Genomic DNA, 64,509 nt, shown 5'->3' on the forward strand with positions numbered 1-64,509 from the left:
AAACTTAGCAAACAATAGGTTTCATTTTGAGGTTAACACTGATAAGTTTGTTGCTGTGACTGAAATTTTATGAATCAAGATACAAATATGGAGTAAGGGGAAGCTAATTAACATGTCATTCAGTGGTAAAAACTCTTATTACTCTTATCAGCTAAGTGCAACTTAAGTTCTCAAGGACCACAAACCAGTCTTAGTTTAAGTGTCCTAGCTATACAATTTTTTTTTTTGTGGACCAAATGTATGAAATTTGTTCATAGTGCATTATCATGCGTTAGATTTTGTAATAAAGACCCCATAATACTAGAAATCAGCACAGTATACATAGGGATATACAACCCTGATCCTAATCTTAATATTTTATAAGTGAGTAGACTCATAACTATGGGAGAGAGTCCCCCCAAATTCTAAGTTAGATCCAGGATTTTCTTGTGGGTTTGTATCCATGTACCAGCAGGTGGAGATGGAGTACAGATTTATGGTGTATCTTAACAGAACCCCGTGCAACTCAGGCAGGTAGTAGAAGATCTGTCTACAGCTTTTAGTTTGGATTTTACTTATAACTTTTGAACTAGTGGGTGACTAGTTTATCAGAAGTTAGGTGGTAGGACTGGCAAATTTCTGTGGGGAAGGGCTGCTGATATTGAAGTATGATTGGCCTTGTGGCCTGGTTATGCCAGTTCCTTCTTTCTGTCACCTCTCCCCAGGCTCTCCATTTCTTCTACCTTCTCTAGAAGAGCAGTGTCTGAGAGTTGAGTCTGTCTCTGAGGCCATCAGTTGATTAGTGCTGTGTTCGCCTTGGGGAGGGGGGGATGTCTGTGTGCTCTGAGTATTTTTCAGCTACTGAACTGTTTGTCTAAGTCAGCTCGATGCAGCTGGAGAACTGGGCATTAGTTCAGCAGAGGGATACTTCACTTGAGGTTTTAAGCTCCATTAACAAAAATAAAAGCATAAAGCAATTGAATCGGAGCAGAGATGATACTTGGAGTTTAGTTCTTCTCCCCCCATTCGCCCTCCCACCATTCCCCATCTCTTGTTCACAAATATTTTTCTTCTTTCCCCTGAAAGGGGTTTATTTAACTAATTGGATGGGAAGTTGCTTCCTCACCTTAAAACGTGAGAAGAGCTTCAAACCTTGCAGTTTTTGTTCCAAAGTAGAGGAGTGTGGTAGCCGTGTTAGTTCACTCTTAAGGTTATCAATAGAAATCAAACAAAATAAAACATGGAAAAGAAAATAAGATGATACCTTTTTTATTGGACATAACTTAATACATTTCTTGATTAGCTTTCGAAGGTTGCCCTTCTTCGTCAGATCTGAAATAAGCAAATGTGCTAGCTGACAACGTATATAAGTGAAAACATTCAAGCATTACTATGACAGTCTGACAGGGTGGGAGGATGGGGGTGGGTAGGAGGTATGCATGGGGACATCAAAGCATATCATTGATATTCTAACAGGATGGGTGTGGATAGGTGAGGGGTGGGGTGATCAACAGAGAAATACAGCTTCCATATCATCAAGCTGATCAATCCATAGACTGGTGGGTTGTGTCCATCTACCAGCAGGTGGAGATAGAGAGCAAACTTTTGCCTCCCTATATGTGGTCATGTGCTGCCGGAAACTCCTCAGTATGTTCTCTATCTCAGCAGGTGGTGGTCACACACAGCAGCAGCTCTGGCTAGGCCTCCAAGCCTAATCCTTAGGTTTTGTTGAGGCCTGGGGTTGAGGGCTCTTTTGAGCAAGTGCAAACCTGGTGGTGCCAGGTCCCTCCTTTTCTCCCCCCTCCCGCTGGCTCCGTTTAAAAAAAAAAAAAAAAAAAAAAAAATTTTAAACGTCTTTAAAGGCGTTTAATTCGACGTTTCTTTAAACGTTCATTGCAGCTACTCACTGGGACACCAGTTCGTTACAGCTCGGAGCGGCAAGCAGGTAATTTTACCTTTTTATAGCGGGCAGGGGGTTCCCCGATTCTTCTCCTCGTGGCATATGGCGTCGGAGGGCGAGGGCGCAAAGGGTCGCTCCCCGGATCGCTGGAGCGCTTCTAGAGGGGATGCGGGGGTTTTACAACCTGATTCGCCCTTGATGGGTGACAGTTTAGTGACCGATGAATGTCCCGGTCGTTCCTCCGGCGTGGCGGTTTTTTCCCGCCATAAACGCCCATCCCCCGCTCCTCGCCTCCGCCATCTTGGCCGGCCACGCGGCTCGGACGGCTTCTTCGTGGGCCGCCCTTGAGGTTGGAGACATTAATGCCATGAACGCCCTTAATTTGGGCGACGGCACAAGCGGCTAAAGTTAAGCGCCGTTCTTCCCGCGCGGCTCCTTCGCGGAGTTTCGCGCCGGACGCCATTTTGGATGCGCAGCATGTCTCTCCCCCGCTATTGCGAGCGCCGGTTGAGAGTGCGTCTAGGGCTGTTGCCCAGGCTGCGGAAGTGCACAGTCTGGGGGGTTTCTCCCCCGAGTTTGTTTTGCTGCTGCATCAGGCTTTCCTCATGCAAAACGCTGCCCCTGCTCCCTCTTCTGATAAAGAGGTTGAGGTTCCCAGAGGTAAACGCCCTCGGGTTGATTTCCAGGCCTTGGAGGACTTTGTCTCCTCCGATGTAGATGAGGGCAGCGTGTCTGAGGTCTCCCAACGGTCCTTTGCGGATTCCTTGGAGGAGATAGATCCCCGCTCGGATGGAGCGGATGACCCCTCTGCAGCGCGGCTTTTTAGCCCAGAGGATTTGCCCAACCTGTTTTTACAGGCCATGGACACTTTGAAGATTTCCTCTCCGGAGGACGTCTCTCCCTCAGCCCCTGTTGGCTCTGCCATTATGCTGGGGACGAAGCGCCCGCCTAGATCCTTCCACGTGCATGATGCCATGCACACCTTAATTGCGGCTCAATGGGATGTCCCGGAAACGAGCCTTAAAGTGGCTAGGGCTATGTCCCGCCTCTATCCTTTGGCTGTGAGTGAACGTGAGGCCTATCTGTGGCCTACCGTGGATTCTTTAATCACTGCGGTGACTAAGAAAACGGCGTTGCCGGTGGAAGGTGGCACGGCCCTAAAGGACGCCCAAGACAGAAGATTGGAGGCGGCCTTAAGGTCGTCCTTTGAGGCAGCTGCTTTAAGTTTGCAGGCCTCAGTTTGCGGCTCCTATGTGGCCAGGGCGTGCCTGACTATGGTGCAGCGGGCTTCCCCCTCGGATCTTTCCTTGAGGGCTGATTGGCCGGCCCTGGAATCGGGCTTAGCCTATTTGGCAGACTTGCTGTATGATGTCTTGAGAGCCTCAGCTAGAGGCATGGCTCAGACAGTCTCTGCGCGGCGGTGGCTTTGGCTGAAACATTGGTCTGCTGACCACGCCTCTAAATCCCGCCTGGCTAGATTGCCTTTTAAAGGCAAGCTGCTCTTTGGGGTCGAGCTGGACAAAATCGTGACCGATCTCGGCACGTCTAAGGGCAAGAAATTACCAGAGGTCAGGGCTCGGGCTAGTACTCGTCCCGGTACCTCCAGAGGACGGTTGCTGGAAGCCCGTCGGTACCGCCCGGGCAAGTCGGGTTCCTCTGCCCCCTCTTCCTTCAAGAGGAATTTCTCCCCCAAGCAGCATTCCTTTCGCAGAGACCGCCGTCCCGGAGGTGCTCCCTCCGGTCCTCCCCCAGGGTCTCGTACCCAATGACGGGGCCTTGGTCCACGCCCCAGTGCAGATTGGAGGACGGCTGTCCTCGTTTCTGGGCGAGTGGACCACTATAACTTCAGACGCGTGGGTGCTGGAAGTCATCAGAGACGGCTACAAGCTAGAGTTCTGCCAACCCTTAAGAGACGGGTTTGTACTCTCTCCCTGCAAGTCTCCGGTCAAGCTGTGGCAGTGCAGCAGACCTTGGACAACCTGATCCGCCTGGGTGCGGTCGTTCCGGTGCCAAAAAAATCAGATTGGCAAGGGACGTTACTCCATTTACTTTGTGGTTCCAAAGAAAGGAGGTTCTGTCCGGCCTATCCTCGACCTCAAAGGGGTCAATCGGGCCTGGAAAGTGAGGCACTTTCGCATGGAGACTCTCCGCTCTGTTATAGCGGCAGTGAAGGCAGGAGAGTTCTTGGCTTCCTTGGACATCAAGGAAGCGTACCTGCATATTCCCATCTGGCCTCCTCTCCAACGCTTTCTGCGTTTTACAGTCCTGAGACGACACTTCCAGTTCAGAGCCCTCCCTTTCGGGTTGGCTACTGCTCCGCGGACCTTTTCCAAAGTAATGGGGGTCATAGCGGCCTTCCTGCTAAAGGAAGGAGTACAAGTCCATCCTTATCTGGACGACTGGTTGATCCGAGCCCCCTCTTATGCAGAGTGCGGCAAAGCTATGGACCGGGTAGTTGCTCTTGTGAGCTCCCTGGGATGGATCATCAACTGGAAGAAGAGCCAGCTGCGCCCGACTCAGTCCCTGGAGTATCTGGGAGTTCGATTCGACACCCAAGTGGGCAGAGTGTTCCTGCCAGACAATCGGATTGTCAAGCTTCAGGCTCAGGTGGACTAGTTCCTAGTAGCCTCTCCTATTCGGGCTTGGGACTACGTGCAGCTGTTGGGCTCTATGACGGCCACGATGGAAGTAGTGCCCTGGGCCAGGGCTCATATGAGACCACTACAGCTATCTCTGCTGCTGCGCTGGACTCCGATGTCGGAGGATTATGCTGTGCGCCTTCCCGTGGACCCAGCAGTGCGCAAGGCGCTGAGCTGGTGGACGCAGACAGACAAGTTGTCTGCAGGATTGCCTCTGGTGACCCCGGAGTGGATTGTCGTCACGACAGACGCCTCTTTGATGGGCTGGGGAGCCCACTGCTTGGGAAGGACAGCGCAGGGGCTCTAGTCTCCTGCAGAGGCAAGTGGTCTATCAACCTCCTGGAACTCAGAGCCATTCGGTTGGTGTTATTGGAGTTCATCCCGGTACTGGTGTTGTAGCCTGTACGGGTCCTGTCGGACAATGCCACGGCTGTGGCCTATATCAACCGCCAGGGAGGTACCAAGAGCGCCCCTCTAGCCAAGGAGGCTATGAGTCTTTGCCAGTGGGCGGAAGCGAACCTGGAGCAGCTTTCAGCGGCCCACATTGCCGGAGTCATGAATGTCAAGGCGGACTTTCTCAGTCGCCATACCTTGGAGCCCGGAGAGTGGCAACTATCTGCTCAGGCGTTCTTGGACATCACGAAGCGCTGGGGCCAGCCGAGCCTAGATCTGATGGCGTCATCGGCCAATTGCCAAGTGCCGCGCTTTTTCAGCAGAGGACGGGACCCTCAATCCCTGGGAGTAGATGCTCTTCTCCAACAGTGGCCGACACAAGAGCTCCTCTATGTGTTCCCGCCCTGGCCCATGTTGGGCAGGGTGCTAGACCGGGTGGCAAAGCATCCCGGCAGGGTAATCCTGGTGGGTCCGGATTGGCCCAGACGTCCCTGGTATGCGGACTTGATCAGGCTCTCAGTCGACGATCCTCTGCGGCTGTCAGTGGAGCAGGGCCTGTTACATCAGGGTCCCGTGGTGATGGAGGATCCCTCTCCCTTTGGTCTTACGGCCTGGCTATTGAGCGGCAGCGTCTGAGGAAGAAGGGCTTCTCAGACAAGGTCATCGCCACTATGCTGAGAGCGAGGAAGCGCTCTACTTCTACTGCTTACGCCAGGGTTTGGCGTATCTTTGCAGCATGGTGTGAAGCAGGCTCACTTTCTCCCTTCACTGCTCCAATTTCTTCAGTGTTGGCGTTCCTGCAAGAAGGTCTGGAGAAAGGCCTGTCGCTCAGTTCCCTTAAAGTCCAGGTAGCGGCTCTGGCTTGCTTCAGGGGCCGCCTGAAGGGTGCTTCCCTGGCTTCGCAGCCAGATGTGGTGCGCTTTCTCAAGGGAGTTAATCACCTGCGCCCTCCTCTGCACTCAGTGGTGCCTGCGTGGAATCTCAACCTGGTGCTAAGAGCATTGCAGAAGCCGCCTTTTGAACCCTTGTCGAGGGCATCTCTGAAAGACCTGACGTTGAAAGCAGTCTTTTTGGTGGCTATCACTTCAGCCAGAAGAGTTTCCGAGCTCCAGGCGCTCTCATGTCGAGAGCCTTTTCTGCAGTTCACTGAGGCAGGAGTGACTATTCGCACAGTGCCTTCCTTCCTGCCCAAGATTGTTTCTCGCTTCCATGTGAATCAGCAGCTCTGTCTCCCTTCCTTTCGTAGGGAGGACTACCCAGAGGAGTACTCTGCTCTTAAATATCTGGATGTGAGACGAGTCATCTTCAGATACTTGGAAGTGACCAATGATTTCCGGAGATCGGATCATCTGTTTGTCCTGTTTGCAGGTCCTCGTAAGGGTCTGCAGGCTGCTAAGCCTACAGTGGCAAGATGGGTCAAGGAAGCCATTGCAGCGGCTTATGTGGCCGCGGGGAAGGTGCCGCCTATCCAGCTGAAGGCTCACTCCACGAGAGCTCAGGCGGCCTCGATGGCAGAGGCCGGATCCGTCTCCTTGGAAGAGATATGCAAGGCGGCAACTTGGGCTTCGGCTCATACATTCTCCAAGCATTACCGTTTGACTGTGGCTGCACGGGCGGAGGCCCGGTTTGGAGCTTCAGTGTTGAGGTCAGGGATTTCAATGTCCCGCCCTGGGTGAGTACTGCTTCGGTACATCCCACCAGTCTATGGATTGATCAGCTTGATGATATGGAAGGTAAAATTATGTATAATCATACCTGATAATTTTCTTTCCATTAATCATAGCTGATCAATCCATAGCCCCTCCCAGATATCTGTACTGTTTATATTCTGGTTGAATTTTAGGTTCAAGTTTAGTCTTCAGTTATTTCAGAAAGACTTCGTGTTCAAGTTCTTTCACTTGGATTCTTCAAGAGTTGAGACGAGTTTGTGTTACAGTGAGCTGCTGCATTCCTCTCCCCTCCGTTTTACGGGGCTGGATTGAGACATAAATTCTGCCGGCACTCCCTCCCGCTTCGTGCGGCTGTAGGGCAGATTTGTACCCCTCCCGCTTCGGCGGTGTTAGGGTCAGTCAGCTCCTCCCGCGGTTGCGGTTGCAGGATAAGCCAGATCCCCCCGCATCGGCGGGTGTGGTGTCCCTCCCCCGCTCCGCGGGGTTGAGCTGGACGGATTCCCCTCCCCCACTTGTGTGGGGATGAGCTGGGTTAATTCCCCTCCCCCGTTTCGGCGGTGGTGAGCTGGGCAGAGTGTCCCTTCGTGGGTGTAATTCTCTAAGTGCTGAGTCCTGCGGATGGAGCTTTGATATCGACATACTGAGGAGTTTCCGGCAGCACATGACCACATATAGGGAGGCAAAAGTTTGCTCTCTATCTCCACCTGCTGGTAGATGGACACAACCCACCAGTCTATGGATTGATCAGCTATGATTAATGGAAAGAAAATTATCAGGTATGATTATACATAATTTTACCTTTATGGTTTATAATGGGCTAGGAACCCCAGATCCTTGTTAAGTCCTTTCTGTTGGGTGTTAAAATATTCAATCATTCTGACTTCAAAGGTCTTACGTTCTTGTATGGTTTTAAAGTTACCTTTCAGGATTCTCACTGTGAAGTCACTGGTACAGTGTCCTGGTCCTGTAAAATGCTGACCAACAGGGGTGGGAGCCCTACTGGCACCAGTATTGTTCATGTGATGTCTATGTAAATTGAATGTTGTCTTAAGCATCTGGCCTGTTTCTCCAATATAGCATCCCCGCTTGGCCTTCAGTCTGCGGTGTGGCCTTTGATGCCAACTGCCACCTAGGCCGGTACCCACCTTGATGTTGGAGGAGGAATCTTCACCGGAGTCGAGTTGAGAGCCGGTCTCGACACCGCTGTCAAGGACATGGCTCCTCAGCATTGAAGCAGGCCCGGTCTCGGACATCCCATAGGGCAATCTTATCCGACACTGAGGAGGATCCCAGATACTTTTCCTTAGATGAGTCTTATGGGATTCCTACTGAGCCCTCCCCACCACCTGAAAGGAGACAGTCACCCCCAGAGAGCCTGTCTTTCCCATCTTTTGTGGAGGTTGAGTCCAGAGCCAAGATGCTCGAGCTCCTGGCCTATACATCTCCTCCTAAAGAGGCTGTGAGGGCCCCTTTCCACAAGGTACTTACGGCAGTCCTCATCAGGAACTGGGTGTCCCTGTTGTCCCCAAGAAGATTGCCACCCAGTATCGGATCCACTGTGTGCCTGGGCTTGTAAGGCCTCAGTTGCCACACGACACCATGGTGATGGAATCCGCTCTCAAAAGAGCCATGCGTACTAGGGACTACGCCTTGGCTCCCCCAGGCAAAGAAGCTAGGACCCTGGATTCTTTTGGGAAGATGATGTACCAGCCTTCAATGCTGATCTCTCGTATTCAGTCATACTAGCTCTTCACGAGTGTTTACTTGTGAAACTTGAAGAGACAGCTGTCAGATTGGTCGACACACTCCCTCGGGAGCAGGCTGAGCCTTTTCACCAGTTGGTCAAGCAGCAGTAGGCGTGTCGCAAGTTCTTGGCCAGGGGAACTTAGAACACTTTTAATGTGGCATCCAGGATCTCTGTTCAAAATATAGCAATGCGCAGACTTTCATGGCTCCATATTTCTGACTTGAAACATTCTGTTCAGCAAAGGTTGATGGATGACCCTTGCCAGGGGGATAATCTTTTCAGAGAGAAAGTTGAGGAGATTGCAGACCAATCAAGAAGTACGTGGATACTATCTCTTTCTCTCCCGCCAGATGCCTTCTGTATCCACCTCCTCTTCTAGGAGGTTTTTGTTGCAAGTCAAGTACTGCTCCCTACTACTACTTTAGGCGTAGGTATACTCCGGCTTGCCAGCCTGCTCAGCGCCTAAGGCCCCCGCTGCTCCCCAGTCAAAGCACGGGACGAGTTTTTGACTGACTCCAGCAGAGCATAGCTGCAGTAAAAGTGTCTGTTCCAGACGACTTGCCATTCGGAGGGAGGCTAAAATTTTTTCACCAAAGGTGGCTAACAGGATGGAGTCGGTCCAGAGGGTGGCAAGAAATTAGTAAGCGGTCTTGAATGCAAAAATTATAGGGACAGGCTTATGAACCTCAACATGTATATCCTGGAAGAGAGGAGGGAGAGGGGAGACATGATAGAAACGTTTAAAATATCTCAAGGGCATTTATGTACAGGAAGAGAGCCTTTTTTCAAATGAAGGAGAGCTCTGGAATGAGGGGGCATACGACAAAGTTAAGAGGGAATAGGCTTAGGAGTAGCCTAAGGAAGTACTATTTCACAGAAAGGATGGTGGAGGCGTGGAGTCTAGGACTGTTCCAGAATTTAAAAAGGCATGGGATAAGCATGTGGGATCGCTTAGGAACAGGAAGAATTAGGGGTTACAGAGGATGGGCAGACTGGATGGGTCATATGGCCTTTATCTGCCGTTATGTTTCTGTGTTTCTATATCCTCCAACCCGTGGGTTCTTCAGATAGTCAATCTCTGGATTAGGAACTGGTTGACGGACAGACGCCAGAGGGTGGTGGTCAATGGAATTCGCTCGGAGGAGGGAAAGGTGAGTAGTGGAGTGCCTCAGGGATTGGTGCTGGGGCCTATTCTGTTCAATATATTTGTGAGTAACATTGCTGAAGAGTTAGAAGGTAAAGTTTGCCTATTTGCGGATGATACTAAGATCTGTAACAGAGTGGACACCCGGGGGGGAGTGGAAAACATGAAAAAGGATCTGAGGAAGCTAGAAGAATGGTCTAAGGTTTGGCAATTAAAATTCAATGCAAAGAAATGCAAAGTGATGCACTTAGGGAATAGAAATCCACGGGAGACGTATATGTTAGGCGGGGAGAGTCTGATAGGTACGGACGGAGAGAGGGATCTTGGGGTGATAGTATCTGAGGATTTGAAGATGACGAAACAGTGTGACAAGGCGGTGGCCGTAGCTAGAAGGTTGTTAGGCTGTATAGAGAGAGGTGTGACCAGCAGAAGAAAGGAGGTGTTGATGCCCCTGTATAAGTCATTGGTGAGGCCCCACCTGGAGTATTGTGTTCAGTTTTGGAGGCCGTATGTTGCTAAGGATGTAAAAAGGATGTAAAAAGAATGGTATGGGATTTGCGTTACAAGACATATGAGGAGAGACTTGCTGAACTAAACAAATATACTCTGGAGGAAAGGAGAAACAGGGGTGATATGATACAGACATTCAAATATTTGAAAGGTATTAATCCGCAAACGAACCTTTTCCGGAGATGCGAAGGTGGTAGAACGAGAGGACATGAAATGAGATTGAAGGGGGGCAGACTCAGGAAGTATTTTTTCACGGAGAGAGTAGTGGATGCTTGGAATGCCCTCCCGCGGGAGGTGGTGGAGATGGAGGCGGTGACGGAGTTCAAACATGCGTGGGATAAGCATAAAGGAATCCTGCTCAGAAGGAATGGATCCTCAGGAACTTAGTCGAGATCGGGAGGCGGGGATAGTGCTGGGTAGACTTATACGGTCTGTGCCAGAGCTGGTGCTGGGCAGACTTATATGGTCTGTGCCAGAGTCGGTGGTGGGAGGCAAGGATAGTGCTAGGCAGACTTATACGGTCTGTGCCAGAGCCGGTGGTGGGAGGCGGGGCTGGTGGTTGGGAGGCGGGGATAATGCTGGGCAGACTTATACGGTCTTTGCCAGAGCCGGTGGCTGGGAGGCGGGGATAGTGCTGGGCAGACTTATATAGTCTGTGCCCTGAAGAGCACAGGTACAAATCAAAGTAGGGTATACACAAAAAATAGCACATATGAGTTGTCTTGTTGGGCAGACTGGATGGACCGTGCAGGTCTTTTTCTGCCGTCATCTACTATGTTACTATATTACTGATACACTCTCAATTGGCATTCCAAACCCACAGATTGCCCACCGAGAGCTCATTCATTCCGCTGTCAGTACAGGCAGGTATGTACAGAGGAACTCTCCGCCCTTCTGGAGGCCCATACTGTCAAACAACGTTCCACCAGGGGAAGAAGGGCAGGGATTTTATTCCAGGTACTTCCTTGTGCAGAAAAAGACAGGGAGGTTGTGTCCCATCCTAGACCTAAGAGCTCTGAACAAATTTCTACTCTGAGAAAAGTTCAGGATGGTTTCATGGGCACCCTTCTTCCTATGATTCAGAAAAACGATTGTGTATGCTCTCTGGACTTAAAGGGGTGCATATACTCATACTCCAATACTTCTTGCCCACCAGAAGTATCTTCGATTTTGACTGGTAACACATTTTATTTTATTTATTTATTTGTTTGTTGTATTTGTATCCCACATTTTCTCCACCTATTTGCAGGCTCAATGTGGCTTACAGTGTACCGTAATGGTGATCGCCAATTGCGGATCAAGAAATACAGAGTGATATTGTAGTAAAATTCGTACATGATAAAGTAAATTAAGCAGTCAAGTGTTGCAGATTCTTTTCTGGAATTAAGAAGTTAAGTGGTATTGCGTTAAAGTTCAGTAATTGACAAAGTAGGTGATGTAGTCAAGTATTGAAAGTTCATTTTGTCTTGTTCTAGTATCAGTTTCATTGTCTGGTATTTAGGATGGATCAATTGTGGTATTCCGTTTTGAACAGGTTTGTTTTTAGTAGTTTCCAGAAGTTTAAGTCATGCATTGATTTTATGGCGTTTGGTAGTGCATTCCATAATTGCGTGCTTATGTATGAGAAGCTGGATGAATATGTTGATTTATATTTTAGTTCTCTGCATCTAGGGTAGTGAAGGTTCAGGAATGTTCGTACTGACCTCTGTGTTCCTGGTTGGTAAGTCTATGAGGTCTGTCATGTAGATTGGAGCTTCGCCATGAATAATTTTGTGTACCAGGGTGCAGATTTTGAATGCAATGCGTTCTTTAATTGGAAGCCAGTGTAATTTTTCTCTTAAGGGTTTGGCGCTTCGTATTTTGTTTTTTTCAAAAAATGAGTCTGGCTGCTGTGTTTTGCGCAGTTTGGAGTTTCTTAATGATTTGTTCTTTGCATTCGGCGTAGATTGCATTGCAGTAATCTAGGTGGCTTAGTACCATTGATTGTACCAGGCTGCGGAATGTTTCCCTCGTGAAGAAAGGTTTTACTCTTTTGAGTTTCTACATTGAATGGAACATTTTCTTTGTTGTGCTTTTTGTTTAGATTTCTAGAGTGAGATTTTGGTCAATTGTGACTCCGAGGATTTTCAGGGTTTCTGAAACAGGAAGGGTGTATTCTGGGGTGTTTATGGTGGTGGGTTTGTACGTGTTGTATTGTGTTGAGAGGATGAGGCATTGTGTTTTTTCTGCGTTGTTTTAATTGAAATGCATCCACCCATGAATTCATGATTTGGAGACTGTGTTTAATTTCATCTGTGATTTCTGTGAGATCGTGTTTGAATGGGATGTAGATCGTGACATCGTCTGCGTGGATGTAGGGATTAAGGCCTTGATTGGATAGCAATTTGGCTAGGGGTGTCATCATTAAGTTGAAAAGGGTCGGTGACAGCGGTGATCCTTGTGGTACTCCACATTCTGGTTTCCATGGTGATGACGTTTTCAAGTTTGAGGTCACTTGGTATGTTCTTGTGGTTAGGAAGCCGTTGATCCAGCTTAGTATGCTTCCACCGATCCAGAAGTATTCTAGTATGTTCAGTAAGTATTTTGTGGTTTACCATGTCGAACGCGCTGGACATGTCGAATTGTAGGAGGAGTATATTATTACCAGTAGCAATTGCTTGTTTGAATTTTGTTAAGAGAGTGATTAGTACTGTTTCAGTGCTGTGGTTGGCTCGGAATCCAGATTGTGATTCATGAAGTATTGCGAATTTGCTTAAGTAATCGGTAAGTTGTTTGGTGACCATGCTTTCCATTAGTTTAACTATCAGAGGTATGGATGCCACCGGGCGGTAGTTGGTGATGTCGTTTGCATTTTTTCTTTGAGTCCTTAGGTATTGGGGTCAGTAGTATGTTTCCTTTATTCTCAGGGAATATTTCATGTTGTAGCATGTAGTTTAAGTGTCACGTGAGGTCTGTTATGAAGCGTTGGGGGGCGGATTTTGTTAGGTTGTTGGGACATATGTCTAGTTTACAGTGGGGTTTGGCAAACCTGTTGATAGCTTGGGCAACGATTTTATTGGTAAGTGGAGCGAAGTTTGTCCAAATACGGTCTGCTGGATATTCATCGGGGATTGGGTCTAGGCATTCAAAGAATTTTTTGTGGTCGGTGGTGTTGGGTGGAAGCGTGGTTCGAAGCTTTATGATTTTCTCGTTGAAGTATTTGGCGAGGTTGTCTGCTGATGGGGTGTCTGTGTTGGTTGTGGTAACTGGTGTATTGCCTTATGGCCTCGTGTCAGCTCCCAGGGTTTTCACCAAGTGTTTAGCGGTAGTTGCAGCATCGTTACTGAGACTGGGAGTCCATGTGTTCCCATATCTCAACGATCTTGTTGGGCAGACTGGATGGACTGTACAGGTCTTTATCTGCCATCATTTACTATGTTACTATGATCGGCTGGTGAAGAGCAGCTCAGAGGACAGTGCTCGGGAGTGCATGTAGATGACTATTTGTGTGCTGTAACTACTAGGGTTCATTTTAAACTACCCCAAGTCCCATCTGTTCCCTGTCCAGCGATTGGAGTTCATAGGAGCCCTGTTCAACACACAGAAGTTCAAGCCTACCTCCCGGAAGCCAGAGCAGACAATCTTGTCTTGCTGGCGTCCAAGGTTCGAGCCTCTTGGCAGGTCACAGCTAGACAGATGTTGAGATTGCTGGGCCACATGGCTTCCGCAGTGTATGTTACACTCATGAAGCATCTTCACATAATACCAGCTCAGTGAACCTTGGCTTCTCAGTGGTATCAAGCCATGGGGAATCTGGAGGATGTTATCCAAGTGTCCCCAGAGCTTGCTCGTTGGCTTCAGTGGTAGACCATTTGATCTAATTTGATTGTGTTGCTTCTATTCCAAATTCCTCTGCCACAAAAGATGCTGACGACAGATGCCTGTCTCCTGGGATGGGGAGCTCACGTAGATGAGCTTCACACTCAAGGAAATTGGTCCCTCCAGGAAACTAATCTTCAGATCAACCTCCTGGAGCTTCGATCAGTCTGGAATGCTTTAAAGGCTTTCAGAGATCAGCTGTCACATCAAATTATTCTTGTTCCAGCAGACAGGTTGCAATGTATTACATCAAAAGCAGGGGGGCACTGGATTACATTCTCTGTCAGTAGGCTATCCAGATGTGGCATTGGGCTCGCCTGCATGGCATGTTTCTTCGAGCCACTTATCTGGCGGGCACAAACAACACCCAGGCCGACAGACTGAGCAGGATAATGCAACCACACGAGTGGTCTCTTCACATGGGCATGGCCCGCAAGATCTTCCGAGCGTTGGGGCACCTCCTCGGTGGATCTTTTTGCCATTCAGATCAACCACAAAGTTCCTCAGTTGTGTTCCAGGCGTCAGGTCCACAGCATGTTAGTGTCAGATGCCTTCCTTCTCAGTTGAGGGACGGGTCTTCTGTATGCTTATCCTTCCATACTTCTAGAGGGAAAACTTTGTTGAAACTCAAGCAAGACCGTGGAACCATGATTCTCTGAGGACAAGCAGGTTGCTTGTTCTCACTGATGGGTGACACCCACGGCAGCCCTGAGGTCCGAAAATCTTCCTATCAACAAAAGTTTGCTAGAGCCTTCGGTTGCGTGCGGGCGCGCGCACACCACGCAAGCGCGGCCATCTTCCCGCCCATCGCGCGGGGACATCAGTTTCTTTTTGTCCGCGGTTGAGAGAGACTGTGTTTTTTCCCCTCTCAGCCCATCCTGAGAAAGCTTTCGTTTTTTTGTGCGCTTTCACGTGTTTTTTCTTTCTTTTCTGTAGGCTCCTTTGAGCTGTTATTAAAAAAAAAAAAAAGTTTTTCCTTAGACTTTTAGTGTTGGCTGGATTAAGTTTCGTTTCCCTGCCGTTGCGGCCTTCTTTGGCCGCCCATTCGGGTTTTCTCCCTTTTTGTGCTTTATTTTTGGCACCATCGCCGACTTTGACTTCGCCGCCGCTATTTTTCCGTCCATGACATCGAGGATTCCCGGCGCCAATGCGGTTGAGCCTGTTCCACCTGGGCAAGAGAGGTTGGGATTCTATTCCAGGTACTTCCTTGTGCAAAAGAAAACGGGGGATGCGTCCCATCCTAGACCTAAGGACCCTGAACAAATTCCTGGTCCGAGAAAAGTTGAAGATGCTTTCCTTGGGCACTCTTCTTCCCATGATTCAGAAAGACGATTGGCTATGCTCACTGGATTTAAAGGATGCTTACACTCACATCCCGATACTTCCAGCCCACAGGAAGTATCTTTGGTTCCGTCTCGGAACGCAGAACTTCCAGTATTGTGTGCTGCCTTTTGGTCTGGGCTCGGCACCTTGGGTCTTTACAAAGTGCCTGGCGGTGGTCGCAGCGTTGTTACGCCGCTACTCAGACTGGGGGTGCATGTGTTCCCTTATCTCAACGATTGGCTGGTGAAGAGCACCTCAGAGGCAGGAGCTCTACAGTCCATGCAGATGACTATTCAGCTTCTGGAGCTACTAGGGTTTGTTTTAAATTACCCAAACTCCCATCTCCTTCCAGTTCAAAAACTAGAATTCATAGGGGCTCTGCTGGATTCAACGACGGCTCATGCCTTTCTTCCGGACACGAGAGCGGACAACCTTCTGTCTGTTGTTTCCATGGTCAGAGCGTCTCAGCAGATCACAGCTTGGCAGATGTTGAGACTGTTAGGTCACATGGCCTCCACAGTTCACGTGACTCCCATGGCCCGCCGTCATATGAGATCAGCTCAGTGGACCACAGCTTCCCAGTGATACCAAGCTACCGGGAATCTAGAAGATGTGATCCAATTGTCCACCGGGTTTCACAACTCTCTTCGATGGTGGACCATTCGATCCAATTTGGCCTTGGGACGTCCCTTCCAAATTCCTCAGCCACAAAAAGTGCTGACTACGGACGCATATCTCCTGGGGTGGGGATTGCATGTGGATGGGCTTCACACTCAGGGAGTTTGGTCCCTCCAGGAAGCAGGTCTTCAATCTCCTGGAGTTGCGAGCGATCTGGAACACTCTAAAGGCTTTCAGAGATCAGTTGTCCAACCAAATGATTCAAATTCAGACAGACAACCAGGTTGCCATGTACTACGTCAACAAGCAGGGGGGCATCGGATCTCGCCCCCTGTGTCAGGAAGCCGTCCAGATGTGGCTTTGGGCTCGCCGTCACGGCATGTTTCTCCAGGCCATGTATCTGGCAGGCGTAAACAGTCTGGCCGACAGATTGAGCAGGATTATGCAACCTCACGAGTGGTCGCTCAGCTCGCGTGAGGTGCGCAAGATCTTCCAAGCGTGGGGCACCCCCTTGGTGGATCTTTTTGCCACTCAGCTCAATCACAAGGTCCCTCAGTTCTGTTCCAGACTTCAGGCCCACGACAGGCTAGCGTCAGATGCTTTTCTCCCGCATTGGGGGAAGGGCCTTCTGTATGCGTATCCTCCCATACCTCTGGTGGGGAAGACTGCTGAAACTCAAGCAAGACCGAGAAACCATGATTCTGATTGCGCCCTTCTGGCCCCGTCAGGTTTGGTTCCCTCTTCTTCTGGAATTATCTTCCGAAGAACCGTGGAGATTGGAGTGTTTTCTGACCCTCGGAACTAGGGGTCGCTTCTGCATCCCAACCTCCAGTCTCTGGCTCTCGTGGCCTGGATGTTGAGAGTGTAGAATTCACTTCCTTGGGTCTCTCTGAGGGTGTCTCCCGGGTTTTGCTTGCTTCCAGGAAAGATTCCACGAAGCGGTGTTATTCTTTTAAATGGAGGAGGTTTGCTGTATGGTGTGACAGCAAGGCCCTAGATCCTCGCTCTTGTCCTACACAGACCCTGCTTGAATACCTTCTACACTTATCAGAGTCTGGTCTCAAAACCAACTCCGTAAGGGTTCATCTTAGTGCAATCAGCGCTTACCATCAACGTGTAGAAGGTCAGCCTATCTCTGCACAGCCTTTAGTTGTTCGCTTCATGAGAGGTTTGCTTTTGTGAAAGTCCTCTGTCAAACCTCCAACAGTGTCATGGGATCTCAACGTCGTTCTCACCCAGCTGATGAGGCCTCCTTTTGAGCCACTGAATTCCTGCCATCTGAAGTACTTAACCTGGAAGGTCATTTTCTTGGTGGCAGTTACTTCAGCTCGTAGAGTCAGTGAGCTTCAAGCCTTGGTAGCCCATGCTCCTTATACTAAATTTCATCATAACAGAGTAGTCCTCCGCACTCACCCTAAGTTCTTGCCGAAGGTGGTGTAGGAGTTCCATCTGAACCAGTCAATTGTCTTGCCAACATTTTTTCCCCGACCTCATACCCACCCTGCTGAACGGCAGTTGCACACATTGGACTGCAAGAGAGCATTGGCCTTCTATCTGGAGCGGACAAGCCCATTCAGAGAGTCCGCCCAAATGTTTATATCATTTGATCCCAACAGGAGGGGAGTCTCTGTCGGGAAACGCACCATTTCCAATTGACTAGCAGATTGCATTTCCTTCACTTATGCCCATGCTGGGCTGAATCTTGAGGGTCATGTCACGGTTCATAGTGTTAGAGCCATGGCGCAGCGTCAGTGGCCCACTTGAAGTCGGCCACTATTGAAGAGATTTGCAAGGCTGCGACGTGATCTTCTGTCCACACATTTACATCTCACTACTGCCTTCAGCAGGATAGCCGACGCAACAGTCGGTTTGGGCAGTCGGTGCTGCAGAATCTGTTTGGGGTTTAGGATCCAACTCCACCCCCTTAGGCCCAATTTTGTTCTGTTCCAGGCTGCACTCTCTTAGTTGTTTTCTTTGTAGGTCAATCCTTGTTCTGTCCTCGCCGTTGCGAGGCCCAATTGACCTTTCTTTGTTGTTTTGAGTGAGCCTGAGAGCTAGGGATACCCCATCAGTGAGAACAAGCAGCCTGCTTGTCCTCGAAGAAAGCGAAGATACATACCTGTAGCAGGTATTCTCCGAGGACAGCAGGCTGATTGTTCTCACAAACCCTCCCTCCTCCCCTTTGGAGTTGTTCCTTCTCTTCATCTTTGCTTTTTGATCTGATGTCCCCGCGTGATGGGCGGGAAGATGGCCGCGCATGCGCGGTGCGTGCATCCACGCGTGACCGAAGGCTCTAGCAAACTTTTGTTGCTAGGAAGATTTCCGGACCTCAGGGCTGCCGTGGGCGTCACCCATCAGTGAGAACAATCAGCCTGCTGTCCTCGGAGAATACCTGCTACAAGTATGTATCTTCTCTTTCTGATCATGCCATATTGGATGCGGCAGATTTGGTACCCTCCTCTTCTGGAATTATCCTCCGAAGAACTGTGAAGATTGGAATGTTTTCCGACCCTCATCACTCAGAACGAGGGGTCACTTCTACATCCTAACCTCGAGTCTCTGGCTATCACAGCTTTGATGTTGAGAGCCTAGATTCGCTTCCTTGGGTCTTTCAGAGGGTGTCCCCAGGTCTTGCTGGCTTCCAGGAAAGACTCCACTAAGAGGTGTTACTCTTTTAAATGGAGGAGGTTTGCCATCTGATGTGAGAGCAGGGAACTAGATCCTCTTACTTGTCCTACACAGACCCTGCTTGAATACCTTCTACACTTGAGTTTTTATTTTTGCTAACTTCCTGTTTTTCTTGTTGAACAAATGTTTTTGCTTTACTTCAGCATTATATTCCACATTAGTTAAGCAATTGTTTACCACTGCTTTATCTAATATTGAATTGTCTGAGCTGCACAGGGTTCTGTTAAAGCACAGCACATTTCTGTACTGTCTTCACCTTCTGGTAGATGGACACAAACCACAAGTCTCGGACTTGTCTGCTGTGCAAGTAAAAGAAAGAAAATTAACAGGTAAGATCTACTTTCTCCATTCACTGCAGCAGAAGTCAGTAGAAACTGTTTTAGATCATATTTCTGTTCTGTTATCCTGGAAATCAAATGTGTCGGTGAAAGGGAAAATACAGCATATTCTTGAAGATTGCTGGGGTGTTTGGTGATTTGGTACTATCTTTTTCACAAAATCTCACATCACATTTGCTGTGTTTATTGGGTGTATGTTTTATAGCTATTGTTTTAAAGATAAACTGTGAAGTTTATCAAACTAACTTACAGTATTTACACAACTATTACTCATATTAATATTTCAGGATTCTAGTAAAGGAAAAGTTGTGCAAGAAAATAAAGAATCGGAGAATAAAAAGTTGCACCTAGTACCGGTTCGAAAAATAACAAACATGACTGTATCACCTTGTCGATCATCAGAGGAAAAAAATGAAAAGTTACCAAAAGATTCTCCCAGTGCTTCATCCCAGGAAGAAAAGACATTAAAATCAGGTGATACTGTCACATTGTGAGACAATAATATCGCTTTAGTTTTTGATTTGTCAACACCTGTCACCAGCAGCTTCAGTGATTTAATACATTCTTTCTTAGGAAAATGACTTTCCCAGTTTACATTGCCAAATTTGGTAAAAGACATATGGTAGGCATTATAAAGGACATTCTTCAATATTTTCCTTAGAATCATTGTGTGTTCAGTCTATTGTTTTTTTTTTTTGGCATTCATTTACCTAAAGAAAAAACAAACAAACCCCACACTTAAGGTGTGTGTATGTGGAATATATATATACTAGTAAAAAAGGCCCATTTCTGACAACTGAAACGGGTGCTAGCAAGGTTTTCCTCGGAGTGTGTATGTTTGAGAGACTGTGTGTGACATTGACTGTGTGTGAGAGAGAGGGAATGAGAATCAGAGTGTGTGCCAGGGGCCCATCACTCCCTCCTCCCTCCCAGTTGCAGGGTCCCCCTCCCTCCCTCCGAGTTCCAGGGTCATCCCCCCTCCCAGTCCCAGGGTCCGTCCAAGTTCCAGGGTCATCCCTCCTCCCAGTCCCAGGGTCCGTCCGAGTTTCAGGGTCCCCCCACCCTCCCAGTTCCAGGGCCACCTTCCCTCCCATTTGAAACAGCTGTAGACTTGTTTCTGATGGAGCAACAATTTAAAAATGACAATGTGGAGCAGCAGCTGCTAGGTTTGTTTGGTTTAGAGTGTATGGCAATGACTGCAGCCTGGCTGAGTAAAGGCAAGCTCCTAAGAGTCTGGGAGGAGTTAATTGTTTTAGTTGCAAGGAGCTGTGACCCCAGCTGACCTTGTTAATCACCCAGGGCAGAGTTCAGGGCAGAGTTAATTGCTTTACTTGCAAGAAGGTCTTGACCCCAGCTGACCTTGTTAAATCACCCAGGGCAACCACTCCAGGTGCCTGAGAAAACAATTATCTCCCTCAGCTTGTTTCCTTTGTGTACTTGCTAAACCGGATATCTATGCCACCTTACGTTTCCGGCTGGAGGCTTCAATTAGAGCGTTGGAGGTGCCTTTTATATATATATATATATATATATGACACACACATACATACATCCCCACTAAAAGATTACCAAAGATATGTTGGAGTTGTTGGACAGTGATTTAGAAATTGAAATGTCATATAACAAAAAGGGTACACATGAGTAGAATACATTGTCAGTATGCCAACGTTCTTCTTATTGTTGATGTAATCTTGTCATGAGGAGTATACTAACATTTATGGCAACCTACTTAACAGAAAAGACTGCACTGGTTGCTAGTTCTTGCTTCCTTTACTGGAGAAAGCACTACTTGGCTGTTTAGCTACTCCAGTCAGGAAACTTAGTTGCTTTTTTAGATTTTTCCCTTTTCATCCCTTTCCTTTATAACATGAAAATTGTATTATAGGTTTCCCTGTGCTTTATAACACCTTTTTTTCCTGTTCCCTTATTACTTTTACGATCGTAAACCTCTTAGATGTGTTTATTTGTAGTATAGCAAGTAAATTGAACTATAAACTGCGATAGCGTAAGTGCCTTATAGCTGATGATTTACATATCAACATATATTTTCATACCTATTTCTTATAGAGAAAGGCACACATTATTTTTGGCATTGTTTATAAAAAGTTATATTATCACCGTTTAGCAGAAAGTTGATATTAATGGAAATCTGCCTATTAGTAATTCATAGTAAAATTAGAGCTGCATTTTGATAAAAAATGTAATCACGATTAATCACACGAATAAGGGTATGTTTTTTTTTTTTGTTTTGTTTTCCCTACTGCAATGCCTTGTGACTCAGAGCAAGGCACTTAACCCTCCATTGCCCAGAGTCACAAGGAACTGCAGTGGGGAAAAAAAATAAATAACATACCTTTAATCACATGATTAATTGCAATTACAAATTTTAATCAAAGTGCAGCCCAAAATTAACAGGAAAACCAAATAGGGTAACCCTAATACTGAAAGTAATGTCTCATTTAAATGTATACCCATTCAAATTTTTATTTCCCATGACCTTTAAGAAATTGTTCTAACTGAAGTGGATCCCAAAAAATATAATCTTTATTCTGAAAAGAAAGTAAATACTTAAATGGAAATTTATGAAAAAAAATGGCTTCCTGAGCCGCAACTCTAGGATTCAAAGCCAAAATGGCTTTTCGTCTGAGCTGTGTAGCTCTGGCCACATCAGGAAAGATCATGATTTTAGCAACACTCCTCCTATGGCCTCTGGCTTTTGAACGGGCAACAAAGTCCATTGTGTGCACCACCTCTAAAGATAAGTGCGATTGTTTATAACAAGTGCTTTTGAGTAGTGGTCAACCTATACCAAGGCTAGTAAAGAAAAACGTACAGGTCACTGTATTATTTACACCACAGCTTATCACTATAAGAAGTGAAGGTTCATGGTACCACGAAAGGTTTTTTGGCCGATGATGAAGAGAAGATCATAAAGATCTGTTTCAGCTCCATTGGATTATTAAATACCTAGGAGCTCTTTGAGGCCTTTTTCCTTTCTGCACTGCAGTGCATGTTTTTGTGCACTTTTTGTTAGTCAGTGCAGCATTTATATATATCATTTTGTCATTTTTTGTGTGTATGGAATTTTTGATTTATTATTTATTATACATTTTTTATTTACATATTTATATTATTTATTATAGACCCCTGAAGCAGGCACTTTGCTGAAACACGGTGCCATGTCGGGTTTTACACACTAAAGTATTCTCATCTAATTTATTATCTCCTTGTTGTTCTTGGAAGAGCCCTGCCGGTCTCACTACTCTTTTTGGCGAGGACCTTACTGACCGAGACACATATAGTTCCCTCTACTTCTGGAGTTAGCCTCTATGGAGACTGGACTGTTCTGCCTATCGTCACTTAGAATCAGGGATCTGTCTTGTATCCCAACCTTCACTTCCTCGCCTTCATGGCATGGATGTTGAGAGTATAGAGTTAGCAACCCTTCAGCTGCATGAAGGTGTCTCCCAAGTTTTCCTTGCTTCCAGGAAATGTTCCATTAAGAGGCCATATAACTTTAAATGGAGGAGGTTTGCTGTCTGGTGAAAGGGCCAGGCCTTAGATCCTTTTTTCTGCCCTATACAAAAACTACTTGAATAAGGGTTCACTCAGTTCAGTTGATGCTTACCATCACCATTTGGAAGGGAAGCCCATCTCTGTACAGCTTCTAGTTCGATTTATGAGAGGTTTGCTTTTCACAAAACCTCCTCTCAAATCTCCTACTATGTTTTGGGACCCTCAGTCATCCTCAACCAGCTGGTGAAATCTCCTGTTGAGCCGCCTGAAGTACTTGACTTAGGTTTTGTTCTTGGTGGTGATCATATCCACATGCAGGGTCAGCAAGGTTCAGACCCAAGTGGTGGATCCATCTTGCGTAAAGTTTAATCACAAGAGAGTGATTTTCCACATGCATCCTAAGTTCCTCCTGAAGGTGATGTCGGATTTTCAACTTAATCAGTTGTTCCTCCAGCATATTTCTTAAAACGTCATGTCCATTCTGGCAAAAGTGCACTGCACACCTTGGACTGCAAACGAGCCGTAGCCTTCTATTTGTTGCAGGTTAGACAGTCCACCCAGTTTTTTTGTTTCTTTCAACCCAAACAGGATGAGGGCAGCCATTGGTAAATGCACTTTGTCCAGTTGGCTATCCCGTTGCATCTCCTTTCTTTATGCCCTGGCTGGGCAGACTCTGGAGGATCATGTCACGGTTCATAATGTCAGAGACATGGCTGCATTGGTAGCCCACTTGAGATCAGTGAAGTCTGGCTGTGTTCAATCAGCTGAATCTATTTATCAGTTGGTTGATTAAGGGGTCAGTTACTTTTTCACATGGGTGAAATGGGTGTTGGATAACATTGTTCCTTAAATAAATGAAATACTATTTCAAATACTGTGTTATGTATATACTCCAGTTTCCTTTGTCTAATATTGCATTTTGTTTAAAGATCAGAAACCATTCAGTGTGACATACATGCAATAATAGGGGAGACTGGGGGGGGGGGGCATAGAAAAATCTTTTTTTCAAATCACTGCTGTATGCAACAAAAACTTGAAAATTATGCAAAAGCAATTGTCCTTTTTTACACAAAATATTAAATAGAACAGTATTTCATCACCCATAGAAACACACAGATGTAGATATTACAACAATGAACAGTGTCATTACAACTGAACAAAGAATACCTTTGAGCAAACTCTTTAGGTAACTAATATCCTGTTCATCTCTTATGTGCAAAATCACAGACACAGCCTGGAACAGCCAATGCCCCTTCCTCCTAACAACACACAAACACATATACACCCATACAGTCTTTTGGAATAACACATCCCTCTTCCCCTGTGACAATTCATTTAACACCCAAAATTGTCACCTCCTTTTGAGCCATCCCCTCTTCAACCAATATTCATTCCTTTTTACGCCATTATCCACAAACATTCACCCTTCTGATATGACAAAACCCACACATTTTCTCCCTCCCATTTCATCCCTTCCTTTTCAGCATCTACTTCTCCATACCATAAGTCACTCTCAGGTCTCTTTCTAGTTCTTCATTTTCTTTCCCCACTCTGTCCTCAGCTGAATCTCAGTCCTCGGTTCCAGAGAACTGCTCCATCCCCCTTCCATCCCTACAGCCTGCCTAGAAGAAAGGGGCTAATGAATCAGTAAATAGAACTACTACTTTCTGTAATAGATTTCTGATGGACTGGAGTTTACCCTTCTCCAGAGAGAGCCTGGAGATGACCCACCACTGTGGTAGTACCCAACCTGTTTGCAGGAGCCGTAGTAGATCTGATCACTTCATCAAGTTTTGCATTTATTTCTTCCAAATTGTTTTGGGAAATTTCAGTATCTTGTTACCATTGGCAAACAGCATCTTTTCTCAATCATCTGCATTTTGTAATAAATAAATGCAGTTGTTTCTCAGTGTTTTCACCAGACAGTGCTCTTTCACTGTTCATTCTGAGAAATATTCAGTCTTTCTTACTTTTGGAATGCTATCCTTTTTCTCCATCTCAAACACATCAACACATCTATTAATGATATAGTAGTCTTAAATTTACAGCCCTTTAGCCAATATTCTACTCATTTCTAAAACTTTGGAACATCTTGCAGCTGAGGAACTTCACAATTTCTTAGATCAGACTAATGTACTTCATCCACATCAGATGGGCTTATAGAACTCCTGTAACACTGAAACTGCTCTTCTAAGTCTTTTCACTTATATCCTGACTCATCTTGATCAAGGTCAATTGGTTCTTTTGCTTTCACTAGATCTGTCTGTGGCTTTCAGCCTAGTGGATCACCTTTTTCTCTTGGACAGGCTTCATGAACTTTGTATTACTTGTACAGTTGTACGTAGAAAGTAAACCAATCTTATTGATGGGTATTTCGCAAGACTATGTAATTCCTATTGGTCAGAAACTTATTCCTTTATCTGTGGAGTCTTTCAAAATTTTCTTCTGGCACCAGTCCTGTCTAATATTTTCATGGCCCCATTGTTAGCACTCATTCAGAATCTGGAACTTTCACCATTCGCTTATGCTGACGATATTCAGGTCAAGCGTTGTCAAGATCCTCAAGATCCATGAAATATGTAAACTGTTTTGGTTGTGCCACAGAAAGGTGATATATCTAATAAACATTAACACACAAAATTGCAACATTAAACTCTAAGCTCACTTTGATTGCAGATTGGTATGCCTCATAAAATAAAGCTTAATCCAGAGAAAACAAAGAGGTATGTTGTTCTATAGGAAACAGCCACAAAGTCTGATTACTCTGTTATACATCTCCAGCTCTTCAGTCATAATGGTATCTACTATGAAGATCTTAGGCATCATATTGGACAATGAGCTATCTTTCAAGAGCTATATATCTTATTTCCCCCAAAAAATATTTTTGTAACTGTGGCTGCTACAAACTGCTAAATCATTATTCTCCCAAATTGTCATCTGCTTGTTGGTTCTCTTGCTGTTTATTAGCTGTATTGGGCTTGATATTCAAAACAATTTAGGTAGAAAAGGATTCAACCTAGCATTTACTGCCTTGTCACAATAGTTCACTACCTTGAGATCCTCAGACACCTTCACCTCAAAGTATCAGTCTCTCATTCCATAGCACATACAACTCCTGTGAATTTCTACTCCCCAAGTACATAACAATAAGACATTAAATGGACAGCAACACCCTGGTCTGATCATTATAAACTAAACCTATCAGTACACTGGCGTAAGAAGACACCTAACACAGGGACACACGACATATACATCCAGAGGCCATGTAGACACAAAAACATTCTGGCAACTGTTATATAACAATGGATGGACAGCATAAACTGAATCCACTGACTACCTCCAAGAATGGGATAAAAGATGCAAATGCATACTGGATGAAATATCACCTTTATGAACAAGAATGTCACGAAAGCACAGCTCGATACCATGGTTCAATGATAAACTGAAAAAGCTAAAAACGCAAACCAGGCAACAAGAACGAACATGGAAAAAAACAAAAGATGAACACACGCTCAACATATGGAAACAATCACAACGAAAATACAAATACGCAATAAAACAGTCCAAAAGATCATACTATAAAACTAAAATTGGAACAGACTACAAAGACACAAAGAAACTTTATCAACTAGTGAATAAACTCCTAGATACTAACCGGGTCACTCCATCAAACATAGACACCCCAACTGCAAACAATCTTGCCAAGTACTTCAACAAAAGAATTGTAAACTTACACAACACGCTTCCCCAAGGCACCACAAACATCGAAAACTTCCTAGACATGCTGGACCCAACAAATAGAGAATACCTGGCAGACTGCACCTGGCTAAACTTCGCCCCCCTTACTGTCGATACTATAACACAGGCGCTCAGGAGGTTCGCCAACACTCACTGGAAACTTAGATACATGTCCCAACTACCTATTGAAATCAGCCCCTGACCGATTCATAATAGATCTCACGTCTCACCTAAACTATATGCTTCAGCAAGGTCTCGTCCCGAAAGAAAAGAGCAATAATCTACTCACCCTGATGCCGAAGGATACCATGAAAAAGCAAATGATATCACCAACTACCAACCAGTAGCATCCATCCCGCTGCCAGTCAAACTGATGGAAAGCATGGTAGCCAAACAACTAACAGACTACATAAACAAATTCTCAATATTACACAAATGACAGCCTGGCTTTCGACTGTTACACAGCACAGAAACAGTCCTACTCACCCTACTAGCCAAATTCAAACAGGAAATAGCAAAAGGAAACAACATCCTCCTCCTACAGTTCGACAGGTCTAGTGTATTCGACATGGTAAACCATAACATTTTAATAAGATTATTTGACAAATTCGGGATTGCTGGCAACATACTTAACTGGATCAAGGGCTTCCTAACTACAAGAACATATCAGGTAACGTCAAAATCAAACATATCATCACCGTGGAAAGCAGATTGTGGTGTACCACAAGGCTCTCCATTATCCCCGATCCTCTTCAACCTACTGATGACCCCACTAGCCAAGGGCTTATCTAACCAAGGTCTAAACCCTTTCATCTATGCAGACGATGTCACCATATACATCCCTTACAGATCCACACTGACAGAAATTGCTAACGAAATAAAGACTGGCTTGAACACCATGGACTCTTGAGCAAATGCATTCCAACTAAAACTTAACAAAGAAAAAAACTCACTGTCTTATCCTATCATCTTAGTACATCACGGACATACCCGCAACCATCAGCACCCCAGACCACACCCTCCCTATCTCAGACAGCCTGAAAATCCTTGGCGTTATACTCGACTGCAACATCACACTTGAAAGCCAAGCAAAATCCGCAACTAATAAAATGTTCTACTCAATGTGGGAACTCAAAAGCGTGAAACAATACTTCCCGAGGGAAACATTCCACAACCTAATACAATCGATGGTAATGAGCCATGCAGATTACTGCAATGCAATATACGCAGGATGCAAAGAACAAATCCTAAAGAAACTTCAGACCGCACAAAACACGGCTACAAGACTCATCTTCGGAATAACATGATTTGAAAGTGCTAAACCCCTTCGCGAAAAACTACATTGGCTTCCAATCAAAGAGTGCATTGCCTTTCAAAATCTGTACTATGGTCCACAAAATCATATACGGTGAAGCACCGGACTACATGACAGACCTGTTCGACCTACCAGCCAGAAACTCACTCGTATCTGCACAAACGTACCGAAATCTACACTACCCAAGCTGCAAAGGACTCAAACACAAATCAACTTACGCATCCAGTTTTTCCTACATCAGCACACAACTATGGAACGCACTACCAAAAAACTTGAAAACCATATACGACCATCTACACTTCAGAAAGACACTTAAGACCCACTTGTTTAAAAAGGCATACCCCACAGATCCAACGTAACTGTCTGATCTCATTGACACAACAACTGCTCTCCGGCACTATGTAAGCCACATTGAACCTGCAAAGAGGTGGGAAAATGTGGGGTACAAATGTAACGAATCACTCTGAACTTCATCTCATTAAACTGTAACTGCCAAACAATAGATCATTCTAATTTTTGTAGATCATTACTCCCTCCGGGATGTCCACTCTGTTGCAGATCTTCTTATCTGTTAAAAGGCAAACTTTTTCTTCTAACTCTTCAGCAATGTCATTCACAAATATATTGAATAGAGTCTGTTCCAGTACCACTCCTTGAGGCAGTCCACTACTTGCCTTTCTTTTCTCCGAGTGAATCCCATTTACCAACACCCTCTGTTGGTCAACAGTTTCTAATCCAGTTCACCACTTTGGGTCCTAGGTTCAGCCCACTCACTTTATGTTTGAGTCTTCTATGAGAACCCATGTTTGATATCTTTTAAGTTATCAACCTCATGTACAGATATCTTTTAAGGAATGGAGAAGTAGCTTAATGGTTAGTGCAGTGGCCTAAGAACCAAGGTAACTGGATTCAGTTCCCATTGCAGCTCCTTGTGACTCCGGACAAGTCATTTAAATCTCCATTACCCTAAGTACAAAATAAGTACAGTACAGTCTCAATTAGCCAACCTTGGCTAATCCAACCATCTGGCATATCCAACAGACCCCCTGGTGACGACATCACGATGCCAGTAAGAAGTTTGCAGGTTGCCTTCCTGTTTTTCGGCTTCACACACGGCAAGGAAGCCATGTTTGATTTGTTGCTTGATTTGTTGCTGCTTAATGTTAATAAACAATATTTTAAATACAGATACCCTATAAAGTATGTTTTCCATGCCTTTTTTAAGGGGTTCCATTGTTTTCGTATTATTAGACTTTTCACTCATCTGACAATGGCTTGGTTCTGTTTATGTTTGATAATCGATACTGTACCTGTATATAATATATAAACCGTTTTGATTGTAACCACAGTGGGAATTGAATTCAGTTCCCCAGGTTCTCAGCTCATTAACCATAAGGCTACTCCTCCACTATACTAACTAACAAAAGGAAGTGAAAGAAATTTAGAGAAGTAAAAGAGAACAATTTACTTTAAAGCTGGAATATATGCTAACCTGCAATCAGTGGCTGCAGCACTGTTAAAAGAAAAATGAAATCCTCAAAGAAACAAGCTTGTCAAAAGTTTGGGCTCTAATTTTCTCTCCTTGGTCAACCCTCCTTTTTAGTTGGGTGGGTTGTTGGGGCATTTCTTGGGATTGATGGTTGTCACTGAAACTGGGAGTTGTCACACTAGAGGTACAGACTTTCTCCACTCTGGTGATGCTGATGGACCTTAAGGTGATCATGTGATGATGGTGTCCTTTCCACCTCGCCTTTAACAATGCCCATGGCTGTGATAAATGCTTTAATTTCAAGGGGTGTAAAACAAGAATACCAGCCACCATTACTATTGATCAAAAGACCAAAGTGTATGTTCCTCTCCTGCCTAATATTTTGTTCTCTGTATAGGTCACCTGACATCTTGATGTTTCCAAACTGTAATCCAGATACAGTGAGACCCAATGATGATTTCAATGTAAAATGTCCTGACTTTTGAGCCCTTTATAAAGCTTATTTCTTAGCACAGAAATAATTTTACCAGGATTATTCTTGGTCTGCCATTATTGGGGCATCTGGTATTACCTGTGGGCAGTCCAAGATAGATGTCAAAGTGGCTGGATCAGGTTTCAGTACTTCTTGCAAAAGCTGCTTCATAAACCCAGTAACAATGTTACCTTCAAATTTTTCTAGACTGCCAACAATTCTCTCAAATCTGTGGGAACATTCTTCCAGATCTATTGTTCAGATTGCTATTCATCTGCTTTCTTTTGGAGGGAGGTGAAGAAAGAAGCAGCTCCACCATCTCAATCATTGATATCAAGTTTCAAGTTTATTAATATTTCTAACCCGCCTTACGAGGGACCTTCAAAGCAGTTTACAATGTTAAAAAAAGTAATATCCAGGAACCTTTGCTTGAACTCATCAAACCGTTTGTAAGCAACCCCTTCAACTGTGCTTTTAAGTTTTTATAAGTCCTTTCTAAAATCAAATCTGTTCACCTTTTTCATCTAAAGTTCATGCACTAGAGTCACTAATTTCATAATGCTCTGGAGCTTGGCCAAGTGTCTTATTCTCCCCTGTCAGAGCAGACTATTCTCCTAGGTCACTATTTTTTTAATCATTTGGGCTGTGTCTTTCTTTTGTTTTTGTCTTGCAGCCATTCTTTCCATATGTAGAGGTTAATGAGGTGCTGATCTAGGACTGCAGATGGTGTGCTTGCTGGGAATGTTAGCCACAATTTACACTCGACAGCATCCCTGTGTTGGGCTTTTTAATGGAAAATAGCATTTCACCAAAACTAAACTATACAATTTTAGAAAGTAATATAAACAAACTTTACTGGAGTTGACTATGAAATATTTTATTATGACTTGTATAATTGAATATTGTACCTTTACAAACTGGAGATGTCATATACCCTTTGAAATGAAAGTTTGACAAACACCACAGTTTATTTTGTATTCATCATTGTAAAAACCATCATTCAGTGATTGTATGATAGAAAGCAGTGCACTGAATGGAAATCATAGGTAAAAGCTTATTTAAAAGGTTTTAATTTATCTTTTGCTGGTATTATACTAATTTTTAGGAATTGGTGACAAGCAAGAAGTCAAGAAAAAGAGACCTGAAAAAAAGGGTCCAGCTGTTAATGTATGTGCGTCAGTTCCCTCTACTCCGAAACCTTCTGTTGATCAGATCAGACAAAGTGTCAGGCAGTCTCTAAAAGAAATCCTACTAAAAAGGTAGAGTTATCCCTTATTTAGGAATCTTTTAAATTTTTTTCCTTAATTGTTTTTTTGTTTTGTTTTGTGTTTTTGTTTTAAAGCAATGCTCAATTCTTTGTTTAGGCTCTCGGCATCTGCTTCAAAAATTCCAGAAGAAAGAGCGACAAAAGTTGCAGCAAAGATTGAGAGAGAACTATTTTCTTTTTATCGGGATACAGATTCTAAATATAAGAACAAATACCGAAGTTTGATGTTCAATCTGAAAGACCCAAAAAACAATGTAGGTATTTTTTTATTTGTTTAGCAGGGTTTTAATTAAAACTGTTTTTTCTTTGAAGCTACTGAAATTCCAAAATGTTTTTAATGTTTATTACTGCAATACCAAGAACTAGCATTTTATTTACTACAAAACTTTGTATTTCCAGGTCTTATATAAAAGAGTCCTAAAAGGTGAGATCACCCCTGACCATCTAATAAGAATGAGCCCAGAAGAACTGGCTTCTAGAGAACTAGCAGCTTGGAGACAGAGAGAGAACAGACATGTAAGATGTTAACTCTTGTGAAACATAAAACAATGCATCTCTGTGCCTTGACTTTTAAGTATTTCCATTATGTATATTAACAAAATAGTAGATGTACAGCAAAAGAGAAAATCACAAAGCTGAGAAATAAATTTTCTGGACTGTTGGTTATATAGAAGTCTGAAGAATTTTTGTATTGATGCAGGAAAGACAATATGCAGTTGTAGAAATCCTTATGGCATGAAAGAAAATAGCACGTGATGGCTTATTGACCACATGAAAAATAGAAATTCAAAAGTAGGATTTTGAATTCACATTTTCTTATCAAATTAATATTTGATAACAGACTCTATCAATGATTAATGCATGTGGGGCATGTGTTCTGGGTTATTTATGCCACCTTAAATGTTTTCAAGTAAAAGGATTCTGTAATTTGAAGGCCTTTGAATTACGGTGCAAAGCTTACTTCAGGATACCATGCATCCAGTTGCTCTCAGACTGTTCGTTGAAGACTGTTAGGAAGCTGTGATAGAGGGATAGACATATTCATAGAATTGGAATGAATTTGAAGAAACAAATATTTCTTGGCTTTTCTTAAACACAGATCGGTGTCATCTGATGATGATCTGCATGAGAGAGCTTCTGTTGTTGAAGTTTTAGTTCAGCTGTAGTTCCCTTGCTGTGTTGAGTAGGCCATCCCAGTTCTGTGTGTTTTTTTTCTGCAGAGTGACAGGATGTCTTCAACTTTTGTGTGAAATATTGTTAAAAATTAGCGTCCTTTAATTAAACATTTTTGACATTTTTAAAAGTTTTTTTTCCCCTTTTTCTTTTTTTTTAATATGCCTGTTCTCTCCATTGCAGTATCTTGTGACAACGTATCCTAGATTTGTCCTTCAGTATAGTCTTTTGTTTCTACCTCCACTTTATTCTTCAGTATCATATCCCAGAAAAATAGCCTCTAGTGCCTTTAGGAGTGTGAGTAGTGCATTAAGAACATAACAGGAGTAGAAACTCATAACTGGTTCTTATCATCCTGTTAGACCAATCCAGCTAAAAGGATCGGCTGTAAAGGTTAGGACCTTGTTCAAAAATACCATCTTGGAAGTATTTACCAGGGTGGAAAGAAGAGAAAATGACAGCCAGCATGTTTAAAAGGTGAAGTGAAAAAGGATATTTCAGCCAAACGAATGTCCTTGAAAGAATGAAAAAATAACCCAAATGAAGAAAATAAGAAGCAGCATAAGCACTGGCAAGATAGATGCAAAGCATTGATAAAGAAGGCTAAAAGGAGTGGAGGAGTGGCATAGTGGTTAGAGCACCAGTCTTGCAATCCAGAGGTGGCCGGTTCAAATCCCACTGCTGCTCCTTGTGATCTTGGGCAAGTCAACCCTCCATTGCCTCAGGTACAAACTTAGATTGTGAGCCCTCCTGGGACAGAGAAATATCCAGTGAACCTGAATGTAACTCACCTTGAGCTACTACTGAAAAAGGTGTGAGCAAAATCTAAATAAAAAAAAAAAAAAAAAAGAGAATATAAAGAGAAACTTGCCGCAGAGGCTAAAACTCATAGTAACAGTTTTTTTGGGTGCAGCAGAAGGAGAAAGACTGCGAGGGAATCTGTGGGACTGTTAGATCACAATGTAGCTAAAGGGGTGCTCAGGGACGACAAAGCCATAGTGGAGAAACTGAATGAATTCTTTGCTTCAGTCTTTATGGAAGAAGATAAGAGATCTACCTGTATTGGAAATGTTTTCAAGGGTGCTGATGCAGAGGAACTGAAAGAAATCTCTGTGAACCTGGAAGACATACTGAGCCAAATCGACAAATTAAAAATGATAGATCACTTGGACCAGATGACATATATCCAAGGGTACTCGAAGAACTCAAGCATGAAACTGCTGATCTGCTGTTAGTAATATGTAACCTGTCATTAAAATCTTCCATAGTCCCTAAAAATTGAAGGGTTGCCAATGTAACACCAATTTATTTTTAGAGAGGGCTCCAGGAGTGATCCGGGTAAGCCTGACATCAGTGCCGGGTAAAATAGTGGAAACTATTATAAAGAATAAAATTATGGAACATATAAATAAACATAGTATAATGGGACAGAGTCAGCATGGGCTCAACCAGGGGAAGTCTTGTCTCACCAATTTGCTTTATTTCTTTGAAAGTATGAATAAACATGTGAATAAAGGTGTGCCGGTTGATGTAGTGTATCTAGATTTTCAGAACATTTTTGACAAAGTTCCTCATGAGAGACTCCTGTAGAAAATTAAAGAGAGTGATGGGATAGGAGATTATTGGACAGAAAACAGAGGATAGGATTAAATGGTCATTTCAGTGGAGGAGGGTGAATAGTGGAGTGCCGCAGGGCTCTGTACTGGGACAGATGTTATTTAATGTATTTATAAATGATATTTATAAATGATATGGAAATGTGAACAACAAGTGAGGTGATTATTTACAGATGACACAAAGCTATTCAAGGTTGTTAAAATACATGCAGACTTTGAAAAATGGCAGGAAGATCTTAGGAAATTGGAAGACTGGGCATCCAAATGGCATATGAAATTTAATGTGGACAAATGAAAAGTGATGCAAATTAGAAAGAATAATCCAGATCCTAGTTGACTCAGTGTGGCGGCAACCAGAAAATCAAACAGGATGCTAGGAATTATTAGGAAAGGGATGGTGGATAAGACCAAAAATACTATAACGCTTCTGTATGCTCCATGGTGTGACCTCACCTTGAATATTGCGTTCAGTTCTGGGTGCCGTATCTCAAAAAAGATATAGCGGAATTAGAAAAGGTTCAAAGAAGAGCGACCAAATGATGAACAGGATGGAATTCCTCTCATATGAGGAAAGGCTAAAGAGGTTAGGGCTGTTCAGCTTACAAAAGAGACGGATGAGGGGAGATATGATTTAGGTCTACAAAATCCTGAGTGATGTAGAATGAGTGGAAGTGAAACTATTAAAAAATAAATAAATAGGAAGAAAAAGTTTCTTACTTAACGAATAGTTAAACTCTGGAACTCTTTGCCGTAAGATGTAGTAACAATGGTTAGCTTATCTGGGTTTAAAAAAAAGTTTGGACAAGTTCCTGGAGAAAAAGTCCACAGTCTGCTATTGAGACAGACATGGGAAAGCTACTGCTTACCCTGGGATTGGTAGCATGGCATGTTACTAGTATTTGGGTTTATGCCAGGTACTTGTGACCTGGCTTGGCCACTGTTGGAAACAAGATACTGGGCAAGATGGACCATTGGTCTGACCCAGTATGGCTGGTCTTATGTTCAAACAAATGGGTTAAGTTCCCCTACTAGCTGATGCAGGTAAACATACTGAACTATTCTAATGACATCACCAGGCCTAGTGAAGCCTGGAGAAATATCTTCATCTGCTTTGTAGTCCCCAAGAAGGGTGGCACCTTTAGTCCCATTCTGGATCTCAAGGGGGTAAATGCTTTTACCTGAATGAGTCATCCTGCCATCCTTTCCTCAGGTCATATGATGATAATGGACTTGCCCCGCATATGTTGGTTTGCAGAAGAGCACTTAGCCTAATTGGAGCAAACTAAGGTACTTAGAAGGTCCATCCAACTTTGTTGCTTTTCAACTCAATAGGTCTGGTATTGTTTTTGCCAAATACATTTTATTTGACTAGCAGACTGCTTGTTCACTTATGCCTGTGTAGGCGTAGACCCAGTGCATATTGTCAAGGGTATGGCAGTGACAATAGCCCACTTGTGTTAGTCCTTCATGGAGGAGGTAAGAAAGCTGCTATATAGTGTTCAGTCAATACTCTCATCTCATTATTTGCAAAAGGATTCCAGATGGTAAAATAGGTTTGTTCATTCTGTCCTGCGGAATATCTTTATGATTTAAGATCCAACTCCTTCCATTCTAGTGTTCATTCTTTTGATTTCCAGGATCTTTGCTTTAAAAAAATTGAGGACTTAATATCCTGTTTGCTTTGAATAGCAGAAAAGAATTCCCAGTTCCTCAAAGGATTCTATCCTACTGCTACACAAAAAACCAAGGCATCTATGTATGACGATGCAGCATGGAACAAACTGCACATGCACAGCTAAAAACTAAGTTCTTCAACAGCGCAAAGCCAGGGGAAGTTTCTAATGCAGGGTTCTGTCTAATGATGTCATCCACTGGTGAGAAGTCCTGTCCACAGAGCATGTGCTACAGTTAAATAACTTGGTTAGCTCTGCCTGAGAATAGCATAGTGGAAGGGGGAGAAAGAATTCAATCAGTGTGTTCTGATGGCAGTAATTGTACTCCAAGGTGTCATGTAAGCTCTGTTGCACATTTTGTGCAGCAAATTGCCACCAAAGGAAAGGAAAAGAAACACTCATCTTGATGGCAGCTACCAACTGGAAAGGTGTACCTACGGTGTGTACCAAGAAATGGAGAGAACATGTTCTATCCCTATCCCCTACCTCTTTCGCTGTTTAATGTGAGCAAAACACAGTTTTCAGTAAGGCTGTTTTTTGTGCTTTGCTCTGATCAGCCCTTCATGCCTTGTTTTTTAATTTATAGTGTTGCAGGAATGGAGGCATGAATTTGTGATGCTTCAGGAGTCAGACAGCACACACCAGTATGAGAGAAAAATCTTCTTTATTTGCCAGCAAACAAAGCAAGACATCAGTTCTAGCTCTCTTCTTATGCTGTCTTCTCCTTCTTCTGTCTGTTCCTTCTGTCCTTCTCTTTCTTCTGAGCTCCTCCTGACGTAAACTGCTTCTGCTCCTACTTAAATAGGGTCCTAAGCCCTCCTCCTAGCCTAGCCCCCTTTACTCCCAATTGGTTAAGAAATTGATTGGCTACCTTGCCTCAACCAATCATTACTTTTGAAATATCAGTTACATAGGTTCCAGACATCCTAAACTGACCTCTGACCTGGGGCCCCTTAAGCCAGACATTTGGTCTCCAGTCTCTTACATGTTATTATGATTGATTTCTCATATTCCTAGTACTAACTGCTAACTAAACTCTGGCATTCATTAAAGGGGTCAAAAGCCAATCTTACTTAATAGCATACATATCAGGTTATTACTTCCAGGAGGCCAGTCCTACACTTAGCTATAATTAATCAAGGAGAAGAGAGCTGACTAGTTCTGACCTCTTCACCTATCAGCTTATACATTGAACCAGCCAGAACTATGGCTAAGTCAAACCACATGTTGATCTCCTCAATGCAGTCCTTGCTTGACCTCTTAAACAGCAGACAAAGAGTAATACAGAATTTAACAGATATTCTACACAGACACAAACCTTATTAATTTACACAGAATCAGTATTTCTTATAAGACATATTCTAAATATCAAAAACTTGTAAATACTAATCTATTGCCTCTCTCTCTCTAAATAGTATTTTCTATCTAAGCATTTTAAACTACAATTAATCATATGTCTGGCTCATTCCTTTATTCATTCATAATAGTTTACAGCTGTGCCAGCTAGCATTGGCAATTCACAAGGGACAGAGTTTCATTTCTCACTGACCTTTCCTAACCTTAGCTCGGCCAAGCTAGACATTGAAATAATATGAACCATCTGGCATACCTTCACTTTAGTTGCAAAGTAAAAAGTTAGAATTCTAACTTCAAGCTTTTAAACCCCAGATTTTAACAGAATTAACCCTTCATATGATTTCTTATATATAATTTCTCAGAGTAAACACTTTCTTTGCCCATGGCCGCCTCATTCCCCCCTTTGAGACTAAAATCAGCTTATGCAGAGATAAGTCTCACAACTCAAACTCTGGAGATTATAGTGATCCTAATTAGGAATAGACTTATGAACCACCATTACCCTACTTGTTAAGGTTCGACGGCATACTGCCGAAGCACATGAGGCCAGGAAACAAAACAACAACCCTGCTAAAACTAAGACTATTAGGGAAATGAACAAGGGACGTATCCAGGAGGTCAATGACCACCACCAGGAGGTAAGGTCTAATCCTCCTCGGTAATCTTCCACATTAAGGCTAGCCAACTGTAGGACTTTATCCATGGCATGCCTAACCACATGCGTCCTATTTATGACAATAGTACAGCACTCTGAAGAATTTAGCACTGTGCAGAGACCACCCTGGGCTGCAAAGAGGTAGTCAAGGCCCATACGATTATACCGAGAAACTATACTTAATTCATTAATTTGATCCTGCAATGCATTGACTACCACGTTCAGCTCATGAACTAAAACATGGAGTAGGGATTGAAGTCTCCGGGTAGCCATACCTAGTTCAGTAATACCCGCTACCGGGCCTCCAATTGGAATCCAGGCCGTGGCAGAAAGGGCTACAAGTCTCTTTTTAGTCAGAGGATAAGTAGAATTAATATACTGGAGGGCTAATTCAATCGCCTCATCCTCTGTGGCAACGGAGGAGGGTAAGGACAAAGCCTCTCGCTTAGAGCGGTGCGGGGATAGTGGCTTAAGAGGAATAACTTTAGGAAAATAATTCAAGGTTACCAATACACAAAAATTATATGTAGGGGGAAGAATCATGTGGAGGACATTATCACAGAGCCAGTAATGACCAAGGAGAGGGTGAGGAAAGTTCCCAATAAATGTTGGCTCAGGCTGGACAGGGTACTTAGGGTGCCCATAATGCGAGCCCCTATCCCAGGGGGAACGAAGACGAAATGGAGACTTTGCACACCATAGGCGCCAATCCCCAATTGTGACAGGCTGCTCATTTGTTAATAACTCTTCATACCCCGGGGACTTATGAAAGTAGAAAATAAGCTTGGACACTATAGTCTTCTCAGTGGTACGCTTAGGAGCCAGATAATCACCTGGGTCATAATCTACAGGTATGGTAGCAGGGCACATAGGAGTACCTGGAGAAACTACCCACACAGATTCTCCTTTTTCTGGGAGAACATTAGTATAGTTACAGGGAATGGGAAGAACAGTTGAGATGCTTCTTGTTAAACAAAACACTCCAGAAGCTGGATAGGGAGACGTAAAAACTGGCCTTAGAGAAGATTCAGAGGGGGAAGTAGCATTATAAAAGGACCACCAAGTATAATCCTGGCTCCAAGGACCTGAACTCGAAAAGTAGGGAGGTATAAGAGCTGGGAGTTGCACAGGAACAGGAACAGCTGGGACATCTGTAGTATAAGGAGAAAATCGGGAACACACAATACAAGGGGAAGTAATCTTTGCCTGGCTAATTAGTTCCTGGACAGAGTGTAACCAAAGGTTGGAGCGAGTTGGGGTATTAGGAACAAGGAGGCAAGGAGTAGAAAACAACAAAAGCATCCAAACTACTAACATTTTCTTTCTTCCTAATCTAAAACAAATACAGCAAACTAATTAAGCAATAATATTTCAACAGTCTGTGCTAATCACAGATTACTCTAATATAATGTTCTCAGTCTTTGAGTTCTTATACCAGTTGGGATAGACCCTCAACTGACAAGGATCAAGCTCTCAAATTCCAAGAAAGCCAGAATCAGAGCAAGAAAGAGTCTCAGTGTGAAGCCGAAGTTCAGCCGCTCCTGCAGTATGCAGTTGACCCTTCTTTTCAGCTAGTAGATTCTTTGGTTCGGGTCAAGCGCAACTTCAATGGCTCCGCTGGATCTCTTTCTGCTCTCCACTGTCTAGGCTCCGTCTGATCCGTGCTGGGCTCAGTCTGGTCAGCAGACTTAATTCGAGACCAATGGACCCATGGAGTAATCCCTGCGACCTTCACAGCTGCAGGGGTAGAAAGCAAAAACAGTAAAAGGTCCTTTCCATCGGGGCCCCAAAGGCTGGAGCTTCCAGTCTTTCACCCAAACTCTATCCCCTGGCAGGAAGGAATGTACCTGAGCCTGGAAGGGGACAGGGTTTATTTCTCTCACATAAGACTGAAGCTCAGAAATTATCTTACCCAGGAGGGCTACCTGCTCCTGCACCTGGGCAGACCCTAAAATCCCTATGTCTCCCTTAATTCCCTGTAAAATGGCTGGGGGCTTCCCATACACAATTTCAAAGGGAGAAAGGGCTGTTCCTTTAGTTGGAGTGCATCGGAGGCGGAAGAGGGCTAGTGGCAATGCCTGTGGCCATTTCAATTGGGTTTCCTGACAAATCTTTGCTAGGCTATTTTTCAAGGTTCTGTTTGCCCGCTCAACCTGCCCTGAACTCTGGGGACGATAGGCACAATGCAATTTCCAGGTAATGCGCAATGCGCGGGACAGGGCCTGAAGTGTAGCTTCAACAAAGGCGGGACCATTATCTGAACCTATGGCAAGGGGCAGTCCATACCTGGGGATGACATCCCTAAGGAGGGCTCGAGCTACTTCTGTGGCTTTCTCAGTGACTGTAGGATATGCTTCCACCCACCCAGAAAAGGTACAAACCATGACTAAGAGGTATCGGAACCTACCACTCCTGGGCATTTCTGTGAAGTCTATAACTAGGGACTCAAAGGGTGTTAGTCCTCTAGACTGAACTCCTGGTGGAATAAGGGGTCCCTGACGAGCATTATTCTGGGCACAGAGAGTACATCGGGCAGAGGCAGTGGCAACCAGACTATCCAATCCTTCCAGCACCACTACTCGATTGAGTAGGCGGGCTAGTGCTGTTTTCCCTAAGTGTGATAGGTCATGAGCTTGAGACACTACAGGCCAAGCTAGGTGGCGTGGCACCAGAACTCTGGTATCAGGGAGATGTAACCAGCCATCAGGTCTCCTTACTGCACCTTCTTCTTGAGCCCATTTCTCTTCCGTTTGGGTATATATAGGTGTCCATTCTTGCAGTCGGATTTGGAACAGGGGGGTCACAGTACTTGCTGGGGGTCCTCGAGCAGCTTCCTTGGCCACCCGATCAGCATGGCGGTTCCCTCGGGCCACTGGAGTATCTATTCTTTGGTGTCCCCTACAGTGAATAACAGCTACCTTCTTAGGGGCCCACACAGCCTCTAGCAGCTGAAGTATTTCAGGTCCATACTTAACAGGTTGGCCTGCAGCATTTATGAGTCCCTTTTCCTTATACAAAGCTCCATGAGCATGTAGAGTTGTGAAGGCATATTTGGAATCAGTATAAATGTTGGTTACCAGTCCTGCTGCTAACTCCAGAGCTCGTATGAGGGCCACAAGTTCTGCTTTCTGGGCTGAAGTTCCTTGGGGCAGGGCTCTCGCTTCTATCACCTTGTCCTCTGTCACCACAGCATAGCCTGCCAGTCGCTTGGAGTTCTCCACATAACTGCTTCCATCTGTGAAATAAATTACATCTGGGTCCCTCCACGGAACATCTTTAAGATCTGGTCGACTGGAGTACACTTCATCCATAGTTTGGATACAGTCATGATCTGGTGGTCCCTCAGATGCTGGCAAAAGAGTAGCAGGATTGAATGTAGCCACTGTTTCCAGGTGTATCCGTGGATTCTCACACAAGCTGGCTTGGTACTTAACCATGCGGTTATTTGTAAACCAGTGGTTGCCCTTATACTCCATGAGGGTGAGAACTGCATGGGGGACTTTAACAACCAGTTCTTGCCCCAAGGTCAACTTATCAGCTTCCTGGACCAGTAAGGCTGTTGCTGCAATGGCCCTCATGCAGGCTGGCCATCCTTTAGCCACTCCATCCAGCTGTTTAGACAGGTATGCAACAGGCCTCTGCCAGGATCCCATCATCTGGGTCAGCACACCCAGAGCAACCCCCTGTCGCTCATGGACATACAATGAGAAAGGTTTCTCCACATCAGGAAGGCCTAACGCAGGGGCTTGGAGTAGGGCTTTCTTTATGGCAATGAAGGATTGTTGAGCAGTAGGTCCCCATTCAAATGGTTCCTTTTCACCCCCCTTTGTGGCTTGGTAAAGGGGTTTCGCCATCAATGCAAAATTTGGAATCCAAATTCTGCAGAATCCAGCTGCTCCCAGGAATTCCCTAACTTCTCTTCTGGACTTGGGTTGGGGAATTGCAGCTACCGCTTGCTTCCTACTAGCATCCAGTCTCCGACTTCCCTGGGAAATGCAAAAGCCCAGATACTTCACTTCTGACTGACAAAGTTGGGCCTTTGAGCGTGAGACCTTATAGCCTGCATCCAAGAGTAGCTCCAGCAATTCTCTAGTAGCCTCAAAACACTCTTCCTGGGTCACTGCTGCAATCAGGAGGTCATCTACATACTGGAGTAAAACTCGCCTGGAAGGCTCAGATTTAAAAGTCTTAAGGTCTTGCCCTAGGGCTGTCCCAAAAATGGTGGGGGAATTCTTGAACCCCTGTGGCAGGCGGGTCCATGTATACTGAAGCTTCCTTCCTGTTACTGGGTTTTCCCATTGAAAGGCAAAAAGCAGTTGACTGGCGGGGGCCACCCGAATACAAAAGAAGGCATCTTTTAGGTCTAGTGTTGTGAAATGGGTAGCCCCAGAAGGTATCAATCCTAACAGGACATATGGATTAGGCACTACAGGGTGTAATGAAATAGTGGATTTGTTAACCACTCGTAAGTCTTGGACTGGCCGGTAGTCCTCAGTCCCTGGCTTCTGAACTGGCAACAATGGCGTATTCCATGGAGACTGGCAAGGACGAATAATTCCATGAGATAACAGACGATTCAAATGTGCTTGAATCCCTTCCAGAGCCTTTCTGGGAATTGGGTATTGGCGAAGATGGATTGGCCGGGCACTTGGAAGTAAGTCTACATGTACAGGAGGAATATTTCGGGCCAACCCTGGGGGATTATCTTCTGCCCATACCCCACTGACCTGAAAGCTGTCTGCCAGGGGTAGGTCAACTTGGCTATGTGACTGATGCAGCCGCCATTCTTCTTCAAGAGGGCAGCAGAAACTCAATATACCCTTAGGGCTGGATATCGGGGGCCGAAAGGAGACTGAAGTCTGGCCATCAGAGTCAAAGGAAATTTGGGCCCTAAGCTTGGACAGCAGGTCTCGGCCTAACAAAGGGATTGGACAGTCTGGCATATACAGGAATTCATGAGTGACTATGTGTGAGCCTAATTGGCATCTACGGGTTGTCAGGAAAGGCCTCCGGTTCTGCACCCCCGTGGCTCCCACCACTCGGACAGTTTTTCCAGACACAGGCGCTAATCGCTCCGTCACAACAGAATGTTCAGCTCCTGTATCAATCATAAATGGAATTGAGCGGCTCCCTATAGTTAGCTTGACCATAGGTTCCTGGGAGCCCAGTTTGTAGGAACCCGGTCTGTCCTATTCGTCCCATTCTGCCATCTCGGCTATCCCGATGATGTCAGATTCAGGAGGCTCATATCTTCCCTCTCGAACTCGGCCTCGGCTTCCTCGATCTCCTGGTCCCCTTCTCAGTCCCTGGCGCCTCTGGGGGCATTCATCTTTCCAGTGCCCTCTTTCCTTACAATAGGCACACTGATCCCTCTCCAATCTTGGTCTGGGATTCTCCCCCCTTGGCCGGGATTGATTGAAGGAATCTCGGGGCCTGACTGGTGGTCCGGGGTCCCACTTTGGCTTCCCATTAGCTAGAGGTCGACCTCGGTTAAGGGTGGAATTAGTAATGGCTGCCGCTAAAAGGTCGGCCTTCTTCTGCATCTTCCGGTCAGCCTCTCGGCGCACCTCCTGATCTCTATTAATGAAACCTTGGTTGCGATCTCAATTAGCTGGGTGGTATTCATCCCTGCGAATCCCTCCTGACGCTGCAACTTCTTCCGGATATCTGGCATACTCTGGGCCACCAATGCACTATTCACCATTCTCTGATTTTCTTGGGCTTCAGGGTCAAATGGGGTGTATGTTCTGTAGGCTTCAATTAGTCGCTCTAAAAAGGCCCCAGGGGATTCAGTTGCCCCTTGGAGAATTTCAGAGACCTTTGCCAGATTAATGGGCCTCTTTATGCCTTTCCTCATACCTTCCAGCAAGTCCCGGCAATAGCCAGACAACAGTTCATAGTGCTGCCCATCATTTGGATCCCAATCTGGAGCTGCGCGAGGAAACCGAGCTCTAACCCACCCCTCTGGGTCCTGTGTCCCCCCGGGGACACGCTCTCGCGTGATGGCCTCAGCATTTTGCAAAATCTTCCGCCTCTCCTCAGTTGTGAAGAGGGTCAGGAGAAGTTGTTGACAATCAGTCCAGGTTGGGTTATGGGTGGCCATAATGCTAGCCACTAGGTCCACCACTGCCTGAGGCTTTTCAGTATAAGAGGGGTAATGCGTCTTCCAATTCAGGAGATCGGTGGTTGTGAAGGGTACATACTGATAGGCCTGTGCCTGTATAACCTGACCCTGATTATTAGGATCTGGTCGAGTGGTAGTACCCTGACGAAGTGGCAGAACTCTCGAGGAGGTGGGAATGGAACCTGAGGTAGAGCTAGGAGCTACCCTCCTATCATGCTCAAAGGTGATTGCAGCAGGTCTAACCCATTCAGTGGAGGTATGTTGAACCCCTGAGGGATGGGGAGGGGTACTCATAGACTGAGAGGTGGTCACAGGTGAGTCAGTCCATTGAAAGGGATGCCGGGCCCCTGATGAGTGGGTAGGGGTATTAGAGGGAGAGGCTGGGCTGTCAGGAGTTGAGGAGTCAGGGAGTGGAACCCAAAACGGGTCTTCAGAGGTTAACAGGAGAGGATTTGGCACAGAAGGGTAGAGGCCAGGTGAAAAGTCCAACCTAGGATGTGGTGGGGTTCGCACAGAAGAGGAACTATCCGGAGAAGCCTGTACTGGAGAGGCTTGAGCTGGGCGGCGTGGATCTCTGGGGGTAGCACGGAACCCCAACAATGGGCCATAAGGTGGTGGCTCAAGATCTGAGGGGTCATCAGAGAGTATGGGTTTCTCAGACAGGGTAGGGGCGGAAGCCACCGATTGGGTGGTAAGCTTCCTGGGGCTCTTTCCCTCTTCTAGTTTAGATTTTCTAATCTTTCTTTGAACACGGCCTAACATGAATTTTACTGGGGATCCCATATAAGTTTTCAACCACGAGGGAGGGTCAGTCACAAGGCTGTCCCAGGAATCTATATAAGGGAGTTGTTCAGAATATTCTGGTTCTCCTACAACTATGCTGTAGACCTTCCGGATTACTTCAATATCTAAGCTGCCACTAGGGGGCCACCCCACTCCCATAGATGGCCACTCAACTTCACACAAGGTTCTTAAAGTACTTGAGCTTAAAGTCTGTCCATAGTCATTAATTAAAAAGCCTTTTTTAAAGTTTTTAAGCATACAATCTAGGGGGGTAGCAATTTGTCTAGATGATGTCCCACCCATAATGCTTACAGTTACAACACACAAAGAGGGGGGGAATTTTTGAGAATGCAGTAAGGGGTCTGCACTCTCGAGACACTAGGTAGACAGACAACAATCGCTTCCTTCCGTTGCTGACCAATTGAACTCGCGTTAATTGGAAATGCAGCTATAAGAAGTCCGCACTCAGTTAACATTCAGGCATCACACATTCATTCAGTACAGAAAATCTCACCCAACAATTTCAGATTTCTCAGATACAGATAAGCTCAAGCGTTTTCGCTTCTAATCTCCTCTAGATTAGAAGGTACTAGGGCCTTCGCTGAGAGTTGATCAGGCTCTCCTTCCTCAATTTGTTTGAGGGGCTGATTTACAATTTTCTAGCTAGAATTACAATACAAAATACAGAATACATACCCGGCGAATGTTCTCCAGTCAGTTGGGTGCTGGGATTAATGCAGGATTCATCCCACCGCTGCCACCAAGAATTGTTGCAGGAATGGAGGCATGAATTTGTGATGCTTCAGGAGTCAGACAGCACACACCAGTATGAGAGAAAAATCTTCTTTATTTGCCAGCAAACAAAGCAAGACATCAGTTCTAGCTCTCTTCTTATGCTGTCTTCTCCTTCTTCTGTCTGTTCCTTCTGTCCTTCTCTTTCTTCTGAGCTCCTCCTGACGTAAACTGCTTCTGCTCCTACTTAAATAGGGTCCTAAGCCCTCCTCCTAGCCTAGCCCCCTTTACTCCCAATTGGTTAAGAAATTGATTGGCTACCTTGCCTCAACCAATCATTACTTTTGAAATATCAGTTACATAGGTTCCAGACATCCTAAACTGACCTCTGACCTGGGGCCCCTTAAGCCAGACATTTGGTCTCCAGTCTCTTACATGTTATTATGATTGATTTCTCATATTCCTAGTACTAACTGCTAACTAAACTCTGGCATTCATTAAAGGGGTCAAAAGCCAATCTTACTTAATAGCATACATATCAGGTTATTACTTCCAGGAGGCCAGTCCTACACTTAGCTATAATTATCAAGGAGAAGAGAGCTGACTAGTTCTGACCTCTTCACCTATCAGCTTATACATTGAACCAGCCAGAACTATGGCTAAGTCAAACCACATGTTGATCTCCTCAATGCAGTCCTTGCTTGACCTCTTAAACAGCAGACAAAGAGTAATACAGAATTTAACAGATATTCTACACAGACACAAACTTATTAATTTACACAGAATCAGTATTTCTTATAAGACATATTCTAAATATCAAAAACTTGTAAATACTAATCTATTGCCTCTCTCTCTCTAAATAGTATTTTCTATCTAAGCATTTTAACTACAATTAATCATATGTCTGGCTCATTCCTTTATTCATTCATAATAGTTTACAGCTGTGCCAGCTAGCATTGGCAATTCACAAGGGACAGAGTTTCATTTCTCACTGACCTTTCCTAACCTTAGCTCGGCCAAGCTAGACATTGAAATAATATGAACCATCTGGCATACCTTCACTTTAGTTGCAAAGTAAAAAGTTAGAATTCTAACTTCAAGCTTTTAAACCCCAGATTTTAACAGAATTAACCCTTCATATGATTTCTTATATATAATTTCTCAGAGTAAACACTTTCTTTGCCCATGGCCGCCTCAATAGAAGTCTTTATTAAGTGTTGAGAGACATAACATTAAAAAAAAAATCAAGCCACTAACGGCTACTTAAGCAAGTACAATACAACAAAGGAGAAACACAGCCTCCAATGAACATTATCAATGAGCGTTTAACTCTCAAACCGAGGACAATAAGGGTCCATATACTTCTAAGATTTCTGACCGATTTTTGTAATTATCTCACCCCCCTCCCCTTGTTTTTATGATCTTATCCCTTTGCTCTGTCTTCTCCATCCCTTACTTTGTCTCTCACTGTTCACTACTTCTGCTTGCAGTTTTATTTGCTCTGTTATCTTCCCTCCCCTCCCTTTTTTTCCTCTTTCCATCATTCTCTTGCTTTCTCATCCACTCAGCTTCCCTATTGGTATAACACTACTCTGAGGTTATAGAACATCCAGCCACAGGATAGATAAAATTAGAAAGTGCTTCTCCATGTGACGTTGGCATCTAGACATTTTGTATCTTGAAATACAAAATGTATTGTAACTTTTGTTGCTGTTTTACAGACAATTGAGATGATTGAGAAAGAACAGAGAGAAGTTGAAAGACGACCAATCACAAAAATTACACACAAAGGAGAAATCGAAATCGAAAGTGAAACATCGGTGAAAGAGCAAGAAGTAATGGTAGTTGAGGTAATTAAGAACAGTAGCATATATCTGTTTTTCTATTAAAGTAGGTCATTTTAAAATGACCATATGGCATTTATGTGTATAAATGGCATACTAGTCTAAATACCAATTTTACAATGCTTGCTATTTACACATGTAGATTGTGTGGGAGATAGATTTTAAGGGGGCTGTTCTGAATGTGGTTTGGGCAGACAAAAAAAAAAAGCAACTGTATGTGTATTTCTTATTTTACAATAGCAGCACAATACATACGGTTTACTCAGTTTTCCTGTCAGTATTTATCCCTGTTCAAAGGCATGTAGAAGCGTCAGCTAACTGCGTGCTGGAACATGGGGTTTTCATCAGTGATGATGGAGCAGTTGTACAGCGGCGTACCAAGGGCGGAGCAGTGGGGGCGGTGCGCCCTGGGTGCACGCCGTTGGAGGGGTGCAAAGAGCAGCTGTGTGCCTGTCGGCTCCGCTGGTTCCCTGCTCCCTCTGCCCCGGAACAGGTTACTTCCTGTTCCGGGGCAGAGGGAGCCAGCAGAGCCGAGAGCCGCGCGGCTGCTCCCAGCAGCTAAGAATGCACCGGGGGGGGGGAGGGGGGGGGGGTTGCGCATCGGTAATCCGCACCGGGGGGGGGGGGGGGGGGGGGGGGGGGTTGCGCATCGGTAATCCACCCCGGGTGGCAGCCGACCTAGGATTGTCACTGCAGTTGTATAAAAACGTTTTCACTGCTTCCTAATTAGCTCCTTTTGTATGTGAAATCCAGGGCTTAACATGTAAGATGCTGGTAAACACAATTTACCATATGTGTAAAGCTCCATGTGGTGATCTTTTTTGAAAGTTTTTTTGTGAAATTGATGTCCTGCTGGTATATGCCTACAAATAAACACAATATTTGTCTCTGCTCCTTTTATGTATCTTTAATATAGACTCCACATTCTGCAGAACTGACATACGCTTTGAATTTTGATTGCCCTGATCTGGATGACCCAGTTTGTACCTAGACATCCTATGCAGCATGAGACTTTAGTTTTTGATTAGACTAGAGAGAATTTTGAGTGCATCTAGGGAGATTGTGTGCTTTCAGGAGAGAACATGTCGCTGAATATGAATAAAATCCCACTTGTACCCATAATCAAATCTATTTATTCAAAACTGCCCCTTATCCTCGGAAACATTCTTTGTATCTACAGTGATATGAAAAAGTGTTTACCTCCCTCCTGATTTCCCTACCAGTGGAAGGGGGTTGATTGTCCCATTTTCTGGGGAATAGGCCAGGGTAGCGTCAGATGATTGGGTTTTGGAGGTTATATGAGATGGGTGCAAGCTAGAGTTTGGCCGATCCTTGTCAGACCTTTTTCGGGAGTCTTCATGCAAAGCAGTGACCAAAGTAGCGGCAGTGTGAGACACACTGGCTGAATTGCTGCGCCGAGGTGCAATATGGCCCGTACCCCTGGAGGAGTGTGTCCAAGGTTGTTACTCTGTTTACTTTGTGGGCCCCAAAAAGGGTGGTTCTCTTTGCCCTGTGCTAGACCTTAAATCCGTCAACAAGCCTTACAGATTCGGCATTTTAGACTGGAGATATTGCGATCGGTCATTGCTGTGGTGCAACCGGAGAGTTCTGACTACGCTCGATCTGAAAGAGGTCTATCTACACATCCTATTTGGACGCTCAGGCAACACATGCAGTTCCAGGCAGTGCTCTTTGGACTCTACTACCTTTTCGAAGGTCATGGTAGTTGTAGTGGCAGCACTCCAGAAAGATGAGATTCAGATGCATCCCTATTTGGGTGATTGGCCCATTCGAGCACTGTCCTACGAAGAGAGTCTAAAGGCCACAGACAGGGTGAATGGTCTTACTACAGTCCTTGGCTGGGTTATCAATGTGCCAAAATGCCTTCTAACCCCGTTGCAGTCTCTGGAGAACCTGGGTGTGATTTTCAACACCAGAATGGGGAAGATATTTCTACCGGCGGAGCGCAGGCTCCTGCTACAGAACCAGCTGAAGAATAAACTAAGGTTGATGGTTCGGTCATGGGACTACGTTCAGGTATTGAGGTCTATGGCATCCACATTGGAAGTAATGACGTGGACCGGGAGTCATATGCGAACACTTTAGTTGTCCCTACTAGCCCGATGGTCACTCCTATCAGAAGATTACCAGGGCAGGGCTCCATGGACACTGTGGGCTTAATCAGCCATGCAGTAGTGCTTGAAGACGGAGCACCTTCAGAAGTGTTTTTCCCATGGCTATGCCAAGCCTGGGTATTAGTGACAACAGATGCTTGCCTCTCCAGTTGGGGAGTTCATTGCCTGGGCATGATGGCCCAAGGGTCTTGGTCTGCAGTGGAGGTGACCTAGTCCATCAACAGGTTGGAGTTGCGGACAATTTGTTTGGCATTCCGGGAGTTTGTGAACATCCTACATGGGTGCCCAGTGTGGGTGCTGTCAGACAATGTAATGGCAGTGGCCTACATGAACAGACAAAGGGGGGACAAAGAGCGCTCCCTGTTGAAGGAGACAGAACTCCTCTGCATTTGGGCAGAGGCACACCTGACCCTGCTTTCTGTGGTGCACATCGCAGGTTTGGCAAATCTACAGGCAGATTTTCTCAGTCAGCACGTCCTAGACCCAGGAGAATGGGAGCTGTTGCCAAGAACATTCCAGCTGATCACAGACTGCTGGGGGATGTCAGTGCTGTATCTCATGGCCAGCAGGGGTGGCTCAGGGGGCATAGATGCCCTGATCCAAAGCTGGCCCACCAAGCTGCTTTACATGTTTGCCCCGTGGCCCGTGGTGGGGTGAATCGTGGGGAGGATTTCGAGACATCCCAGAAGGGTAATATTAGTAGCGCTGGATTGGCATCGGCGCCCCTGGTATGCTGATCAAATCAGGTGCTGGTGTATCGCCCACTGCGTCCAACAGTTCAGGTAAGTCTGCTTTGTCAGGGACCCATTCGGATGAAGTTTCCCTCCTCCTTTGGTCTTACAGCATGGCTTTTCAGAGAGCAGGTCTAAGAAAGAAAGGTTATCCCAAAGCAGTCATTGAAATCATGCTGCAGGCCAGAAAACGCTCTACTTCTGCAGTGTATGTGAGAGTCTGGCGCACGTTTGAAGCATGGTGTTCATTGGCGGGTGTCCTTGCTGTTTCTGCATCAGTATCTGTAATTCTGGCGTTTCTGCAGGAGGGTCCCTTAACACCTTGAAAGTGCAGGTTGCAGCACTGGTCTATTTTGGTGGCTGCCTAAAAGGCTCCTCATTAGCTGCACACCTGGATGTTATTTTGTATCCACCTCGTTTGCCGATATTACCATCTTAGAACTTGAACCTCGTTTTGCGGGCAATGCAGCAGCCGCCCTTTGATCTGCTAGATCGCGTATCATTGAAGGATCTTACTCTGAAAACGTTTTTCCTGGTAGCTATAGCGTCGCCCTGAGTGTTAGAGCTACAGGCTTTATCGTGCAGGGAGCCATTTCTCTGTTTTATGGAGGTGGGCATTTGCATTCGGACAGTGCCTTCCTTGTTGCCAGCCTTTCGCCGGGAGGACTATTCCGCCAAGTTCCGGACACTGTGGTGTCTGAATATTCGTTGCATACTTATGCATTGCCTGGAGGTCACTAATGACTTCTGCCAGTCGGATCATCTGTTTGTTTGTCATGCTGGACAGAAAAAAGAGCACATGGCTTCTAAAGCCATGGTAGCCCATTGTTTACGGGAGGCAATTACTTTGGCCTATATAGTACTGGGTCGTTCCCCTCCATTGCAGGATCGAGCACGTTCCATGAGAGCACAGGCAACATCTCATGCTAAATCTTGGTTAGTTTCATTGGAGGATATTTGTAAGGCCACTACATGGGCCTTGGTGCATTCTTTACTAGACATTACAGATTGGTTGTGGCAACTCGTGAGGATGCTGTTTTCGATGCTGTCTGCTGGGGTGCGTTTGTCCTGCCCTGCTTGAGGACTGCTTTAGTACATCCCACAAGTCTCTGGATTGATCTGTGGGGTGCCATGAAAGGAAAAATTCTCACCTGATAAATTTTCTTTCCATTAGTCTCAACAGATCGATCCAGAGGCCTGCCCCTTTTATGCTGCGATCTGCTGTTGTTGGTTTGTTTGAATTACGTGTTCGGACACAGTGTTGAAAGAATTCCTGCATTTGGTTTCCTTCTTAAAAAAAAAAAGAAAAAAAAAGAACGTTTTACTTGAAGAACTTGTCTGTAGGTAATCAAGAGAATAATTCGGTATCCACTACAGTGGTGTTTATCTACCTCCCACTTGGGTGGTCGAGATTCTTAATTTAATTCTTAGAGGCAGGATAGTGTTTGGTTTGGATGGTTTTCCAGGTTTCCACTTCTGTGGTATCAACAATACCGAGGAGAAACTGGCTGAACATGGCCACATATAGCTATCTCTAAAGTTCTCTCTCTATTTCCATTTGCTGGTAGAAGGACATAACCCACAAGTCTCTGGATTGATCTGTTGGAACTAATGGAAAGAAAATTATCAGATAAGAACTAATTTTTCCTTGCAGTTAAAAGCCAGATGAAACATTCTGATCACAGTTAATCACATTTTTAATCACTGTCCTGGAAGAATCCCCCTTCCGAAGGCCTCCCCATCCTCATTAGGCCCCCTGAGCCTACATTAAAGATGCCCTGGTTGCCTACAGTAAAGCAGGTATGAGCGACCTCCTGTTGCTCCTGCCCATGCCAGCCCCAGGTTCAAAATGGCAGCCTTGACCTGTAGCAGTAGTCTTGCAGTACTACAACTAGGGATTACGACCCTGCCTACCCAAAACCACCAGGGCATCGTTTAAAGTAGGGGGCAGGGGGGGATGCCAAATTCAGGCCATGGCAATCAGCATTAGTGGTGGTGATTATTATAATTGCTGCTTTGCCCATATATGGAAGCCTGACCCATAATGGTAGTACTTGTGACATTGCTCTCCTAGGTCTTGGTCATTTTGAAGCCCAGGTACCGTGGGGAACTGGGTTTGATTCCCACTGTAGCTCCTTGTGACTTTGGGCAAGTCACTTAACCCTCCATTGCCTCAGGTACCAAAAACTTAGATTGTGAGCCCTCAAGGGACAGAGAAAGTACCTGTATATAATGTGTACAGCGCTGCATACATCTAGTAGCGCTATAGAAATGATTAGTAATAATAATAATAATGGGAGTGAGTGGGCAATGCTCGGACCCCATTAGACACTAGAATCACCCGGAAAGTTCAGAGACTAGGTGGTGGGGTCTAGGGAGAAAACTATTTGAGGGCCTTGGGACTTGGGGGAGAGAGGTATCTAGGAGAGGCTGCCACTTATGAGGCTCGAGGGGAGAATTGTATCTGCTGAAGGCAGTCAGAGGTCAGGTGATGGCAGGGTTAGTTGTGTTGTTATGGGGGGGGGGGGTTGTATGTGTTGAAGGCAGTTTGGAGGTTGGGTAATGGCAGGAGGAGGGCTTTGTGAAGGCAGTTGATCAGATAATGATGGGGGAGTTTGAGTGCGTTGAAGGTCATTGGAGGTCAAATGATGGCAAGGAGGGGGGGGGGGGTTCTTCCTCCTTCAGAACAAGTGTGGAAGCCAGTAGATCATGCTAGTTAGCACTTGTTACTTATTAATATTGGTATGTTAACATAAACTAGTTTTTATGATCTGAGAGTGGGCACTACAATCTAGAATGTTTGACCATGGTATCTAAAATATAGAAGAGCACATAGATAAGAATTTTTTTTATATTAACTCTTAGGATCCATCCAATAAACCAGTGGAAAAAATGGAGGAAATCCATAAAGATGAAGACCACACCGAGTCTACCACAGATACAACAACACAGCATAAAAACCATCTTTTTGATCTTAACTGCAAAGTCTGTACAGGTAAATACGAGTCTTCAGGAGTTAGTACTTGTAGCATTTTTGCTCTGTTGGTATGCTGTCCTTGCAAATGAGATGTCATTTGGTAGAGCCTAGGCCAGAGAACTATAAATAAAGCTGTGAGAGCTTTCTTGGAGTGGTACACTGAGTATATATAGGTTTTAAGGCATTAGTACTCTCATGTAGGATCACCTTAATTTCAATTTTTCTCTGGATCCCACTGAACATTAATTCATCTCCATAACCCTTCAGAAGTTATCAAAACAATCCATTATCTATGGTGACTTCCGATTAAAGAGCAAGTACATGTGACATATTCTGATTGTTATTATTATTAGCATTTGTATAGCGCTACCAGACGCACGCAGCGCTGAGCACCTGACATAGAGAGACCGTCCCTGCTCAATAGAGCTTACAATCTAAAAATACAGACAGACAAGACAATTAAGGGCGAGGGAAGTACTGGGTGAGAAGAAACAAGGGGAGGGCAATCGAGTAGTGGCTAGGAGCCAAAAGCAGTAGTGAAAAGGTGGGTTTTCAGCATAGATTTGAAAACAGGTAGAGATGGCGCTAGACGTACAGGCTCAGGAAGTCTATTCCAGGCATAAGGTGCCGCGAGGGAAAAGGAACGAAGTCTGGAATTAGCAGTGGAGGAGAAGGGGGACGACAGGAGAGATTTGTCCAGTGAGCGGAGTTCACGGGGAGGAATGTAGGGAGAGATGAGAGTGGAGAGGTAATGAGGGGCTGCAGAATGGATGCATTTAAAGGTCAGCAAGAGAAGTTTGAACTGTATGCGGAAGCGGACAGGGAGCCAGTGAAGTGACTTGAGGAGTGGACTAGTGTGGGTATATCGATTTTGGTGGAAAATAAGTCGTGCTGCAGAATTTTGGACAGACTGGAGAGGAGAGAGATGGCTGAGTGGAAGACCAGTGAGAAGCAAATAGCAATAATCCAAGCGAGAGGTGACAAGGGTTTGGATAAGGGTTCTGGTAGTGTATTCAGAAAGGAAGGGACGAATGTTGCTAAGTGGAGGAGTGGCCTAGTGGTTAGGGTGGTGGACTTTGGTCCTGGGGAACTGAGGAACTGAGTTCAGTTCCCGGCACAGGCAGCTCCTTGTGACTCTGGGCAAGTCACTTAACCCTCTATTGCCTGCTGCATTGAGCCTGCCATGAGTGGGAAAGTGCGGGGTACAAATGTAACAAAAAAAATGTTGTAGATAAAGAAGTGACAGGTTTTGGCGATCTGTTGAATATGCGCAGAGAGAAAGAGAGGAATCAAAGATGACTCCAAGGTTACGAGAGAGGAGCAGGGAGGATGTGAGAGCCATTAACGGAGATAGAGAAGGGGGGAAGTGGGTTTAGGGGGAAAAATGAGAAGTTCAGTTTTAGTCATGTTTAGCTTCAGATGGCATTGGGACATCCAAGCAGCAATGTCAGACAAGCAGGATGAAATATTGTTCTGGATTACGGTTGAGATTTCCAGGGTGGAGATGTAGATCTGAGAGTCATCTGCATAAAGATGGTATTGAAAGCCATGGGATGAAATCAGGGTACCAAGAGAAGAGGTATAGATGGAGAAAAGGAGGAGTCCAAGGACAGAACCCTGGGGGACACCAACTGAAAGCGGGATGGAAGTTGAAGAGGAACCGCCAGAGTGAACACTGAAAGTGCGAAGTGAGAGGTAAGAGGAGAACCAGGAAAGAACAGAGCCCTGGAATCCAATCGAGGATAGTGTATCTAGGAGTATGGTGTGGTCAACAGTGTCGAAAGCAGCAGATAAGTCAAGAAGGATAAGGATAGAATAGAGACCTCTGGATTTAGCCATCAGCAGGTCATTAGAGACTTTGGTAAGTGCAGTTTCAGTAGAGTGAAGAGGGCGGAAACCAGATTGGAGTGGGTCAAGAATAGGTTGAGAAAAAAGAAAGTCGAGACAACGGCGATGCACGACGCGTTCAAGTACTTTGGAGAGGAAAGGAAGAAGGAGATGGAGCGATAGTTGGAGGACAGGTAGGGTCAAGTTAGGGTTTTTTAAGGAGTGGAGTGACAACAGCATGTTTGAAGACGTTAGGAACACTTGTAGTGGAGAGTGAGAGATTAAGGTTGTGACAGATGACAGGGATGATAGTAGGAGAGATAGTATTAAGTAGATAAATAGGGATGGAATCAGATGAACAGGTAGTACATTTGGAGGAGGGAAAGAAGAAGGGCAGTTTCCTCAGTAGAAACTTCAGAGAAGGAGGAAAGGAAAGAGAGTAGGGGGTGTGGACTAAGGGAGAGAGGTGGGAGGGCTTGAATGAAAATTCAAGGTTAATCTTATGGATTTTATATGGAAGTGCGCAGCTAGGGTCTGGGGGAAAGAGAAGGGGGAATTGGACCACTAAATAGGGAGAGTGAAACAAGACAAGGAAATCAATTAAACAGTAAACAGAAAAAAAAAGTGGTATTAACCTGATTATCCCCAGATATTACTCGTCTAATTCATTATTCCACATTGATCATCTGGTTGGCTTCTTCAAGGCCAATACAGTGTATAGTCAAATCATTTCATTAAAAACATACTTATTGTCCAATATTAGAAATAATACATCTGATTACATTCTTTCTCTTTTAAAAATCTCTTTAAACCACTAGACTCGTATGAACTGGTGTACCTGGTGGTGATCAGTTTGGCATGTAGAATCACACTGGAGCCTTCAACAGGCACTAGTGTAGTGTAGTAAAGCACCACCAATAGACTGAACTCTTCAGAAAGAGCAAGGAGAGCTCATTAAAGAATCTTATGAGCAGGGGTGGCCGTATGCTTCTCCGTAAGGCAGCATTATTAGGTAAAAGTCAATCCTGAAGATTTGGTCTGTTTCTGATTCCCCTTCTTTTTGGGGTTGGAGTAGTCTGTTACATCATACTATGGTGATGGAGAAACAAAAGGTTAATCTGTCTTTTAAGAGAAAGAAACAGTTGTCCATCTGAGACCCTTATATTTCATCCATTCCTCCTAAGGCCCGGAATCTCACTTTAATCACGCTGTAACTCTTTGATGGGTTTGGGCAGCTACATTCCTTTGCTGGGAATGGTTTCCCTTCCCTCTTTTTGGGTGGGAGGGAGGGAATGGGATAGGGAATGAGGGGTGGGATGGTTGTGAATGTTGAGAGGCATCACAGGTTCTGGGGACGACTATAAGAAACAAGGCCCTTCTTTATTCTTTGTCCTGTTGGAATGTATTATGCCTCACATTGAGTTATCTTTATATAGCTGGAAGTATTGGTATTTCTGAAAAATTTTAATAAATTTTAAAATAAAATAATTTCTCCGAAGACAAGCAGGCTGCTTGTTCTCACAGATGGGTCGACGTCTGCGTCGGCCCAGGAAGCGGCAATTTTGCAAGCAAAAATAGAGTTTTTGCCCAGAGTCTTTTGGCGTGTGAATCACGCTCACTGCTCATGAGCAGATGACTTCCTGCCCGTTGTGCGAGCGTGCCCCTTAGTTGTTCTTTGTCCGTGACAAGGTGACAGGATTTTTTCTGCTCTCCTCGTTCTTGGCCCAGGAACAGAGTCTGATGCTTAGTTCTTTTAGTCATTTTCTTAAAAAAATGTTCCTGTAGTTTCTTTTAGTATTTTTTTCCCCTATTTTAAGTTTACTTTCTTTTCGACATGGCTGGCCTTTCTCCCTTTTTGTGCCCTTCCCTTTTTTGGCACAATCGCATTGTTTGATTTCGCCGAAGCTGTTTTTCCTTCCATGTCATCGAAGACACCCAGCGGCTTCAAACTTTGTACTTTGTGTAACCGGACCACCTCAGGTACCGATACCCACGCCTGGTGTATCCAGTGCCTTGGGCCCAACCATAGCCCAGCCGCTTGTAGTCTGTATCTTTGTATGAAGAAACGGACACAAGTGTCTCGAGAAGCCCAACGTGAAAAGCTTTTTGGGGCTCGGTCCGGTCCTTCGACATCAACATGGGTACCGAGATCATCAGCGTCGACATCAACAGGAGCATCGACGTCGGGAGGAGAGGTAATGGCTGCTGAGAGACCAACCCACGCTGGGAGAGTGAGGCATCGAGTGGGTTACACCTGTCTCAACGCCTTCTGTTATGCAGGCCCCCTGGGACGACCTTCGTCGGACCTGGCCCCGAGGTGTGAGGATTCCACGTCCTTGGTACCGAGGAGTTTTGATGACTGGTGTCGAGCGAAGGCAAAGATGCACCGTCATCGATCTCCTTCGACACACGGTGCCAGGAGCTCTGATACGTCAAGGGAATCGGCACCCGAGAAGCGTCGGCGCTGAGAGGATCGCTCCCCCTCTACACAGGAGGTGCCAATGCGTCAGTCTCCTAGCAGCACGGAAACTCTCCCGAACCTCGACAGATTCTGCCACCGGCTGCTCCACCGACCCCGCAGCCTTCTCTGACGGCGGCTCTTAATGAACACATCAGGGCCCTGCTTCCAGAGCTTCTGGAAGGATTGCTGTGTCAGTCTGCTTCGGTGTCGGGGGTTTTTGTGCCTTCCATGCCATCTGCTGCAGCGTTGTCTGGCCCTTTGCCTGTGGTGAGGTCCCCGACCTTGTTGTTCCCTGCGGCATCGATGTCGGCTGCCACCCAGGTCGACTCCCCTTCTACATCAGTGGAGGAAGATTCACCGCAGTCCAGATGGGCGTTGACGTCTCGACATCACCATCGAGGACATCGTTCCTCGGCGCCGAGGCAGGCTGAGTCTAGGACTACTCTGAGAGAAGTCTTGTCCAATACTGAAGAGGAGTGTTCATGGGATGAAGAGGAGTCCTATGGGATGAGTCCTATGGGATTCCCTCTGAACCTTCCCCTCCACCAGAAAGGAGATTATCTCCACCGGAGAGTCTGTCCTTTACCTCCTTTGTCCGGGAAATGGCTACGGCTATTCCTTTCACTATGGAGGTTGAGGATCAACCCAGGGCTGAGATGCTCGAGGTCCTGGATTATCTTTCTTCACCTAGAAAGGTTGTAACGGCTCCTTTGCATAACTTTCTGAAGGAACGTGTAATTAGACTCTGGAATTCATTGCCGGAGAACGTGGTACGGGCGGTTAGCTTGACGGAGTTTAAAAAGGGGTTAGATAGATTCCTAAAGGACAAGTCCATAGACCGCTATTAAATGGACTTGGAAAAATTCCGCATTTTTAGGTATAACTTGTCTGGAATGTTTTTACGTTTGGGGAGCGTGCCAGGTGCCCTTGACCTGGATTGGCCACTGTCGGTGACAGGATGCTGGGCTAGATGGACCTTTGGTCTTTCCCAGTATGGCACTACTTATGTACTTATGTACTTAAGTCCTTATGCGAAACTAGTCGTTCCCTCTATCTACCCCTTGATCCCCCAAAAGCTGAATCCCAGTATCGGATCCACGGTGAACCTGGATTGATGAAGTCTCAGCTACCTCACAATTCCATGGTGGTGGACTCCACCCTCAAGAGAGCCAAGAGTACTAGAGACTATGCCTCGGCGCCCCCAGGCAGAGAAGCTAGGACCTTGGATTCTTTTGGGAGGAAGACGTATCAGGCTGCTATGCTCGCCGCCAGGATCCAGTCATACCAGCTCTTCACGAGCATCCACTTGTGGAACTCGATAAGGTAACTGTCCAGCTTGGTTGACGCACTCCCTCTGGAGCAGGCTGAGCTTTTTCGCCAGGTGGTCAGGCAGCAGAAGGCGTGTCGAAATTCCTGGCCAGGGTTACATTTGATACTTTTGATGTAGCATCCAGAATTGCTGCTCAAGGCATAGTGATGCGCAGACTCTCATGGCTGCGTGTCTCTGACCTGGATCATTCGGTCCAGCAGCGGATGGCGGATGTTCCTTGCTGGGGGATAATCTTTTTCGTGAGAAAGTAGAGGATCTAGTTGACCAGATCAAGAAGCATAATGATGCTATGGATCTCTCCCCCGGGGTCTTCTGCTACTACCTCCTCATCTAGGAGGTATTTTAGGGGGAAGAGAAGTGTTCCCTATTCCTATCCTAGGTGTAGATACACTCCTGCTTCTCGGCAGCCTGCCCAGGCTCAGTCCCAGCGTGCTCGTTCTCGTCAACAGCGTGCGCCTAAGGCCACTGCAGCTCCCCAGCAAAAGCAAGGGACGGGCTTCTGACTGGCTCCAGTTAAGCATAGCCTCAGTAAAAATGTCCATAGTGGATGACTTGCCAGTTGGGGGAGGTTGATATTTTTTCACCAAAGCTGGCCTCTCATAACCTCCGACCGGTGGGTTCTTCAAATAGTCTGGTTAGAATACACCCTCAGTCTGGAATCCAAACCGCCAAATTGCCAACCGGGAGCTCATTCTTACAGCTCCCAGCACAAAAAGATACTTGCAGAGGAAGTCTCCGCCCTTCTAAAGGCCCAAGCGGTCGAACCCGTTCCACCAGGGGAAGAAGTGCTGGGATTCTATTCCAGGTACTTCCTTGTGCAAAAGAAAACAGGGGGGATGCGTCCCATCCTAGACCTGAGGGCCCTGAACAAATTTCTAGTCCGAGAAAAGTTCAGGATGGTTTCCCTGGGCACCCTTCTTCCCATGATTCAAGAAAATGATTGGCTATGCTCTCTGGACTTAAAGGATGTTTACACACACATCTTGATACTCCCAGCTCACAGGAAGTATCTTTGATTTTGGTGGTAACTCATCACTTTCAGTACCGTGTATTGCCTTTTAGTCTGGCGTCTGCACCCAGATTGTTTACAAAGTGTCTGGCTGTAGTAGCAGCGTCGCTATGCAGACTGGGAGTGCATGTGTTCCCTTATCTCGACGATTGGCTGGTGAAGAGCACCTTGGAAACAGGCGCTCTACAGTCCATGCGAATGACTATTCAGGTGCTAGAACTACTAGGCTTCGTGATCAATTACTCCAAGTACCATCTCACCCCAGTACAGAAGTTGGAATTCATTGGAGCTCTGTTGAACACAAAGACAGCTCGAGCTTATCTTCCCAAGGCAAGGGCAGACAACCTCCTCTCCCTAATGTCCACAGCTCGAGCATCTCACAGATCATGGCTCGGTAGATGTTGAGACTTCTGGGGCACATGGCTTCCACAGTTCATGTAACTCCCATGGCGCGTCTACACATGAGATTAGCTCAATGGACCCTAGCTTCCCAGTGGTGTCAAGCTGTGGGAGATCTAGAGGATGTGATCCAACTGTCCACCGACTTTTGGAATTCCCTTCAGTGGTGGATGATTCAATCCAATTTGACCTTGGGACGTCCTTTCCAAATTCCTCAGCCACAAAAAGTGCTGAGGACGGATGTATCCCTCCTGGGGTGGGGAGCTTATGTAGATGGACTTCACACTTAAGGAGCTTGGTCCTTTTCAGGAAAAAGGTCTTCAGATCAATCTCCTGGAACTGCGAGCGATCTGGAATGCTCTAAAGGCTTTCAGAGATCGGCTGTCCAACCAAATCATCTTAATTCAAACAATCAGGTTGCGATGTATTACACCAACAAGCAGGGAGGCACCGGATCTCGCCCTCTATGTCAGGAAGCCGTCCAGATGTGGTTTTGGGCGCACCATCCCAGCATGTTTCTGCAAGCCACTTATCTGGCAGGTGTAAACAAGTCTGGCTGACAGGTTGAGTAGAGTAATGCAACCTCACGAGTGGTCACTGAACATGTGAGTAGCCCGCAAGATCTTCCGAGCGTGGGGCACCCCCTCAGTGGATTTTTTCCACTCAAATCAATCACAAAGTCCCTCAATTCTGTTCCAGGCTTCAGGCCCACGACAGACTAGTGTCAGATGCCTTTCTCCATTTGGGAACGGGCCTCCTGTATGCATATCTTCCCATACCTCTTGTAGGGAAGACTTTGCTGAAACTCAAACAAGACTGCGGATCCATGGTTCTGATTGCTCCCTTCTGGCCGCGTCAGATTTGGTTCCCTCTTCTTCTGGAGTTGTCCTCCGAGGAACCGTGGAGATTGGAATGTTTTCCAACCCTCATCACCCAGAACGGGGTCACTTCTACATCCCAACCTCCAGTCTCTGGCTCTCACGGCCTGGATGTTTAGATCTTAGAATTCACCTCCTTGGGTCTTTCAGAGGGTGTCTCCCGAGTCTTGCTTGCTTCCAGAAAGATTCCACCAAGAGGTGGTACTCTTTCAAATGGAGGAGGCTTGCCGTCTGGTGTGACAGCAAGGCCCTAGATCCTCTTTCTTGTCCTACACAGACCCTGCTTGAATACCGTCTACACTTAACAGAGTCTGGTCTCAAGACCAACTCAGTAAGAGTTCATCTTAGTGCGATTAGTGCTTATCATCGTCGTGTAGAGGGTAAGCCTATCTCTGTACTGCCTTTAGTTGTTCGCTTCATGAGAGGTTTGCTTTTGTCAAAGCCCCCGGTCAGACCTCCACCAGTGTCATGGGATCTCAATGTCATTCTCACCCAGCTGATGAAAGCTCCTTTTGAGCCACTGAATTCCTGCCATCTGAAGTACTTGACCTGGAAGGTCATTTTCTTGGTGGCTGTTACTTCAGCTCGTAGGATCAGTGCGCTTCAGGCCTTAGTAGTAAATGCACCTTATATCATCACAACAGAGTAGTCCTCCGCACGCTCCCGCCGAAGGTGGTGTCTGAGTTCCATTGAACCAGTCAGTTGTCTTGCCAACATTCTTTCCCCGTCCTCATACCCGCCGTGGTGAAAGCAGTTTGCATACCTTGGACTGCAAGGGAGCATTGGCCTTTTACGTGGAGCAGACAAAGCCCTTCAGACAGTCCGCCTAGTTTGTCTCTTTTGATCCCAACAGGAGGGTAGTCGCCAATGGAAAACACACAATCTCCAATTGGCTAGCAGATTGCATTTCCTTCGCTTATGCCCAAGCTGGGCTGTCTTTAGAGGGCCATGTCACGGCTCATAATGTTAGAGCCATGGCTTCGTCAGTGGCTCATTTAAAGTCAGCCTCTATTGAAGAGATTTGCAAGGCTGCAACGTGGTCATCAGTCCACATATTCACATCTCACTACTGCCTTCAGCAGGATTCCCGACGCAACAGTCTGTTTGAGCAGTCAGTGCTGCAGAATCTGTTCGGGGTTTAGAATCCACTCCACCCCAGGCCCTTTTTTCTTCTGTTCCAGGCTGCACTCTCAGCTGTTTATTGTTTCAGTTCAATCTATGTTACGTCCTCGCCGTTGCGAGGCCCAATTGACCAATGTTTATTTTTTTTGAGTGAGCCTGGATGCTAGGGATATCCCATCTTTGAGAACAAGCAGCCTGCTTGTCCTCAGAGAAAGCAAAGATACCTGTAGCAGGTATTCTCCGAGTACAGCAGGCTGATTGTTCTCACCAACCCGCCCACCTCCCCTTTGGAGTTGTTACTGGTTTCCTTTTTTTTTGACTTAACTAAGGGGTATGCTCATGCGACGGGCGGGAAGTCGTGCACGTGATTCACGTGCCAAAAGACTCTGGGCAAAAACTATTTTTATTTTTGCTTGCAAAATTGCCGCTTCTTGGGCCGACGTGGACGTCGACCCATCTGTGAGAACAATCAGCCTGCTGCCCTCGGAGAATACCTGCTACAGATAAGTATCTTCTCTGTATCACCAGGACTCAGAAGACATAGGTTCCTTCTTTATAGTCCTTTCCCTCTTGGGGTTGACTTCTCTAGCCTTCTGGGCAAGGGCAAAGGGCACAGAAGCATTCAGTAATCATTAACAGAATCTAGGACAACACGCTTTTTAAAAAAATAGTCAACGTTATACATATATTTCATCTACACCAAGAAGTTGGCTTATTTATCAGTAGTCTATATATATATGCAAATGAGCTGCTTCCATTGGCTATAGGTAAATTATATGCAAATCAACTCCAGATCTTGTAGCTTTTAAAAAGGAGCTTTCCCTCATTAACCCTTTGTTCTACCGGGGTCAGTAGTGAAACAAAGGAGGAAGGTCCCACCCAATTCCTATGTTGACCTTCCCTGAGGAACAAAGAAAGAAAACACTTTCACCTCATTCTGCTTCTTTTCAAAACAGTCGAGTAACAGATCAATCCCTTTATACCATCACTTTGTCCATAAATACAGATTCCCCTTTACCAAAAGGTGGAATCCACTACACTGGTGCACAAGGCCAAAAGGCTCTTTTTAGGAGTTCCTGCACACATAGTGTGTTTTCCTTTGCATATGAAAAAGGCTTCTTACAAGGACTTTGCTTCCAAAAGAGTTTTAGATGTCTGAGCATACTTACTGCCCTTAGAAAGTCCACTCTTTCTTTGGATGTCAATAAACCCGAGACTGCTTAGCCAATTTACACTTTAAAGAGCAGATTGCATCTTGTTTTACTTAAGCCTATGTTAAGGCTCTTGATGTCAGTATTACTGTGGTGTCTGTGTCCAGCTTTCATGGAAGAGATCTGCAGGGCTTTGACACAAACTTCTATCTATACATTCACATACCTATTACTTTAGGGAGGATTTCCTGGTGCAACTCTAGGTTTGGTCAATCCATTCTTTGGAATCTCTTTAAAATTTAGACTGTAACTCCAACACCTTTCCCTGAGGTCCCACTTCTATTATTTCTAGGTTGTTTTTATAAAAAAAAAAAAAAAAAAAAAAGAAGAAAGAAATGTATAGGCCAGTTACTGACCAAAAACACATATTGGTGTTGCCTATTAACATTCTGTGTTTCATGTTCCCATTTTTTGGTTACAAGGTAATGTGTAGCTAGGGATTCCCAGTTGTAAGGACTGCATATCCTGCTTGTCTTTGGACATAGCAAGTTGCCTACCTGTAACCAGTGTTCTCAGAGGACCAGAGGATGTCAGTCTTCACAAAATCACCCATCTCCCCAGGCTTCTTCTGGTAGTAGGCTCGTACAGAACTAAGGTGGATCTGTGTGAACGTTCTGACCTGGGAATTCACACACATGCGCAGTGTACTCTCTAAAAATGCTTTAAAAGTTGTATCTACATTTCTCCAGCTTAGTCTCCATCACCCTCTTGTGAGGATATGTTTTGCTGTCCTCAGAGGACCTGTTAAAGATAAACAGTTTTGCTTTACGGTACATTCTGAAATGTTCAGTGAAAAGAAAACGGTCAAAAGGTATGGATTTATTTTCAAATTTGTAGACTGCAATCACACAAAAAAGCAGCTTAATATGATGTATAGGTAAAGTCCAATAAGAACAAAACAAAAAAAGGTCACAGAGTCATCATATAAGCAGGGAAAACATATCAAAAGCTATGGAAGCAGTTTTTCACTAGGTTGCTAAAGCATAGGCACCTGGTTGATGTTGATTTGTTCATATTCATGTTCATTTTATTTGATATACTGCCTAAGTCAATAAAACTAAGTGGTTTCATTCCTTATTTCTGCAGATCAGTTCAGATGAGTGGGTTATACACTCCTACTAGTAGATTGAGACTGAGAAAACACCAGCTTCAAAGTGAACCTATAAGTGGCCTGCTCAACTCCTTACTGTCTAGTATTTTCTCAGTCTCAGCAAATGGTAGGTGTTTTGCAGCCTGTCTCATCTGAGGGGTCAGTTGGTCAGGTTTAGGGGGTGGGGAAGTTTTGATGTTTATTCCTTTCCTTTCATGTGTGTAGTCTTTTGCATTACCTTATTAAAATGGGGTGTTATGTACAGGCTAGGCGGGTCACTCATTCTCCCCTCCCCCTGAGTTGACCGAGTTGTGTTGTACCCTTTCATACTCTTGGTCAGGGAACCTTGAGTGCCAATAAGTTATTTGATTAAAAAAGACAGCCCAATGCATAATCTGTTCCCCACTGTTCAGGGAGTGCCTTTGCCTTCCAGTTCTGCTGCTCCTGCACTGCTCCAAGGGGGGGAGAGGGGGGTGCTGTACTGCTTTTGCCCATGGGTCATAGCTCGGCTAGACAAGCCACACTGCTGCCATTCTTTTGGCAAGCAAGGCATAGAAGACTCTGGTGGTTCTTTTGTGAGGTGAATAGATTCTCTGCGAGGTTCCCCAGGAGTGGCCATGTGAGATCACTCACTGAAATGGCAGTGGGGCTATTTTCAGTGGGAACCGCCAACATTTTGAATTTCCCTTGCCCTCTTTATGTATAATGCTTACTACCTGCGGCTGGCCCTTCCCCCAGAGCCAGAGTGTGAGAGAGGAAGGTAGTTCAAAATGGCAGCA

At 45.3% G+C, this 64,509-nt stretch overlaps 1 protein-coding gene across 1 annotated transcript; it reads left to right on the forward strand.

Moving 5' to 3' along the window:
• Positions 1 to 19,098: 19,098 nt before the first annotated feature.
• LOC115459516 (PHD finger protein 3-like) lies at positions 19,099 to 52,421 on the forward strand (the record flags this gene model as incomplete). Its single annotated transcript, XM_030189331.1, has 6 exons — positions 19,099 to 19,281; positions 30,443 to 30,596; positions 30,702 to 30,858; positions 31,004 to 31,120; positions 46,438 to 46,566; positions 52,292 to 52,421. Coding segments are annotated over exons 1-6 (787 nt in total), but the record flags the coding sequence as incomplete, so codon positions are not given.
• Positions 52,422 to 64,509: the final 12,088 nt, after the last annotated feature.

This window comes from Microcaecilia unicolor, unplaced genomic scaffold (genome assembly GCF_901765095.1).
Source record: "Microcaecilia unicolor unplaced genomic scaffold, aMicUni1.1, whole genome shotgun sequence".
NCBI classification, from domain to species: domain Eukaryota; kingdom Metazoa; phylum Chordata; class Amphibia; order Gymnophiona; family Siphonopidae; genus Microcaecilia; species Microcaecilia unicolor.